The 72,089-nt window shown below is 37.7% G+C and overlaps 1 protein-coding gene across 1 annotated transcript; it reads left to right on the top strand.

Annotated features, from left to right (window-relative positions):
* The first annotated feature begins 32,261 nt into the window (after window positions 1–32,261).
* LOC137721517 (zinc-finger homeodomain protein 2-like) lies at window positions 32,262–33,730 on the top strand. Its single transcript, XM_068460610.1, has one exon. The coding sequence runs from the start codon at window positions 32,452–32,454 to the stop codon at window positions 33,289–33,291; it is 840 nt and encodes a 279-aa protein (XP_068316711.1). The 5' UTR covers window positions 32,262–32,451; the 3' UTR covers window positions 33,292–33,730.
* Window positions 33,731–72,089: the final 38,359 nt, after the last annotated feature.

Below are 72,089 nucleotides of genomic sequence, written 5' to 3'. Positions count from 1 at the left end.
AAGGGCTATGAGGGGGCTACGTTCGGCCAGCTTGATGCCCCTTTGGCCAAATAATGGTCTGGTTGGCTTCATAGAATTATAGCACAATCATATGTTGGAGATGCGTTTTTTGGCAAATCATGTCATTTTTTGGCTTTTGGATCTTTAGACCTCTTCATTCGAGATGACCTTATATGGTACAAAATGATCGTCTTTTGCAAAGGTATACACAACAAATTTTGTTTAAAAAATCTCCACTTACCGATAAAGAGAAATATCACTAAATTGTGGTACTAAATACCAGCCTGTTTGCTTGCTTATAGGTCTTCACTTACTAATGATTCAAGAAAAGGGCGGCCTGTATAGTTGGGCACAAGCCCAAAACGTGGTCACAGTTGGGGTCACCGTTGACAGGAGACGATGATGATGGTGTGGCGGGACTGGGCATCAAATGTGCTTTTTCTCTCTTTCGGCATAAAAAATTCCTACAAATCCTACTTTGATCATTCTAATTATTGGCCCTATAATGTCCAAATGAAAACATCTACAAAACAAAAAACTGTTTACGAACATGCTTAGCTTACAGATTAGATCACACTTGCACGCGTAACTGTCTTCTCTTAGGAGTTGTCACGTCTGCTTCATTCTTAAGCTTAACTGCCCAACTGAAATATGGCTACCCAAAAATTGGGACATCATATGCTTTGGGTGTTCTTAAAGTTCATGCTTTTGGGCATTTCAATTATGACAAAAAATTTAGCTGGAAATTGTTAATATGTGTTACAGAATGTTGCTTCATTTCATTATGTTTCAACAAAACACTATATGTCAATCAATCTACACATGCACATGATCCAGTCGATCAAGTGGCATTTAGTCTCCATTTTGTTGGAGAATGTTTCAAGTTCGATTTACATGGAATACTGATGACTAAGGAGTGAACTTAGTTCTAACTTAATTGTAATCTATTGAGTGGCCTGAGGAGCCTTGTAACATTATCTTTGTAAATAACATAATATCGTTTGCTTGTTGAAAAAGAATCGTATGAAGAAAACTTTGACCAAATTTTCTCTCCTCTATTAGACCGTTGCTCAAATACCATAATTTTGTTTTCCTTTCCAAAGAGAAATTCGGGTTCATAGCCTCAAATTCATAACTTAGCAAGGTGAGGCTGCATCTACATCCTACATTCTACATCAAAATCCAATGTCTTGATACATCCCAATGATCACTAGGTCAATTAATAGGGAGCTGATCATTCTTTTTCTTTTCTGCCCCAAAAAAAGGGTGGGGTATCAAATGTGATTAGTAATGATCTTTGCTTTGTCTTCCTAGAGCAAAGTTATATGTTCTTTATTTATATTTTATTTAAAAACCAACTATTTGGCCATATTTTCTGTGAACCTGATAATCTGCTGGTGCAGCACTACACATTTTGGAAGCCTTCATGGCATTCATCACTTTTTTTTTTCCTTCTCAAAGTATGCAATTCTACTGTTCCATTGAGTATCATTGTCCTTGCTGAATCATGATAACTCTCTCTCCATCAGTCATCAGTCATCAGTCATGATCGTGTTTTGTGGAAATATATTTGCTTTCCGTTTTCCCGTTATGGTTATACTCACCATTTTATTATTATCGTCATATAAGTTTAAATTTAGAAATTTAAATAGTGTATATAATAGATAGATACAAATCTTAAAATTTAAACTCAATTAATAGTAATAAATAGAATAATGAGTATTCCCACCATTTAAGGATAACGAATAAAAATAGGGATGTGATATCCACGCACTTCATTTTACTTTTCACACACCTTTTTAATTTTCGGCCGTCGAATCGAATGAATGGAAGAAGCTCAGTGAACAGAAATTATCAAAGATGGTGTGAGAAGGAAAATAAGATGTATGAATAGCATATCAGTAAAAATATCCCGGTATATAAATATCTGATTAATTAATATAATAAAAAGCTTATTTACAAAAAGGGGTGTCGGTACGTGGGCTTAGTTATATAGGCAATCATGTGTCCTGTCTAAAATCTAGGTAGGCTGCCTTTATTTTTGGAATGAGGATCCTTTCCGATCCTCTTGTGATCTTAAGAATTTTCTAAACATATTCATTTATTGTATATTGTACAATTAGAAATTATTGTAAATTTTTTTATTTAAAATTATATATAAACAATATTTGACAAAAATTAACTGCACGATATATGATAAATGAAAGTAATTAGAAGATTTCTAGGATCCTCATAAAAAAAATTCACAGAGTATCCTTGACAAGTTATATGTTAGGCCACTTTCCAAGTCTATTGCCACTAGAGGCCGTCACTACTCAATACCTTGTAATTTATTTAATTGAGCTGCCCTGTACACGTACCCACTAATTATTTACTACTAGTAGTGATTTTCGATTGGATCGAATCAGAAACAAGCATTCTCATGCTAATTTAAAAGCCTTCGTAATCAAATATTAGTTTTAATATCGGAATTTTAGATTAATCGAAATTTATCGGAAATTTCAGAATTTGGTTTTATTTTGGAATTTTTTAAACATAATTTGGATCTCTTATATTTTGCAAGATTAAAAATTTTCAAACTTTTATTTATACTTCAATTTTTTTTTTTTTAATTCTTGTGATATTTGTTGGCTATTCCATTTGTATATGACATTAATCATATTTGACAAGATAAAATAAATTTTATATGTATGGCTACCCTCTTCATTTTTAATATTATTAAAGATACAAAAATACTCTGTAGAGAATAAACATCAAACTTCAAAGAGACCTACATGTAAGATCCTATTGAACAAGGTTAAAAAATGCGGCAATCATTTTAGCCGTCAGATCCTATTGAATGAACAAGATTAAAAGTCTTGCAAAGTATTGAATGTTAAAAAACATGCAGAGGATGCTCATCCAAAAAGAATTCAAGATCTTGGTGTTTCCTTTCTCATCTTTTCTAAAATGCCAACAAAATACTTACTGCAATAAAATGGGATTTTGAACATTAGTCATTGTAAAAGATTAAAATTAAAAAAAAAAGAAAAAAAGAATCTGGTGCTAGATTACAAATTCAATTTAATCTCTTGAAGTGTACTTTTATCAAAATTTATATTCAAATTTTGTTATTTAATTTGTATTTTTATTTAATCTCTCCACATTAAATTTTAATTTTATTAATTTGCACATATTTAGTTCTTTAATTATAAATGAACATAAATGAGAAAATATAAAAAGAAATTTATGATACAAAAATATATAAATACATAAGTGTATAGAAGTGCCAAAATATATAAAATTGACTTTTTTGTACCGAAATATTTGTATCTATATGATTGTACCGAAATATATTATAATGAACCTAAATGTATATACCAAAATGTATTATATTGAATTAATTTACCTAAATGTCAATACCGAAATGTATGTACCAAAATATACGTACCGAAATGTATGTACCGGAATATAGTATATTGAATTAACATACCTAAAAGTCAATACTCAAATGAGAGGTATTAGGTTCGAATCTCGTGGATGGTGAATTCGATACCAAATTAAGTTGTCCATTGTGTGGTTTAGCCGAATCCCCCTCGCCTTAGTCTAAAATAGATCGTTGTACTCGGGAAAAAAAAAACTCAAATGTGTGTACCAAAATGTACTTACCGAAATGCATACATATGTTTGTATCGATGAATTAATGTACATATATGTTTGTATCGATGGATGAAATATTCAAATGTATTAATGTTCCTAAATGAAGAACATACAAAATTGTTATCGGATTATATATTATAAAAAAAAAAATTAGTTGTCTATAGACATTAAAATATATTATTATAATTGAAATGAAAATTAAATTTAAATGTAATTAATACATTAAAATAGGGATAAAAAGATAAATAAAACATCAAAATATAACTAATTTAATCATCTCAGTTATTAGTTATATTTTGATGTTTTATTTATCTTTTTATTCCTATTTTAATGTATTAATTACATTTAAATTATAATAATATATTTTAATGTCTTCATTTAGGCAACTAATTATTTTATAATATATAGTCCGATAACAATTTTATATGTTCTTCATTTAGGTACATTAATACATTTGAATATTTCAGTACATCCATCAATACAAACTTATAGGTACATTAATTCATCGATACAAACATATACATGCATTTCGGTACGTACATTTTGGTACACACATTTGAGTTTTATTTTTTTAATACAACATATATTTTACACTAAGGCGAGGGGGGTTCGGCTAAGCCACACAATGGACAACTTAATTTGGTATCAAATTCGTCATCCACGAGTTTCGAACCTAATACCTCTCATTTGAGTATTGACTGTTAGGTACATTAATTTAATATACTATATTCCGGTACATACATTTCGGTACATACATTTTGGTGTTGACATTTAGGTACATTAATTCAATATAATACATTTTGGTACATACATTTAGGTTCATTATAATATATTTTGGTACAAAAAGTCAATTTTATATATTTCAGCACATTCATTTATGTACACTTATGTATTTATATATTTTTGTATCACAAATTTCTTTTAATATTTCCTCATTTATGTTCATTTATAATTAAAGGACTAAATATGTGCAAATTAATAAAATTAAAATTTAATGTGGAGAGATTAAATAAAAATACATATTAAATAACAAAAATTGAATATGAATTTGGATAAAAGTACACGTCAATGAATTAAATTAAATATGTAATCTAGCACCTGATTTTTTTTTTTTTTTAATTTTAATCTTTTGCAGGAATTAATGTTCAAAACCCCCATAAAAGTAATTTGCTTTAGTTGTCCAGAATCTTGACTAGCATGCTTGTGCAAGAATTAAATTATGATACTCTAATAATTCCTTTTCGGATCATGATAACCTGTGTTTAATTTATATTTTACTGTATATATAAACAATGATAACTTGTAGGACAAACCAATGACATTGATGAACAGATGAGGCTCATGCAATTGTCATAAGCTTACTTATTACCATCATCAAACAGGAAAGGATGGGCAAAGTGTTCAATTACACGCAACAACACATGCAACAGCTGAATGAATAGTCACTCTCTGAATTGCGAGAGAAAGAAAGAGAGAATATATATACACACACACATTTTGGTGCAAGCAACTGGATGCTTTTTTTTTTTTAGTAAGCACAAGCAACTGGATGCTAGTGGAGCAAGCATTTTACATTGTCAGACCAAATATAGCATGCTGTGATTGTTGTCATGCATGCTTAACATTTACTCCAAGCGATAACTTTATTTTTCGTAAATCCAAGCTCACAGGCAACAATATTTCAATCTTAGTTACAGACATGTGTTTCTTGAATGACAGATTCTACTTATCGCAGTTTGGTTCACGTAGTTTTAAAATGTCAGTCATGACTCATAACCGTGTAAATAGGTTACATTTGGTTGCAATTAACACCAAACCCTAAATGCCGATGAACCATTTGTTGTTTGGCATTCTATCTGAAGTACTAAAAGTTGAATTGGACATGATAAATATAAAAAATATATAAAAGGGAAATTTATTGTATATTTATTAACCTCCAAAGTCGAATATATATATATATATATATATATATATGTGTGTGTGTGTGTGTGTGTGTGTGTATGTTACAATTGGTATTAGATACACTTCGTCGATGTAAGACAAAAGATTACTAATTACACACTAATATTTACACATACAACTTGCAACACTCATCCTAAAATTGGAGCAATTAAAGATGTCACGCTTACCCAACTTGTCAAGTCAGTTAGAAAACACACTACTAGATACAACCTTAGTAAGCATGTCAACAAGTTGATATTCAAATCCAACAAACAGAAAAGCAATAATTACAACATCTAATTTTTCCTTGATGAAATGCTGATCAATCTCCACATATTTTGTGCAATCATGTTGCACTAGATTATGAGCAATCTCAATAATAGCCTTGCTATCACACTGGAGTTTCATAACACCCTTGGCTTCATACTGAAGATCCCTCAACAATTCCTTCAACCACAACAACTCACATGTACCATGAGACATACCACGAAACTCAGCTTTTGCAGTTGACTTAGCAACCACTTTTTGTTTCTTGCTTCTCCAAGTAGCCAAATTACCACCCACAAAAGTAAAGTATCCAGATGTGGACCGGCGATCAATGATAGAACTCCTTCTTCCCACCCCCCCCCCCCCCGCCCCCCCCCCAACCCCCAACCCCCAACCCCCAATCTGTATTTGTAAACCCTTCTACATTCAAATGACCATTCTTGGAGAAAACCAAGCCTCTACCTAGAGCCATCTTTAAGTACCTCAAAATACAAATTACTGCATCTCTATGAGCTTCACTATGTGAGTGCATAAACTAACTTACTACACTAACTACATAAGCAATGTCAAGACAAATGTAAGATAAATAAACTCTCCACAAGTCTCTGATATTGTTCCTTATGAGTAGAAACTTGATCCGGATATTAGCCAGACAATGATTTTTATTAACTTTAACATAATATTTCGTTCGGTGACATAATATTTCACTTTCGGCAACCGAAATTCCTACTCCAGCATGTGTGGCGCATGTCAGTGCGGGTATGGCAGTGCATAATGTGCATGACCAAGCTCACGTGTATGTTCACATGTACGGATATGTTCACTTTCGATCCAGTAGGTGCCAACCTAACCCTAAATTGCACCAGGCAACTTGGACCTGTATGTAAGTGTTTAGCGCTAACTTCATGTGATTGTTGTACTAGAAACTATATAGGTTTTACAATAAGGGTTACTTTTTACAGATACAAATTTTTTTTAGCCCATTACTCACTTTTTTTTGTTTTATGCTCCTCCAAGACTAAGAGGCTGAGCTTTTGTGGAGATAAGGAATAATTGGCAATTGCTGACTAGCACTTTCTTTTTTGTATAAATGTCCATTCTTTAAAATGGGAATAATCTTGATTTTCTGCTGCACGTTTATATATGCTTTGACACTTATGCATTACAATAAGGGTTCAATTCCGCACACTGCGCACTCTTATTTGTTTTTCAAGTTTTAATTTACTTATAATTTTCACTTTATGGTTTCCTCACCTTCCATGTGTTGGTTAACACACCTTGGTCTTGGGTATCCACGTGGACACTTCGTGTTGGGGTGTCAAGTCACCAAGAGTGAACTACTCTGATATTAAGTTGAATTGAACATGGTAAATACCAAAAATATAAAAAATAATATTTGAAGAATTTCTTGTAAATTCATTAATCTTCAAAGTGGAGTATATATAGTAGTTATAACTGGTATTACATGTTCACTTCATCGATGTAAAACAAAAGACTACTACTTACACTTAACTAATATTTCACACATATAACTCGCAATATAAAATATAGGCTTAATTGTAGTAATGGTTCATGAACTTTACCCCTATTTTAATTTTAGTCCCTAACCTCCTCTCATATTAGTGTTTTTAGTCTTCGAACATAACAAAGTGTTGTACCATTGATCCTTTTCACTAACGCCATCTATTTTCTCTTAAATTTAGGAGTATATTAGGAACTTTATCCCACAACACTGAAAATAAATTTAAAAATGAGAAATGAGAAAGAAAAAAAAAAACCTAAAATCATTTTTATTTTGCGATAGAAAAAATTGAATATATAGGAATTTTTTTTTTCTGTAGCTTAATATGTGGTTTGTTAGTTGTGTAAGTCCAACCATAGTTTGATCTCCTATAGCTTTGAAATCGCATTGCCTAAAATATACAAGTTGTTAAAGTCCATCCATTTTCTTTTTGTATTTTATGGTTCAAATTGCATTTTGTTTTAAGTTTTAGATATTAATTTATAATTTTCATTTTTTTTTAGCTTCTTCTATTGTTTTGGAAGTTTTAAGTTGAAGTTTCTAATATATCCCTAGATTTAACCTAAAAAGACGGTTTTAATGAAAATGACCAAAGATGCAACATATTATTAAGTTTGAGGACTAAAAAAACAAATCTAAGAGTCCAAAGACAAAAATTAAACTAAGAATAAAAGTTAAAGGGTATTGTTACAATTAAGTCTAAAATATATATCCACAATAATTACTTTCAAAATATTATAAAAGAATACTCTTCTTTTCATGGTGGATATCGTACCATCTAGTCAGGGTCATGAGTCCTGTAAAAGTAAGAGGAAACAAAAGAGGGAGGAGTATTCTGCCCATTCTAATCTCTCTCTTATTTACTCTTTTTCTATTTGAATAGTTACGGTTAAGTCAAATTAATATTTTATATTAATTTTTTTTTATAAAGATAATAAGATAAAAAATAAAGTATGAGAGAAGAGGAGGAAAGAGGATGAGAATAGAAAGAGAGAATCCTACTTCAAAAAAGAGGTTATGAACTTGTGTTTAATAGTGTTTAGCTAGGAGGAATTACTTATCATTTTATATAGAATTGGAAAAGTGTTATTTTTAATGTTTTTATACCATAAATAATAAATGGGGAAGGAAGTAGGTAAAATGAGCAGAAGGGGTGGAAACTTAAGTATTCTTCTTAAATGGGATTAAGACCGCTCATATTTTCAAAGGGTCACTGAACCGTCAAACACCGTACACAACCCGTTAATATGATACAAAATCATACATAAAATTGCAGTTTTGGAGTGGTGCATATCAGGTTGGTTTGATAACAGTTGCACCAGTTAAATTAACGATTGTGTTAATCACAAAGCACCAGTTAAACCATTAAGAATAAGGATATCCTAGTAATTTTAAAGATATATTATCATTGCAAGTTGTGTGTGACACTATGGGGCAGTCTTTTTTAATTTTTTAATTTTTAATTTTTTTAATAAGCGATATTTACACTAAGGAGGTGGGATGTGCCTAGCCTTACAATGGACTAGCAATCACTTGATTCAAATTCGCCTTTGGTGAGAATCAAACCTAAGATCTCTCACTTACAAGTGAAGAGGAATACAATTAGACCGTAGTACTAAGTGGCAAAAGAATCCACCATTGAAATCTTACAAAATTAAATATGCCTTATATTGTGTGATTCTGTTTCTAATTACACATAGGTTCTTCAATGATGAAACTCCCATATTGGAAGTAAATTCAAACCCATAACGTGTTAGAAGAATAGTCTACTCTAATACCATGACAAACTTTTAGGCTCAATATGACCTATCGCAAATATTGCCATTATCTCAAATATCCTCAACTTAGCTATGTATACATATTACTAGGCGTGGAGTTTATCATTAAAGACCTCGGTAATATTAGAAGTGAAACTCCCATATGGGGTCACAAGGGAAAAAAATTTGAACATCAAGAACTGGTCAAGTCATTATACCAAAGCTAACGCCAAACTTTTCGAGAGTCTGACCTTTATTTTCAGTTACTGAAGCCAATGCATGACTTTTTAAACACCAACTTATTAGTCATTATTCATTCACTAAAATCATAATTCAAGCCGAGTAACTAGAGCCCAAGACGTATTAGAAGAATAACATGCTCTGATATTATGATCAATTTTTCAAGTGTAAAATAGTCCACCACCAATGTCACCGATATAGTTTCAACTTAACTACTTATAGTTTCAACGTATTATTTTTTAATACGCCCGATGCAAAATTTTACTCCAACATGACACTTGTGTCATCGTCATCAATTTTAGTAGACTTTGCAGTATCAATGCATTGTATTAACCAAAGGTTAAACTAGTTCGGTAGTGTTGGTCGGTTATGTATGCATACGTACTCCTCTCTTTTTCCTTTAGGAGTTCGAACCCGATTGTCGAATACAATATGGGCCTCCATCTCCATGTATAAGAAAGAAAATCTAAAGCATAAATAAATATATACTGAGTAATATGTGTAGGACTAGAAGAATATAGGAGATGAACTTTATGATTCTAATGACTAATGTGAACCAACCCAGTGAGCAGTGGCATTGGTCAGTGGTGGGGATTAGAAATGTCAAGCCAATAGGCATGCACTTTCTTTACACAATTACTACTGTTTGAGAATCACCTAGGTAATTTCTTTCCATATCCAAACTCCAAAGTGGTCCTCTTAACTATAACAACTCTCTGATCCATATATTTTCACATTCACAAACATCTTAACAAATAATTAACTATATACAATACTACCCGATAACCAAATTACCCTGTTCAATAAAAATCGATCATGATGAACATAAAGAAAAAGATGAATCACTTTTTGAAAAAAAAAAAAAAAAAAAAAAAACTCTAGAAACCAATAAGCTAGCTACTAAACCCTAGTATTGTGATGACTTGTCCAATCCTAGTTCTGATTGAGTGAGCTGTAAAATCGAATTGCAAGCATGGAATAACTATAGTGTATAAGAAGATCACAAGAAAAAGAAAAAAGAAAGCTAGGTTAAAAGTATAAAGACATGCAAATATTGGATTGGAAGAAAGAATATTGTTTTGCTTATGTAACAAGCAAGAAAAGACAAACAATAAGATCATGGGTTATATGTTGTTGATGATTCGTTGGTGGTGGGGATGAGGCTGCTGACGGTGGTGTTGCAACAAGCAAGAACCAAGATGCAACATGCACGGGCCACTCTGTATGTTTACTGTTTAGAGAGAGAGAGAGAGAGAGACAGAAAGACTGTGACTGTATGAGAGAGAAAGAAAAGAGGAGAGAGAAAGGCTGCCAGATTAGCAAAAGAATATAAGAAATGGAAATCACGGTCGTCCCACTCTTTTTCTCGTATTGTCAACATCACTTCCCTTTTCTCCGCAACTCTCTCTTTTTATATATTAACAATCTTTACATACATGCCAAAGTCTCATGGGGAAAGTTTTAATTTGCTCCGTTCTGTTTCATTCCGTTCATCTTTTTAAGTGAGAGTCTGAGACCGCAAAGAGTACTGTAACAGTAGCGTAATAAGAACAGGGATGATGGAACATGTTAATTATTTAAATAATTTATTTTAGTTAGGGTTTGGTGGGAAGCGTTTATTAGATGAGAGGATGAGATGGATGATGATGAAGAGAAGATCATGACAACAGAAAAGGATCCTCTCCGCTCCTTTTTGTGGGAATCGGGGTATCAATCAATCATGTTTATTCATCGTACATCGTGCGATTAGTTTTTGTTAGCTACTATTTATATTCAATTTTAAATTTTAAATTTTAAATGATTTATGATAATACGATGTATAATGAATGAACATAATTGATTGATCCCCCGGATCCTCACAAAGAGGATCTAGAGAGGATCCTTTTCCGATGATGACACAATGAAGTTGTGCTTTTCCTCATTCTATGTTTTTATATTTTTTGTGGAACAATACTTAGTTACTTAAAGATGAGTAGGAACTCCTACTTAAAACTCTTAGTGTTTTAATCACAAAGCTTTGTGCTTATGATCAGAATTGTTCATACCATAAATTATACTGTAAAGATCATTTCTGCAAAAAATAAATTGAAACTAAGGTTGTTTAGTCAATCTATTGTAACAAATATATAGACAATTCGTAATGCTTTTATCAATACCAATTGTAACATCCCGTCCCGAAACTAACGAAACGTACGTATGAAATTACAATTTTACCCCCTAGTTCGTTTTTATCACATTAGTGTTGTGTTGTGTGGTGTTGTAGGACCACACACACTCATACCCTCTCTTTTTCTCCCGGGATTCCCTCTCCCATTGTCTCTTCTCTGTCTCTCTCTCTGTCTCTCCCCGAGTTCTTCTTCTTCTTCCTTCTTCAACATACGGACACACACACAAAAATACTCAAACCTTCACCAATCAAGAAACCAATTACACCATTGAACTCGTGAGGTTGTGAGGAGCACAACCATACCAATTTCAGGTAAGAATTCTAATGTTTTCACGTCAATATCGCCATGGCCGATTTGAGCACTATTCATGCAAACCTAATCTAGCAGGTTTTTGGACTTTTTAAGTTTATAGTTGTGTTTGTGAGGTTCCCAGGAGCTTGGGAGTGTTTCGTTGGACGAGTTTGGACGTCGGGATCGTCCTGTTCAAAGTTGGCCGAACTTGGATCGTTGTTATAGGTATAATTCCTTCATTTTTAGGCCTTAAAAGTAGTCTAACGTGATTCTACTAGTCCTAAGCTTCATTTTGGTATAAAGATCGTGAAAAATGGTTGAAAAACGAAGGAGAATAGTGAGTTTGAAATTTTCCCAGTTTTCTGGCGCCGTCGCCGGCGCCGGAGTCTCGCCGGAGAAGAAAGGAGAATATTCCGTTAAGTTTTAACGGAATATTCCTAACGGCAGTGACGGCGTCAGTTAGGTTTAACGGAATATTCCGTCAGTTTAACGGAATATTCCTGACGGCGTCTATTGACACCGTCAGTGTGCATGGCACGTGGCCGCGCGTGGGGGGCGCGTAGGTCCATGCCTTGGACGGCGCGTGGGGGCGCGTGCGGGGTCCAAAAATTATTTTAAAAATATGGGTGTGATCCTGAGGTTGTGTAGAGCACGTTGGTATATTCAATTGTCCATTTTGAGCAATGTATGAGAAGTTATTACGAGAAGTTGGTTATGTGCTTTTAAATTAACGTTTTCGTAGCTTTTTCGCGTATAGGTGATACGTATCCCGAGGACGAACGTACACACTCGAGGCAGGGGGGCTACGACCCTTCCACTTATCAGTGAGTGGGCTTTTGTTTTCCGTATATACCTATATACATTTAAATTCCCAGAAATAGATTAAAAAGGGTTAATTGATTTATGCCATGCATTTTATTATTATCACTTATGCATCATCACATGCATTAGTAGCGGCATACATTTGTATATGTGTATTGGTGCTGTGGACGCACAGGTAAGTGCCAGGTAAGTGGTACTCATGTTTGTATGCAGTAATAGTTTGAGATGCTTAGAGAGCTCATAATCTGCACCCCCGGTGTTAGTGCTCCCGCCCAGAGTTAGGGGCATAGCCTTCACGTGTATGTTCACCTCCCGCACCGCATGCTCGCCTTGGATCCAAGTTAGGTGCACAGCCTGTCGTACAGACCACATTAGGTGGTTCCGACTTGTAGGTGACCCGCGATTTATCGCCCAGCTTCACGTGATCGTAGCACTAGAGCATATATATATATATATATATATATATATATATTACACCAAGCCTGTCGTACAGACCACGATAGGTGGTTCCGACTCGTGTGCAGATTCAGTTATTGAGTTGAGATTGGAGCTCTATATGCAGCCGTACAGGTCACGTTAGGTGACTCCCGGCTGCCAGATTATATGTTATTGATGTGATTTACGCTTGAGCACTTGCATTTGATTATGAGATTCCGTTGTGGCATATTCTCGAGCATGAATGACATGTTTTGGAGCATGATTGACATATCTATACATACGTATATATGTTCATTTTCTGGGAAGTATACAGGTTTTACGGCGAGAGGTTAGAATGTATTTTGCTAAAGAGTTTTCAAAGAGCTTTGTTTTTGCCCACTCACGCTTTTGTTTTTGCGCCCCTCCAGGTTCTAGTGGTCTAGCAAGTTCGGTGGTTTATCCCAGAGGGCGTCCCGGCATTTCTGACAGACACTCACCATTGTAGGGTCACCTTCGGGTGTATTTATGTCGCATCTTTCCTTTTGACTGCTGTAGACTTGCTCTGAAATTGTGTCTCACATACGCTAGCACTTGTTTTAGTACTTTGTATGCTAGTGTTTTTAATTATTCATACTTTTATATTACTTTCTTAATAGCTTCTTCACGCGCACATGGCTACGTTACCTTCGTGTGACGGCCAGCACTCCCCGATCTCGGTCGGGGTGTGTCAGTTTGGTATCAGAGCCTAGGTTTGGCAGTCCTGTGTCCTTGTGAGTATTCTAATAGTTGGTGTCTTCTGTCAGAATCATGCCGCCTCGTCGGGAACCACGTCGTTCTTCTGAGTCTAGCTTCCCCGATGTTGCTCAGTTGGGGGAAGTTATTGCTACAGCCATTCAGTCAGTGATGCGCCCTCCCCAGAGGACTCCTCTGGAGACTATGTATAATCTGAAGTTGGATAAGTTTAAAGGTAGTGAGGGTCACGAAGGCGCAGAACGTTGGTTGGAACACATAGAGAAGACTTTCCGTGTGTTGCATAACCAGGGGAACCTTCCTATGGAGAGGTGGGTCGAGACAACCTCATGGTTTCTGGAGATGGAGTCTGCGGCCTGGTGGGAACAGGAGCTTCGTAGGTTGACTCCAGCTCAGAGGACTGATTGGAATGTTTTCAAGGATGTGTTTCAGAGGAGGTTTGTACCCCCTGAGTATATTGATCGTAAGAAACAGGAATTCACCGAGTTGAAACAGCGAAAGATGACGGCTAACGAGTATTATCGTAAGTTCACTGATCTGTCTCGTTACTATCCTGACGTCGCTGGTAATCCGGCGGAGATGCTTCGTCGTTTCCGCTTAGGCACTAGGAAGAGATGGCGTTCTATGGCGACTACTACTCACTGTGAGTCCTACCAGGATTTTTACGAGATACTATTGAGGATAGAGGACTCTGAGAATATGTCGAGTGACAGTGATGAAAAGAAAGATGACAAAGGAAAAGGTCAAACGTCACTTGGGCCTCGCCAGACTCAGAACTTCAAGAGGGGTGGTATTAGTTCAAGTTCGTCTAGTGGTGGTTTCAGTACCTCTGGACAGGGACGAGGAGGTAGGTTTTATGGAGGCGCTCGAGGCCAGAGACTAGGTAATGGTGGCCGAAGCCGAGTTCCATTTTGCCGTAGATGTAATAACCGACATTTCGGCTAGTGCAGACATGGCAGCGGTGGTTGTTTCACGTGTGGACAGGTGGGACATAGAACGGTGAATTGTCCCCAGGGTCAGCAGCAGAAGCTGCAGCAGACCTTTATGCCGCCACCTGCACCGATTCGGCAAATCCAGGGTCCGAGTAATTATGGTCAAGCAGGTAGAGGTGGTGCTTACCACTATCAGGGTGATGCTGTTCCTTATGCTCCGGGACAGTATCAGTACCCCCAGGACCCGTATTCACAGGGTGGTTATCCCCCGTATTCCAGCAACTACATGCCGTATCCTCCAGCTCCGGTAGGTGGTTCTCAGTGGTACCAAGGATGACAGTATCAGCAGAGTGAGATTGCTACTAGTAGTGCAGGGTCTTTGAGACAGATGGGTCAGCCCAGTCAGGGGCGTGGAGCTCAAGGTCGCGGTGTTCAAGCGAGCAGAGGTCGTGGTGGACGACAGCAGGGCCAGGGGCGTATTCACAATATTTCCCTGCAGGATGCTCAGAACAACCCGGACTTGATTATGGGTACGTTAAACATTCTTGGTTATTTTGCTAGAGTCTTAATTGATTGTGGAGCTACACATTCCATTATTTCTCATACATTTGCTCAAGTAACGCAACCTCGCCCCACACCTCTAGGGTACGATTTAGAGTTCGCTATGCCTAGAGGAGAGAGATGTGTTGTAGATTGTATGTACCCAGGATGTCCAGTGATAGTAGAGGGTGTTATTATGCTCGCTGATCTTATCCCGTTAGATATTGTCGATTTTGATGTGATTTTGGGCACAGATTGGTTGCACTTCTATCGTGCCAACATTGATTGTTACGGGAAAGTAGTTACGTTTCACCGTCCTGGATTACCTGAGGTTACTTTTGTGGGTGAGCAGAGTGGGGTAAGACACGGCGTTATTTCAGCTTTGCAAGCGAAGAAATTGTTGACTAAAGGTTGTCAGGGATACCTAGCTCATGTGGTGCTAGAGGAGACCGTTCCTAACAGAGTTGAGGATGTGAGAGTGGTCAGACACTTCCTAGATGTTTTTCCTGAGGATTTACCTGGTTTACCCCCAGCTCGAGATATGGAGTTCACTGTTGAGTTGCTTCCAGGTACTAATCCTATTTCGTTAACTCCTTATCGTATGGCTCCCGCTGAGTTAAGGGAATTGAAAGTGCAGCTACAGGAATTAGTGGATAGGGGATTTATTCAGCCTAGTACTTCGCCTTGGGGCGCTCCAGTGTTGTTTGTGAGAAAGAAAGATGGAACTTTGAGGCTGTGTATCGACTACAGGCAATTGAATCGGGTGACGATTAAAAACCGTTATCCATTGCCTCGTATTGATGATTTGTTTGATCAGCTGAGAGGTGCTCGTGTATTTTCTAAGATAGACTTGAGGTCTGGGTACTACCAACTGAAGATTAGTAGGGATGATGTTCCTAAGACGGCGTTCAGGACTCGTTACGGTCATTACGAGTTTCTGGTTATGCCGTTTGGGTTGACGAATGCACCAGCAGCTTTTATGGATTTAATGAACCGGGTATTCCAGCCTTACTTGGATAGATTTGTTATTGTCTTCATTGACGATATTCTGGTGTATTCTAAGTCCAAAGAGGAGCATGTTCGACATCTTACTTTGGTGTTGAAGAGGTTGAGGGAACACCAATTGTATGCTAAGTTTAGCAAGTGCCAGTTCTGGTTAGATCAAGTCGCGTTTTTGGGGCACATCATTTCTGCTCAAGGTATTCTGGTTGATCCTCAGAAGGTTGCAGCTGTGGAAAGTTGGGAGCAACCACGAACCGTCACTGAGGTGAGAAGTTTCATTGGTTTGGCGGGATATTATCGGAGATTCGTTAAGGATTTTTCGGTAATTGCCTTGCCACTGACGAGGTTAACAAGGAAAGACGTTAAGTTTGAGTGGGATGATAAGTGTGAGCAGAGTTTCCAGCAGTTGAAGCATTGTCTCACTCATGCATCTGTTTTGACACTCCCGGACGATAGTGGTGATTTCGAGGTTTATAGCGATGCTTCCTTGAATGGTCTGGGATGTGTATTGATGCAGCATGGTAGGGTGATTGCTTATGCTTCGCGGCAGTTGAAACCCCATGAGATGAATTACCCTACACATGATTTGGAGTTGGCTGCTATCATCTTTGCGTTAAAGTTGTGGAGACATTATCTTTACGAGGAGAAGTGTAGGATCTTCACAGATCACAAGAGTCTTCAGTATCTCTTTACCCAGAAGGAACTTAATCTTCGTCAACGGAGGTGGTTGGGGTTGCTCAGCGATTACGATTGCACGATTGATTATCACCCTGGTCGTGCGAACGTAGTGGCTGACACACTTAGCAGGAAGTCACAAGGCCGTATTAATGCGTTGTACGCTAGTTGTATTCCTCTTTTGGTGGACTTGCGTGCTACGGGAGTAAGGTTAGAAGCAGAAGATCGAGAAGTGGCGTTACTTGCTAATTTTCAAGTTAGGCCAATCTTGGTTGATCGGGTGCTTGAAGCTCAAACAGCTGATGAACAGATTCAAGAACTAATTCGAGCTCGAGATCAAGGAAAGAGGCGAGATCTCAGAGTTCGTGATTCTGATGGCATGTTGATGTTAGAGGGTAGAATGTTTGTGCCTAGTAGTGTGGAGTTGAAGAAGGAAATTCTTGATGAAGCACATATCTCGGTTTATGCCATGCACCCAGGAGCGACTAAAATGTATCATACCATTCGACCATTTTATTATTGGCCGGGTATGAAAAGGGAGATAGCCGAGTATGTGAGCAGTTGTGCTGTTTGTCAGCAGGTTAAAGCAGAAAGAAAGAAGCCGTTTGGATTGTTGCAGCCGCTTCCCGTTCCAGAGTGGAAATGGGAAAATATCACTATGGATTTTGTGTACAAGTTGCCGCGTACACATAATGGCTTTGATGGCATTTGGGTGATCGTTGATCGGCTCACTAAGTCGGCACATTTTATTCCAGTAAGAGAGAAGTACTCTTTGAGCCGGTTAGCAGAGTTGTTTATCTCAAAGGTTATGAAGTATCATGGTGTCTCTGTGAGTATTGTCTCGGATCGTGACCCACGATTCACATCGAAGTTTTGGGTAGCTTTTCAGGAAGCTTTGGGTACGAGACTACTTTACAGTACGACATATCATCCACAGACGGACGGACAGTCTGAGAGAACTATTCAGACCTTGGAAGATATGCTGCGAGCATCAGTGTTACAGTTCAGTGATGCTTGGCACCAGCGATTAGATTTGATGGAATTTGCTTACAACAACAGTTTCCATTCGAGCATTAGCATGGCGCCATTTGAGGCCTTGTATGGTAGATATTGTCGCACTCCGTTATGTTGGTCAGAGGTTGGCGAAAGAGTTTTAGTAGGTCCGGAGATTGTCGAGGAGACTACTCAAAATGTTCAAGTAAATAGGTCTAACCTGAAAGCAGCTCAGGACAGGCAGAAAAGTTTAGCAGATCGGCATGCTACGGACAGAGTGTATAAGGTCGGAGATTGGGTATTTCTGAAGCTTTCACCGTGGAGAGGTGTCGTGCGGTTTGGAAAGAAGGGGAAGTTGAGTCCCAGGTACATCGGACCATACATGGTCACAGAACGAGTTGGTGAGGTAGCTTACAGGTTGGAGTTGCCTCCGGAGTTGGCTAAAGTGCATAACGTTTTTCACGTGTCTATGCTCCGACATTATGTTGCTGATCCGTCACATGTGATACCTCCTCAACCGTTGGAGATTAATCCAGATTTGACATATGACGAGGAACCGTTAACGATCTTAGATTGGAAAGAGAAGGTTCTGAGGAACAAAACGGTGAATTTAGTGAAAGTTTTGTGGAGGAATCACTCGGTTGAAGAAGCGACATGGGAGACAGAAAATAGGATGAGGGATTTGTATCCTAGATTATTCTTCGACCACTAGGGGTTGTTATTTAGTTATTTTGAATTTCGGGACGAAATTCTATTAAGGTGGGTAGGTTGTAACATCCCGTCCCGAAACTAACGAAACGTACGTATGAAATTACAATTTTACCCCCTAGTTCGTTTTTATCACATTAGTGTTGTGTTGTGTGGTGTTGTAGGACCACACACACTCATACCCTCTCTTTTTCTCCCGGGATTCCCTCTCCCATTGTCTCTTCTCTGTCTCTCTCTCTCTCTCTCTCCCCGAGTTCTTCTTCTTCTTCCTTCTTCAACATACGGACACACACACAAAAATACTCAAACCTTCACCAATCAAGAAACCAATTACACCATTGAACTCGTGAGGTTGTGAGGAGCACAACCATACCAATTTCAGGTAAGAATTCTAATGTTTTCACGTCAATATCGCCATGGCCGATTTGAGCACTATTCATGCAAACCTAATCTAGCAGGTTTTTGGACTTTTTAAGTTTATAGTTGTGTTTGTGAGGTTCCCAGGAGCTTGGGAGTGTTTCGTTGGACGAGTTTGGACGTCGGGATCGTCCTGTTCAAAGTTGGCCGAACTTGGATCGTTGTTACAGGTATAATTCCTTCATTTTTAGGCCTTAAAAGTAGTCTAACGTGATTCTACTAGTCCTAAGCTTCATTTTGGTATAAAGATCGTGAAAAATGGTTGAAAAACGAAGGAGAATAGTGAGTTTGAAATTTTCCCAGTTTTCCGGCGCCGTCGCCGGCGCCGGAGTCTCGCCGGAGAAGAAAGGAGAATATTCCGTTAAGTTTTAACGGAATATTCCTAACGGCAGTGACGGCGTCAGTTAGGTTTAACGGAATATTCCGTCAGTTTAACGGAATATTCCTGACGGCGTCTATTGACACCGTCAGTGTGCATGGCACGTGGCCGCGCGTGGGGGGCGCGTAGGTCCGTGCCTTGGACGGCGCATGGGGGCGCGTGCGGGGTCCAAAAATTATTTTAAAAATATGGGTGTGATCCTGAGGTTGTGTAGAGCACGTTGGTATATTCAATTGTCCATTTTGAGCAATGTATGAGAAGTTATTACGAGAAGTTGGTTATGTGCTTTTAAATTAACGTTTTCGTAGCTTTTTCGCGTATAGGTGATACGTATCCCGAGGACGAACGTACACACTCGAGGCAGGGGGGCTACGACCCTTCCACTTATCAGTGAGTGGGCTTTTGTTTTCCGTATATACCTATATACATTTAAATTCCCAGAAATAGATTAAAAAGGGTTAATTGATTTATGCCATGCATTTTATTATTATCACTTATGCATCATCACATGCATTAGTAGCGGCATACATTTGTATATGTGTATTGGTGCTGTGGACGCACAGGTAAGTGCCAGGTAAGTGGTACTCATGTTTGTATGCAGTAATAGTTTGAGATGCTTAGAGAGCTCATAATCTGCACCCCCGGTGTTAGTGCTCCCGCCCAGAGTTAGGGGCATAGCCTTCACGTGTATGTTCACCTCCCGCACCGCATGCTCGCCTTGGATCCAAGTTAGGTGCACAGCCTGTCGTACAGACCACATTAGGTGGTTCCGACTTGTAGGTGACCCGCGATTTATCGCCCAGCTTCACGTGATCGTAGCACTAGAGCATATATATATATATATATATATATATATATATATATATATATTACACCAAGCCTGTCGTACAGACCACGATAGGTGGTTCCGACTCGTGTGCAGATTCAGTTATTGAGTTGAGATTGGAGCTCTATATGCAGCCGTACAGGTCACGTTAGGTGACTCCCGGCTGCCAGATTATATGTTATTGATGTGATTTACGCTTGAGCACTTGCATTTGATTATGAGATTCCGTTGTGGCATATTCTCGAGCATGAATGACATGTTTTGGAGCATGATTGGCATATCTATACATACGTATATATGTTCATTTTCTGGGAAGCATACAGGTTTTACGGCGAGGGGTTAGAATGTATTTTGCTAAAGAGTTTTCAAAGAGCTTTGTTTTTGCCCACTCACGCTTTTGTTTTTGCGCCCCTCCAGGTTCTAGTGGTCTAGCAAGTTCGGTGGTTTATCCCAGAGGGCGTCCCGGCATTTCTGACAGACACTCACCATTGTAGGGTCACCTTCGGGTGTATTTATGTCGCATCTTTCCTTTTGACTGCTGTAGACTTGCTCTGAAATTGTGTCTCACATACGCTAGCACTTGTTTTAGTACTTTGTATGCTAGTGTTTTTAATTATTCATACTTTTATATTACTTTCTTAATAGCTTCCGCACGTGCACATGGCTACGTCACCTTCGTGTGACGGCCAGCACTCCCTGATCTCGGTCGGGGTGTGTCACCAATCATTTGTTTTTAAACAGTTTGATGACTAAACAACTTTAGTTTTAATTAATTTTTTACAGAGACGATCTTTATAGAGTGATTTATAATATGAACAGCTTTGATTATAAACACGAAGTTCTATAAATTGACAACGAACAATTTTGAAAAATTTTCAGTAGAAATTTCTACTCATCTTTAAGTAGTCAAGTATTGTTCTTTTTTGAAGGATGGGAAGGGTATGAGATGGGGATGGGAAGGGTGTGAGATTGTCTGCCCTCCCACGATCTGACACACTCAAAGTTGCACATTACAAATACAAAAATACAGAGAAAATCAGATAGAAAGCGAGAGAGAGAGAGAGAGAAAGAGAGAGAGGAGGAGGATTGGAGGAGGAGGGTGCACGATGATGGTGATAATTATGGTACTGTTTTTCTCTCTCACTCTCTATTTCTCCGAGTCTGTGGTCTCTGTGGCTTCGTGTTAGCACATCCCGTTAGACGTTTCCCCACCGGACCTGGATTGTCTGCCCTCCCCATCCTATACCTTTCCCATCCCCTCCTATATTCTATGGTCACGGTTAAGCCACATCAGCATTTTATATTGATTTTTTTTTATATAGAAATAACAAGACAAAAAGCAATGAGAATATAAAATGTTGATGTGGCTTAACCGTGATCACAGAAATAGGAGGGGATGGGAAGGGTATGAGATGGGAAGGGCAGACAATCCAGGTCCTTCCCCACCCCCGTTGGCTGTTTTTGGGGGTGTAGCTGACTGTCACATGACCAACCAAAACTTTACCCACTTTAAACGCTTCTACTTAATTGCTTTTTCTTACTGCATATAATTAAGTCACGGCCAAATTAACTATTATTTAACAGATTTGATTTAGTTTTAACAAAATTATGAGGGCAACCGAAAAGCGAGGAATGGAATAGATATGATTGATCATCGTTAAATTTTTTAATATCTTGACACCAATAAAGAGAGAAATTTTTTTGAACTTGTATTAACAATACAAATAAGATGATGAATACGATGTTAGAGTGAATAGATGTGTTACAATCTCATGTATGTTTGTGAAAGAGTTGTTATTAAATATTCAAGTTGTCGGAGTAACTAGCTTTTGCCAGAATAGTGTTGGATTGGGTTAGTCCAATGTTGTAGGTTCTAAAAGTGAATGTGTGATCATCACATTTTGCCTTCGCAAAATGATAACAATTAGTCAAATTGTGTTCTTAGTTGCTTCATGCTAAAGTGATTTAAACATTTCAAAGGAATAAGATATTGGAAGAAAAAGAAACAAAGGGATTAGAAACCTTCCACTTTTGTGTTTGTTGGGAAAACCCAATCCTCGATCATGGACAGTAGCAGCAACAAGTCCATTAAAAAAACATTTTTCTTGTGAGTCGCTAGAATTGGTGGTTGTTACAAATAGCAAGATATTTGTTCTCTAGAATATCAATCAAAGCTATGTGTCACGCCCTGATCCCAAGATACATCCAGGATCGACATGTGACATCACCAATTACTTGTTTATTATTCATGCCTCGCCTCCGGGACATTACCAAAACACAAATCAATACTTTAACAACGCAGTAACTTTCCTTTTTATATCATGCCTGCACCTAACCTTTGCTTTAGACTGCCTACGTACCCTATGCAGGGATCAAGCGATTCATAATTCACCATTCTCTTAAACTCTAAAATTCTCAAGGTATTAATTGGCAAGAACATAGAGCTCCAAAATCACTCGATGGAACCAAACGAACAGGCCTCACAAGATTTTAGTTTACATAACGATACCATATGAGAGCCAAGATTGTTGTTTCATCATTCAACTATATAACACTAATTTCCAAGTCAATTCCACAATCACCACAATTAATCTATTGAATGACTCAACGATGAATAATATTAACTACATTAATCAACCAACGATATCATGTATCATTTCACGAAATTTAATAAGGGAAACTCCGTAATTTCCTACTTAAATGTCAAGCAATAACATTGTAACCCTAATTTACAACCACAAATATCGACATTGAGCAATTTCAATTCATAAGAATCTAGGGTTCAACAAAGATAGCATTTTGGACCACTCAGCAGAATCCCATTTTGTAATGCGTATGGTTCCCTAGTGCGGATTAACTAGGTGGAACTATAGGCATCCATCTGATAGCATGATCCCCCCCATGTGGTAATACCAGGCAGGACCACCTATGGATAAAATATGACCAAATAGGCAGTGACTCATAATGGATTAACCAGGCTGAGTCACCCCAAAAATGTGTATAGACCCCGATGCGGTTAACCCGGGGGGACTATGAGCATTATCCAATGTTGCGATCCCTAAGACTGATTAACCACACTAGACCACCTATGGAAGTAAGTTGAGTAGGCGGTGACCCTTTGTTGGGGCCCAAAAATGTCACACACCAATCCAACCAAGTTTCAAGGTCCAATTGTCATGTAAAGCCTACATTCAAGCCCAAATACATGCCAAGACACAGGATCAACTAGGAATATATTTACAAACATGTCATGCTACGATGATTAAGCCGGATACTTACGCCATGCTCATACCTATTCATCACGCCGTGCTTCCTCATGCTAATCACTGCCATGCTAAGCCCAAGTCACATATTCGAGGCTTGTCAAGTGGATTATGGTGTGGATGGTTACGGAAGGTTATCGGGCCTACGTGGATTTGGGGTCATGGAAGACTTTAGGTTGCTTGGGGGCCCAAAGATCCAAGCTCATACCCTTTGCATTTCATGCAAGCATCCTTAAGAGAGAACTAGCCTAGTTTACCTTTTTCCTTGCAAGCCAACTCTCTTAGTTAGGATTAAACTAGATTCTTGCATTAAATTCATGTTAAGCCTAGCAAGTCAGGCATTTAATGTTGACTTTCCCTTCCCAGCCTGCACAGACAACTAATGCGCAAAAGCCATGAGGTGCGCTACCAGAAGTAGCGCATGTGGAATGCCGCCCTAAGAAAGCCGCTTCTCGGGAATAAGCAATTTACAGGTCTCAACAATGCAGCTATCTTACACCAAAATGAGAATAATAGGAGGCCTAGGGAGAAAAAAGGGGAACACTTAGCCACAAAGGGAGATTTCTTTCAAGCCTAGAGAATAACCCTTCATTTACAAAATGACAAAAAAAAAGCCATTAAAATGAGAGTTAGAACACTCAGAGTAACACACAGAGTAGCCTAGTATCCCTATAAACTTTTTTAATCGGTCAATTAAAGCTCAGGAAGAAAACTAGCCAATTATTGATTTTCTGATTTTCATATGATTAGATTGTGATGTCATCACCAACTATGTAGGCTTTTATGATTATCATATTGTCATTCGCAACCCCAAAAAGGACAACACAGGCCTCTCCCACGCATTTTATATGTGCCATATATATGCTTCAGCTTCAATAAGTATACCATAATGTAACATTGTTGAATTAGTACCACAACATGACTATATTATAAGCACATTGTAATAATTAATAGATTATGAAATCAAATTCCACAGCAAAGGTGACAAGCCTCTCGAATATTATGCTTGAGATGAATTTAATTATGAAGAAAAAACTTTGACTATGTAGAGATTATTGAGCAACACATGCATATATTAATAATCAAAATAGAAAGCATGAACTCAAAACAAATTTAAGCCCTATAAAATTTAAGCCTAGATGGTGAACCAAGACTCTTTGCAAAAATGAAAGAGGGAATTTGAACTTCATACCCTTCAAGCTCATCTTTGTTTTCACAAGGCAATTACCCAAATGGAAGGCCTTCAAGTCCTATCCTTGCTCATTGTGTAACAACCCTTCCCTAATTTTACGACTTTATTAATTTTAAATGTGAATTGACCAAAATGCCCCTAGAGGCGAGATTGTTGACTTTCGTTGATCCTCATTTTGTGACGCGTATGAGCTACTATTTTACCATATTCGTGTAGTACTTGTTGCTACAAACGTGTGGGCACAAGCCGAATTGAAATTGGAGTTACAGTTAAATTTTACGGAAATACGAACGTGAGGGTACTTTAGTAATTTTGTATTTTTAAATTTTGGTCCTTGATTATTTTAATATTTTTTTGGTGAGATATTTTAATTATTTTAATAATTTCCTGGCCTTTGTGGCCCACACTTACACCAAACTCTCCATTCCTCTTTTGCCTCATGTCCATTCTCCCTCTCCCTGATCTCTCGAACTCTCTCTTTCTTTCACTCACCCTCACTCTATTTCATAAACCCGAACCCTGGATTGGACACTCTTTTTCTTTCTTCTCAATGCACAGTGGGACTGCCATTATTCAAGATTCTTCCTCGGCAATATCTCTTTCCTTGGTGAAGGTAAGCCTCGAAACCCCCAAAAACTTCTTAAATCTTGATTAGGGTAATTTTGAGATGTTTTGGCGATGTTTTGATGCATAAATGCCTCGGGGGGAGCTTCTTCAGTTTTCGGGTGAAAGGTCCGGTGACTTCGAGCCATTTTCTAGCCAATCCTGACCATAACTCGACTTGATTTTTGGTATAAAATTCTTCTCCTCTCTCTGAGCTTTAAATCCATATATAAATTGCTAAGTTTGGTGGTATTTCGAGCTTGAACAGAGCTCTGCGATTTGTTGCCAATTCCGGCCTTCTTATTCATTGGGTCCAGCGAGTTCGACCTACGAGCCCAATAGGTTCAACCTGACCCAATACAAAAAAAAACCCAAACCCAGTTCCAAACTAACCCAAACCTAGATCCAACCCAACTGGTTCCTAAATAGATTTGGAATATTCCTTGTGTTGACTTTTTCAAAATTTTCTCAAAAACCCTCCTTGGCTAATTTTGATTCCCCGAGTCCATTTTTGATATCCATTTACTGAAATTCCAAAGTTAACGTAGTTGACCGCCGGGCGGTTCGGTTGACTTTTTGGGTTAACCATTGACTTTTTAAGATAATTGCTTGGAACCCTTCTTACCGTATTTTGACGCGTTGATTCAGAATCCGATGTCCATTTCTTCACATTCAAATGTTTTAATTAAGTTTTACTAATGGGTCTCTATTATGCTTTGGTACGATTAGCATCGGCGATTCGTATTTACTCGTTCAAACGACTATGACTTCACAAGTATATGTGAGTGGGTCTTTTCTTATATATATATATATATATATATATTTGTTTATTTTCCGTATATATAATTGTTAAAGAATTTTCTACGTGATGCCATAATTAATTTAACATTTATAAGAAATGTCGTAATGATGAGAATTAGGAAATCATTATAAATCCTACGGGATGCCTTAATTAGATTTATGATTATGAATAGTATTATATTGACTAGAATTATCGAATCACTATGGCTTGACTATATTTACATTATCTGCTCATTGTATGCTACACTGGTGTTAGTACTCGCCCATGCCAGGACCAGGCTTCATGTGTATATTCACATCGCACTGTACGCTCACTTTGGATCCATTATAGGTGCCAGTCATGTCCTAGATTGCTATAGGCAGTTAGGACTCGTATGTGATGCACATAGCGCTAGTCTTCTCGTGATTGTAGTACTAGAGTGTAGATCATTATTACACTCAGTCCTGTTCATGTCAAAATACCTTTGCATGAACTCGTGTGTCCGCATATGTTAATAAGCACTTGATATGATATGTTTGTTTATGCGAGATTATATGTTACCAGACATTATGTATTTATTTACTAAATATTGTGACGTATTGCATTCTTGAGATATTGTTGGCTACGGTAAGTATTTTCACACTATATGTAGTATGTTATATTTAGAAACTATACTTGTTTTACGACGAGGGGTTATTACATTTTTTTGAAAAGATTCTTACAAAGATTTATTTTAGGCCCACTCACCCTTTGTTTTTCACCCCTGCAGGTTTTAGTCGCAAAACTTTCTTATCGACATGGGTACTTGACAAATGTTGGTATAGAAGAGTACCTTTGATGGTATAGTTTTTATCCTACTTTTACTGTACTTTACTTATGCTCTGACATCACGTGTGAATTGGATTCAATCCCGCTCACATGCGCACTCTTACATTTAGGCATCTTTAGGTTTGAATTTAATCACATTTTCCACATCACTACATTTTATAGCTTCATCACCTTCCTAGTGTCGGTCAGCACATCTTGATTCAAAGTCCAGGTGGGCATTCCGGACTGGGGTGTCACATTGGATCTTTCCTTTCTCGTTGACTCTTTGCTGCTTGGAATATTTGCTATTTGCTTGCTCATTTGCACCTTGAGGCTTGGATAAATAGAATCAACAAGCACCAAAAGAATGGCACCTATAAGTCTCCACATCAAGGGTGAGATGTGAAGACAAATGGATAACTTGGGAGAAGTTTTGATGCTAGTAAAACTTCCTCTAAGGGCTAGCTACAAAGATTGGAAAGGGAAAGTGTTTTGTTCCTCCAAACTTCTTTCTTGCAACCCTAATGAGTTTTGGCTATAATGCAAATTATATACCCACTCACAAATCAGCGGCACAGATGAAATTATGTTGTTCTCTATATGCGGCTTGTTTTGATATGGTCCTCAAGGACTAAAGACCATTGAGCCTCGAAACGCAAACTAATCTAAAGCCTAATACGAACCTTTTGTACGAATACTGAGCTAATTAATTAATCTTGACCATATCAATTAAACTATTTAATTGCTTATCCATCTCAATCATATTTCTTCAATCTCGACCTAACATGGTGTAAGATCCATTAGGTTTCATTTAGTGAGGCAGTCGGTGGTGGTAACTTTTACTAATCGATTTGTGAATTAAAGCATATTTCAGTTTACCTTAGATGAAGATTAGCGATTGCCAATCTTCAGGGTTTCCACAGATCATGAATGACGCCTAGTAGTATGTCATGGCTACCCAATCTAAGTATAAGTGATTGGAGAACCTATTCAGTTACAACTACAATGCAATACAGTTCTTTTGGAATTCAATATTCTTAACCACATGGTTTGGTTGATAGTTTATTTCATGTCTACTATCGAATTTGATACTTCTCTATATGATTATAGTGAATATGATTTAGAATATTTTTCCTAAGTCATATTCATATGCTTTGGCCAAAGACTCTCGAACCATATCTTAGAGTATTCTCCTTCGACCATGGAAGGTTAGAAATTCCTTCTTGTACATTCACATGTTTCTATAAATAAATTAATGACCCTAACAATGCTAGGAACATGCCCAAGATGAGGCATGTACTTTGTTACATTGTCAAATGATTAAAGATGTACCCACAAGGCATATGTGGTGTCTCAAGTCAAATAACTACTTTACATTATTGCAACCAATGAGTTCATACATGACATGTATGTTAGAGCTCTCTGTTGGTCGTTGTTTAGAGTACTCAACAACCTTTGGAGAACTTATGTGTTTGTCTTAGTGTCTAGCACTAATGACTTTGAGACTAGTCATACTCCTGAATAAGTTGACATAACACATACTAGCCTTAGCGGATTTTCAATGCCCATTTGACAATCCTATGTCTAGGAACATTTTAGAAATGAACATAAGAGAAAGGTCTAATTGATCTAACGCTTAAATCACTTCTCTCTTAGGTTGATTACCTTCGTTGAATTTTGTTATTAATTGATTAAACATGTAATACATTAAGTAATAATTAACAATAAACAATGCTCCTTCATTAACCTAAGTAAAAATTAATACATAAATATTCCAAAAGCTATTACATTAAATGAGTGACTTTAAAAGCATACTTCTAATAAATTAATCCTTCATACGATCATTGGAATAACTATCATCTTCCATAGGTTTATGACTTATAAGGCACCAAAGGAAATCCTAGAAATGCACTGTGCAATATGTAAATTTTCATAATTAAGGTTTCTAACACATTTAATTTGTAGTGAACCATTTGCAAGTCCACTAACCATATTATTAATATGGACATTAGCAACTTTTGAAAACTACAGTGCACTCATCTTAATAGGAATAGGATTCTCTTTGTGGGGATTCGGGGGATCAATTAATTATGTTCGTTCATCGTACATCGTACGGTTAGAAATCATTTAAAATTGAATATAAATCATACCTAATGAAAACTGACCGCACGATGTATGATAAATGAACACGAATGATTGATCGCCTGGATCCTCACAAAGAGGATCCAGAAACGATCCTTTTCCATCTTAATATGCATGCAATCAAATGCTGCACCGCCTTTTTCTCTCTTTGTTAGGGCTGGTGTGGTAGTGATGTGCTTTGAAAAAAAACTGTTTCTGTTGTACTGTGAGAATAAGCTCATTTTTGCTGCTTCACGTTTTCAGCTTTTTTTTCATCCAAAACCTAAAACTGTGAAAATAAGTTGTTTTTAAGTGTTTATCAAACATTTTTTTGAGTTCAACTTTTTTTTATACCCACTTTTTATAAGAGCACTTCAGTACCAAACCAATACTTAGTTGATCGTCACCATCCCCTGCCCACCTTTCATTTTTTTCAAGTCATCGATGATTGGCAGCCATAACCGCCAGAATTCACCATCTATATATACATACATACATACATATATACATACATACATATATATATATATATATATATATATATATGATCATTACTATGTTGCTGAAAGAAAAGCAGCAGCTACTTCTGAAACCTTAATCACAGATGAACATATATTTAATTATAAATTTTAATTTCAAATATTTGAACACGTGTCTATTTGTGGTTGGAATCAACAACAGCTACTGCTATTCTTTCACAACTTTGTTTTGATACTTTTGTTCTGTTAAGGTAAATTAATCGAGTTCAATCCCTAACTTTTAGTATGTTAATCCGCAGCTAGCCTTCGCTTTCCATCCCAAAATTCTGAACTATTTATTGTCAAGTTCTCCTTGAAAAGCAAGCTGTTGCTGAAAAATATACACTCAATTTAAACAGGTTTAGTTATCTTATTGTGGCCAAATAATGAAAATATAATATTTTCAATTAACAATGAAATGGCGAAATTTAGCACGGACGAATCTTGAATGATGACCTGAAACGAACGATTCGGATTATTGAATGACATCGTGATAGTTGTCCCAAATGAGTTCAATACCGTGTATTAACTTACTAATTTTTTTTTTATATTTATTTTTATAGAAAAAGCAATAACATTAAAGAGAATGTCCACGAGTACAACCCAATTGCATACAGTCAAATAAAAGAGCTCTGTGAGCTGAACTTGGTTATAGTTGACCGTTTTGTTAAATTTCATAAAATCAATAAATGTGTTATAACAATTTTTATTTGAAGGATAAAATGAGTAAAGAGGTTGATTCTAGTCCAAACATTGGTTAGGATTTTTATTTTATTTTGTATAAGGCTAATATCATCGAGTATAAACATTGCGTCAAATGTAATTCATGCAAGACAATCTCTGGTTTGATAACTATTTTTCATTTATTTGTTTTGATATCAGAAAAAACGTTGGGAAAATAAAATCTCATTTTTCTATGTATTTTCTCTTACTGCCTACTCCTACTCTTAAACTCAAATTTTGGTTCTAAATTTACCTTAACTTGCTTTAATTTTTAGGTCAAATATGAGTTTTAACCCAAAATTCATTTTGGGGCAAATTTAGGTCAGAATTCCCCTTAGTTAGTAGATTGACCCACCATATGTGTATTTTTTTTCAGTTTTATATTTATAAATTTATTGTATCCAACAACTAAGATCTAATACGACCAAATCCAATGGTAAAAAAAAAATCTAAATGTTCGAATTTAAATTCAAGGCTAAAATAATTTTAAAAAAATTCTTTCAAAGTGTACCAAGAGTTTCATGGTGTTGGTCTAGTGATTTTTCAATATTTATTGGAGTCTAAAATATTTTTAGGTTAAAATGTTCATAAAATTAAATTATGATAATCTACATAATAATTTTTTTTTAAACATTACTTTAAGAAATAGCTATCCAAAATTCATTATTTAATAATATTCAACTAAAATTTAACTCATAAAGGTTTGAGCAGAAAAAATTATTTCTGAGTTAAAACCTAATTTTTTGGAATTAAAGGTTTTAACCCAAGGGTTGAAGATGTTCTTAGTTTCAATAAAAAATGAAAATGAAAATGAAAAAACTAGAAGCTTACCAATTAATACATTGAGATGGGATGGGAAGGACAAAATATGAAGAGTAATGCTAGGGAGACAAAATTTGAAAACTAAATGATGTGTCATTAATAGGAATGAACATATTTATCAACGTTTAAGTAGCAAACCAATCGTCAATTTTCATGTCTTTTAGTTTTTAAAATTTTATGTACAAATTTAATTTTTCTACATTAGCACGAATGTCTCTCCTTTTTTGAAAAGACCAACATTATTTGCCTATTGAAATTGGTTGGTAACAAGTACTATGGAACCAAATGCGTGCAGTTGCACTTGCACCCCACAACAACACACCAAAATCGAAGAGTTGTATTGCAGCGCAGTGTAGTGTTTTTTGTTACAACAAAAACCCTTCCAATATTATGCTCTCTTTTCTCAGACAGAAGCTGAGAAACACAGGAAAACTATTCCAATATTAAATGCAAAATTTTGACGCCAAATAGAGCGTCACGCATGTCGGAAACGAGTGCCCGTACCCCAGCTGCCTTAAATGCCGACAATTTATTTTTTCCAATGTAATGCCGTGTCCTGACACGTCCGATATGTGCAACACAAACCCTCCTCTCTCCCCCGTAAGCGACACAGCACGCGCCACCACCTTGCTTCCTGCTGGAACGTGTCCAACACCACCTCAGCGCGTGGGACACTTTTTCTTTTCTCATTTCTCTTATGTTTGTTTTTATTCTTTAAGAGTATGTCACCTCATCCGAAATTCTAAAATGATGGAAAATTTTCTTTTAGAATTAATTTTTAATAAAAATGTAAATAAATTAAAAAAAATATTTGAAGTGTTCAAGTATAAAGCACAAGTTATGTTGTTTTTGCAAAAAATGCCTTAATAACTTTTGCCATTCAAAAATAATTTTTATAAATCGCTTTCATTTATTTTGAATTATTTTTAAACGAGTTCGATACAGAATTAAAGTAGTTTGTCTGACAATCCCCCACAGCTCTCTGAACAACGCGCGGTGAAAAAACGGAGGGTGAAAGGTGAAAGGTGAAAGTGACCGGTTCAACCGGGAGGAGTCGGTTGGGATTGAGAAAATGGGAAAGTATATGAAGGACTTTCAGGGAAGACGAGCTATTTTGTTTGCAGGAAGAGAGGTGGCGAGGGGAGTGAGACAATACAAAATTTACACCTCACACACACACACACTCTCTCTCTCTCTCTCTCTCTCTCTCTCTCTCTCTCTCTCTCCTAACTCACTCACCCCTCTCTTTATCTTCTTCTTTCTGGGTTGATACTCTTTTATTAATCAGTGGGGTTTTTCTGTTTTTCTCTGATTTTAATCAGTTGATTAATTGGGATGGAGTTTGAGGATCAAGAGGAGCACGAAGAGGAGATGGAGATGACGGCGAATTACGACTCGCTTGGCAACTCCGTCGGAGGCCGAGTCAAAATGTCGAGTTCTGGACCAGATGGTTTGGCGCTAGCAGCAGCAGCAGCTGCAGCTGCGGCGGCGACTCAGCAGCAGCAGCAACCGAGGAAGGCTGTGAGGTACAGAGAGTGCTTAAAGAACCACGCCGTGGGGATTGGAGGCCACGCGCTGGACGGGTGCTGCGAGTTCTTGGCGGCTGGCCCGGAGGGCACGCTCGACGCGCTCAAGTGCGCCGCCTGCAACTGCCACCGCAACTTTCACCGAAAGGAGGGTGACCCGCCAGGACACGGTCTCGGTGTCTTAACCGACGCGTACGGGCAGCTGGTACCGCACCACGGGCAGCAACACCACCCCCATTTCTCGCCGTACTACCGGACTCCAGCTGGGTATCTACACGTGGCGGCGCACCACAGGCTGCTGGCTTTGCCGTCGACTTCGGGAGGGGGAGGGACCCACAGCGGGGGGCAAGAGCAGGATGACGACGTGTCAAATCCCAGCGGGGGCGGGGGCGGTGGCGGAGGGAGTGGGGGTTTGGGAATGGGGATGGGTATGCACGGAACGGCGTGGTCGGGAAAGAAGAGATTTAGGACAAAGTTCAGTCAGGAGCAGAAAGAGAGGATGTTGAGCTTGGCGGAGAGGCTGGGGTGGAGGATTCAGAAGCAGGACGAACCGGCGGTTCAGCAGTTCTGCAACGAGACCGGAGTGAATCGCCACGTGCTCAAGGTTTGGATGCATAACAACAAACACACTCTGGGTAAGAAACCCTAGCTACTTAGCTAGCTGAGTTTATATGCTTATAACTTAAGCACAAAACAAAACAAACCCCGAAAACCAAACAATGAACATGAACAAGAACCCACAACAAGTACATCGTCATTGTCGTCGTTTGATCTCTTCTCATATTTTGTATTTATTATAATTGAGCTAGCTAGCATGTGGTAGTGGTATTTTATCAGTTATGGGCCATTCTTCTAATTTTGTGGTCAAGAAAATGATGAATGTGCCTGCAGCTGACTTTGTTGAGAAAAAATCTACTACTTTTTCTCCGGATTTTAGTGTTTTAGCTAGGGTTTCGTTTAGTTTAATTGGGTAGCTAGTCGTTGTAGTGGATCATCCGTGTTATTTGAACACTTGATTTAGATGAATGTTGCCCATTAATTTGAACATTTCATCAGTACTGCATGTAAAGTATTCATCTAAATTTGTTCATCTAGCTAGCAATGGGTTAATACTATCAGTGTTTGTTGATTTTGCAATCTTAAGCTGTGAATGCTGATCATATCAATATACGTTGATTTCGCAATTTGGAGAAGGTTTTGCATGAAACAGTTTTATCATCATTGTGTGAAGAAAGTTGAGGTTCAACCAAGAAAGTTGAGGTTTCACCATAAAACTAATTGGCAATAGCAATATGGGAAGTAGTCCAACCTCTTATAAGATCATGCAAAGTCACTCTTCTCATCAATATGGAATTCACTCTCAATATTGTGCAATATAATATGGTGTCATGTCTAAATTTCTTTTTACATGACATTGCATCGCTAGATTAGAATGTCACATGATGAAGAATCCGCTCATGCAATTTGCTCTCCACAATTTGTTTGTGTGATGAGTTGGTAGAGGGACTTGTACAAGATTCAAGGATCGATCAGACGTGTGTGATGGATTCTGCATTTTTCCGTTTGATCCAATGACTACCGATCATGTCTGTATCGTTTCTCCCCATGTGTGTACGTTTCTGCAGTGTCATTCATTCATTTAATTTACTATTATGCTTCTTCTTTTCTTCTCTTCTCATCAATTCATCACATACCTTTTCGTTTTGGTCCACGAATCAGACTTTCTGTGTTGGTATTAATTGTATGGATCTTATTCAACGACTGCTATATTGCAAACCTTTTTCTCTTTATTCATACAGACATACCTATATATGATGAATGCACTGCTTTCTATTTCCTTCTTTTCCCCCTTCGAATCACCTCTCTCTCTCTCTCTCTCTCTACCAAGTAGTAGTCTTTGCTCTTTCTTGCAGACACTGCAATTACTTATGCGCTCGTCATCCGTACTGCTGTAGAATTATATATATATATATATATATAGAATTTATTCGAAACGTTGAAATTTCTTTTCTTTTTAAATTCCATGATAAATAATTCTAAAAAATGAAAAGAGTATTTTATAATATTGTGTATATAGGTTGCGTTGATCCATGTAATCATATGATGGAAATTGTCTGTTGTAGTAGAAGGTAGAACCCAGACGATGATGATGGGGTCACCTTGGAAAGGAAACAAATACCTCAAAGTTATATTTAATTATTTGAATTTTTTTTCTTTGGTTAAATAATAGTTATTTATATCATACTATTTATTTGTTTCTCTTGGGAATTGAGGATATAATCAGATAGTGAAAACAGTAAGTTTTTTTTTTTTTTTTTTCCGTAGAAATTAACTCAAAGTCCAAAATGTGGAGGGTTTCAGGCGATGATCGATAGATCCAAAGCTTGCTCTCTCTCTCTGTCTCTGTCTCTGTCTCTCTCTCTCTCTCTCTCTCTGCAGATATGTTCATTTTTTTTCATTTTTTTTCATTTTTTTCTTCTGCTACTCTCTTTTTTTTCCAAATTTCAATGATCTGCTTCGAAGGGAACATGTGGGCACTCTAGCAGCAAAAATGAATGTACACAAGAGGGACAGATCTTTTGTCTGCACCTCCCACAACTTCTACATACATATTCATCAAAGCTTCATCTTTTGGTTAATAACAATGTTAATTGTATGGTGCCTTCCAAGAATCTCGATTAATTAACCCTATTAGGGTTTGAGTAAATGTAATGATGGAAATTACTCTGATAATTAACCAAGTAAGGTGACTGATTTATAGTCTTCGTGACTACGTACAGAGTAAATGTAATGATGTACGTTATCCGTGGCTACTGCAAAAGGAAAGCCACGGACTGAACTGTGAGCGAACCTCTACGTCACGGTTGAGCTTAGTTTTCCAGTTGGGCAAAGTTCCATTTTAAGGGAGCGAAATTGAGAGGTGCAAATTGGTCTCGGGTCCCTTTACTTGTTCCTCTATTTTTAGGGTTTGATGTTTCAAGTTTACTAGCAAACCAATGTATAAAAATGGAAAAACTTTTTTTCGCAAGTTTTAATTTATTCTTCTTTTAATTTGTTTGGTGAGAGAGTACCTAGATGATGAGATTTTTTGAAGATACTTTGCTTGTTTGGTGGAATCCCAACGTCAGTTTAAAGCTGCATGGTGGTCCATACACGTATATTTGGAAATCTGGTTAAACTTCATTTTAGTAGATTCACACAGTTGTAAATCGATAACCTTATTTTATCCAACATTCCCATCAATTCATGCTTATTAATTCTTCCTTTGGAGTTGACAGCCATGAAAATTGCACATATATACTTGTCTCTTTATATGTAATCTGTTACGCGCTTCCAACAAGTAAGAATAACGACTCTTTACATGCAAAGAGTCAATAAGCCAACATTCGTATTCTTTGTTAATCTGACAGTATGTATAATAATCTAACAACTTATAAGCACATACAAAGTTTCTTATTTTCTTGACGTGAAATTCATACTCTCAAAAAGTAGTCTTACCAGATCAAATTCAAATGTAAGTTCTTTTAGATATCATTGAGCTCATGCAAAAAAGACTCTTGATTATAATTAAAATGATTAAACATCTCAAGAAGGAAATTAATTTGTTGGCTATTAACTAACTAAAATCTAGCTTGTATGACCGGGTCGATTCTTAATTTAGCTAAAATCATATTACGAGGAAAGAGCAAATCAACAAAGAGAAATATTAAGGGGATTTTCTCAAAAGTAAAACTCTCTATAAATTCTCTGCTACATCATATTTTTTGCATAATGTTTAATTATAATGTTAATACGAAAATTGACGTTAAACTAAAAAGTGATAGAAAATTCATGAAGATTCTCACTTTTAAGTGAATCTCTTAGCATTTCTCAAGTCGACAAAACAAACAAAAATATCAAAGTAATAAGTACTAATTAAACAAACATTCCCCTAATAATTAATTTCTACAGCTAGCTAGCTTCTGGTTCGTCACTGGAAGCTAGCTAGCTTTATGCCCCAAAACTCCAGCAATTGGTGACGGTCGTCTTAATTCTGGTCATGACTCATATGGTCAAAATAAGAAAAAAAAAAAAAAAGGGTATTAATTTATTAAAGCTGATAACTAACTTTGACTATAACGATTAGGTGCCATTGACTGAATTCAGTCTTTGACACTTTGCACATATTTTGCGGCACCTGACAACGGCCTAGCTAGTTTGAATTGTGAGAAGTTGGATCACATTTAAGACCTCGAGTGTAAGGCTAAATGTGTTAATTTGAATGTCCTTATGTTGGTTTTAGGTCCAAATTACAATAAATTTAGAATTTAGTTTGTTTTTGAAGTGTTTTTTCTATAAGTTCATAGTTGTTCTGGTGTTTTTTCTCCAAATTTTAGCTTATCTTTCTTGCATTTGTTAGGGAAAATTTTTAAAATCTCATATGAATTAAAAATTTAAACGATTTGTCATATCCATTTTTTCAAATTTATAGTTTAAAATTTTAATTTGTTGTCTCACCCTAATCTTGTTCAAATTTTCATTCAAAATAAGTCATGTACAACTTGTGACCAAGGTTAAAATCTTGATAGAGTTTCTCTCCAACTATAGTCCTCATATATACACATATTCTTGAAATATAGTTTTCCTTTAAAACAATGATAAATATCAAACTTGACATTGCTTTTACTAAGCGATTACTCATGAAAAAGCAATAAAATGAAAGAGATTCCCATAATTGAGCATGTTAAATTCTCAATCTTCCAATTAGCCACAACTTCGTGTTAGTGAGTCTAACATACTTTATTAGTAGTTCACCAGAAGCTTTTGAAACGGACACAACATGTATTTTCATACCAACAAAAATTCATGGTTTCATGTCTAACAAATAAAGAATTGGTGAAAAGAAGTTGAATTGTCCAAAGAAATAACTCTAAAAACAAGTCATGTGTAAGCACATGACTTATCTTGGATGGATAAACTTAAAGGAGTAAGAGTCAAATGACGAATTAATAATTTTAAAAAGTTCATATGACAATTCACTTGAAAATTTTGTTCATGTGACAAATTAAAAAGATTAATTTCATCAAATCTTAGGATTTCGTTGCATTTTCTGGGTGGCTTGAAATTGAATATATTGCTTTGCAACTTTATTAACTCATGCAGCTAAAAGGTTTAAAGAGTTTTGGAGCAAAAATATGAAGTGGTAGCTAGAGCAGTGACGCAGGTGCACGTTTACAAGACATTGTAGGGGATGAATGTGAAGAGGGGCCTCGTGAGATTCTTTGGGATGATCCAACTTTTGGAAAGCTAAAACTTGATGAGTATATATTATAGCAGAAAAGCTCGAAAGAAGTTGGCTTTGTCCCTACTCAATCCAAGGCTCCAAAGAGTATTCTCTGTGTGTTCAACTTTTGGAGGTGTTGATTCGAGTGCTCGCCCTTAGGAGAAGCCAAACCCCAACACCCACCACACCCACCACACCCCCCCCCCCCCCCCCCCCCCCCCCCCAACACACACACACACACACACACTACAAGAAAATTAAGTGAACAAAAGTCACCATTTTATGAGACTTTTATGAAATTTGTTGCAATTGCTCATCTCATGAAGAAATAACAAGTCAGATATAATGTTTTTCGATGAAATGATGTCATGTCTCAATGATTATATTAGAAGTCACGTATTATTCAAGAGCCCACTAGTGTTCCTTTTCTATCCTCAATTGAAAACAAAAACAAACGAGTGTTTTTAGGTCAGCAAAACAACATCATTATTTATTCTTGGGGTTCGGTAAAACAAAATAAAAAAAAAACAATTACAGTCGTTTACCACAATTGATGTTTTCATATCTCCCAAAACATTCGCAACTTACTTATGTCTTGTATAAAATCACACTGGTGATACTACCTGTGAGCAACAACAGTAGCAGTGATATTATTGTCATTCTCACTATGTCCCAGGTTTGAACGCTCCTCCTCTCCTTAGTGTAGCTTAAAGCTATAATATCTTGTAATAAATATTATAAACAAGCCATAAGCAATCTCAAACCTTCCAACCCAGTTCACGTCGGCTGCTATTTTTTTTAGTGATGAGTGCCAGTCCAGCACTTGAACGTAGCGTCTTGGCCCAATCACACTTCATGGTATTTCTAGCCATCTTTGGAACTGGTATTTTGGTCTCCTTAATTTCAATCTGGGTTCCTCCTTCCATTTTTATGTTAATGTTCACCTCACAAAATGCTTTGTTATAAATTACTCTTTCTTTCATTTGTAGCAGCACTTCGTCTTTCCTTTATGTGTTGATAAAGCCTCTGCAATCCCAGAGCAAGATGGCATATCCCAACTTTTACTCCTCCAAATTCTCTTTCTATCTCCATTTCAACCTCACTCCGAAATATTCATCTCTTCCTCTGATATAGTAGCCCAGGCAAATCCCTTCTTTTTGCTCGGTAATTCTTCCCATCGCCCCCACTGGCAGGGCCGTCTTTGAGATTTTGGAGGCCTTATATGAAATTTATAAAAGCGTCCCTCCTTAAGATAAGTCTTAACAAATATTTGATAATGTATTGACGTTAGAAAACAATCACTTAAATAAAAACAAAGTTAAGCACTCACTGATTGCAAGTTTAAAAAATGTCATTAATAATAAGTAAAAAGAGCTACAAGTATAACGTTCATTGAATAATAAAAAACAGTTCAATCTTAAACAACCAAACAAGAAAACAAACTTCAATGACTCTAACTTTAAAGTTTCACTTAAATATGTAACATTATTATATACTAATATTGAAAAAAATACCGCCTTTTATGGTGTATTATTGGCACTCAAAATATCTTATTGTACTCTAAATTTTTGTATTTAGAAAGAAAAAAATTACGCTTATAAAGAGTGTAAGATGAGATTTTAAAGTGCTAACAAAATCAATTTTTGAATATAGAACAATATTTCATAACAAAAGCAATTTTAAATATAAAATATTATTACATATAAATATTAGGTGACAAAAATTTTGGGGGCTCCTTCAAATTTGGGGTCTTGTGCGACTGCACATTTCGCACCCCCTCAACGCTCCCTTTGCCTAATGGTTATCGTCATTCATATTTAACTACACCATAATACAACGGTACTTTAATATACAAACTAGAAATACAATTCTCTTGCTAGACTTGTGTTCCAAAACAAATTCTTATGGCGCCACACTAAAATGAATGTGTTTTCTAACAAAAACTGACATGACTCTTCGATGATATCTGGACATATATATATATATATATATATATATATATTATACAGTTACATAAACATCTTATATTGCTAGACAGTTTGACAAAAGAACATTTCTTCTAAAATTAATGTTTTAGCATGAACCAACAATAACAAAACAAAAAAATAAGTAATTATTTATGTGTCATCAACCAGTTATTGGTGTCGTCAATAAAATTTTTAGCCTCCCCGAAATCCAAAATTGAAATGTTAGAAAAATCCAACACAAGAATAACACATGAACATTGAAAAACAAAGAATTTGAATGCCAAATTATTACCATGTATCTGGGAATTATTCAAAAGTACCTAGTATATCTTCTGCTTTGTTGCCTCCTCCTTGCTGGTCTATCACTTCTACTTTATGCCATTTCTTTGACATGTCCTCGAAATGACCGTTAGACACGTTACTTTGGTTAGTTTATTCAAATTTAGGCGCCAAATATTTCACCCCAAATTAAAAATTATTAGGGAGTAATTCGTTATGTTGGACCAACAAAAGAAAGACTGTTTCTGAGAATTCAAAAGTACTTGGAAGGTTTATCCAAAAAAAAAAAAAAAAAAATTACTTGGAATGAGCTATTTAGTAATACGGTCTAGTGATATTCCTTTTTAATTGTAAGTGAGAGGTCTTAGGTTCTATTATCATCAAAGACAAATTTAAATCGCATTATTATGGCTACCCCAATATGAGGTTTAGCTCATTCCCGACCCCTTAGTGTAGATACTATCGTTTGTTAAAAAAAAAAAAAAAAAAAAAAGTACTTGGAAGGAATCAAATGTTAGGGTTGGCTTTGAATCATAGCCAATCCAATCACACATAATTGGCCTATTTATGGATCGTTATCTTTCTCATGGGCTTAAGGTAAAAAAATTTTGGTTTCATATTTGACAAAGGCCATCTCCAATGGAGAGGGTTAAAGGTCCAAAAACCGAAAAATGGCCTGATTTGCCCAAAAATGCATCTCCAAATGAAGGTTGAGCTATAATTTTGTGGAGTCCACAAGACCATTATTTGGCTAAAGGGGTATTAGGCTAGTCAAATGTAGCCCTCCTCTTAGGCCATCTCCAACCTAAATGGCTAAACATAGCTCAGTCCAGAATTATAGCCCTGCAAAAAATTATTTTTAGATGAACACTGCCATGCTATATTTATGTATCATCTCCAACCGAAATGGGCTATGTTTTAGCCCCTCAATAACTTATTATTTTTAAGTTTGTTCTTTAACTTATTGGTTAATTGAATTAAACTACCATAATAAAATAAATTTATCCAAACATATTTTGGGTGCCACTTGTTGCTAAATAAATAACCCTCCCGATTTCTTATCTTTATATAATCTCAATAATTTTTCGGATAAGATTTCGAGTGACACATGTCGCTAAATGAGTAACTCTCCATATTTCTTATCTTTATGTAATCTTAATAATTTTTTAGATAGGATTTCGAGTGACACGTGTCGCTAAATAAGTAACTTTTCATATGTATTATCTTTATGTAATCTTAATAATTTTTCGGATAGGATTTTCAAGTGACACGTGTCGAGATGTAATTGGTTATGCAAATTTCAGATAAGATTCTTATCTACGTGACACTTCTTATCTTCAACTTCCATTGTTAATAAATTGGTTGGATATTAGGGTAGAATTCTCACACCTTCATCTTTGCCCTCTCCAATATCTCTTGTCATTGTCTAAAATTTGTCATTTCAATTCAAATTAGCAATGAATTCCAACTTTGGATCTTCTTCGCATTCCAATTGGGGGTCCTCATCTAATTCCAAATTGGAAGATAAATGGGCAGAATAGAGATGAGAAGATGAGGAGTTCGACGAAGAAGATGAAGCATGGTGCCACACAACATTTATGGTGGCAATGGTTGAGATCATGGTGTTTGAGGAAACTCAGCAACAACCTCAATGGGGTGGCTCTATTGTTGATCGCTTTTACAAACCTCGACAAAGAGAGATGGCGCATGAAACTCTGATGAATAACTATTTCAGCTCCAATATGGTGTACCCAAAACATGATTTTAGACATCGCTTCTGGATGAGGCATCATGTCTTCGAGCGTTTGCTTTATGATGTCCAACATGTCTTCAATCCATACTTTCAGCAGAAGATTGATAGATTAGGCCGTTCTGGTTTTTCGCCTCACCAAAAGATTACTATTGCACTTCGAATGATGGCCTACACCTCCGCAGCTGATGTGATGGATGATACATATGGTATGTCTGAGTCTACATGCCTTGAGAATCTTGCTTAATTTTGTCACACAATTGTGCAAATTTACAAAGATAAGTACCTCTGTGAACCAAATCAAGCAGATCTTGCTCGGCTCTTTCACAAAGTTGAAGAACGTGGTTTTCCGGACATGATAAGATCATTAGATTGTATGCATTGGCAGTGGAAGAACTATCCCACCAGATGACAATGAGAATTTAGCGGAAGATTGAGAAAGCCAACTATTATGTTAGAGGTGGTTGCCTAGTTTAACACATGGATTTGGCATGCTTTCTTTGGATTCCCAGGATCCCAAAATGATATCACAGTACTCGGGTGTTCAACCCTTTTTACTAACCTGACAGAGAGGGTAAATCACCTTAATTGGATTGCTACATCAACAAGCGTCAGTACAATTACCTAGCAGATGACATTTACTTGAGGTGGGCGACACTTGTCCAAGCAATTACAAACCATGTGGATGACGTTGAAAGGTGGTTTGCCTTACACCAAAAGGCGTATCAAAAAGATATTGAGAGAGCTTTCGGTATTTTACAAGCACGGTAAAAAATCATTAGGGAAATGGAAAGAGGGTGGAGTTTAGATAAATTGAACTCCATCATGATGTTGTGCATCATATTACACAACATGATTGTGGAGGATGAGCGAGATGACTATATCGATGGAGAGTCTGATGACAACCAAGATAATCCGAATAGGTCAAGGAGGGCACGTGCGAGAATATATGATGAACCTAATTTTCCTTTAGATCCAAGAACTGGTAACATCTCTATAAAATGAATACATAAGGCATCATAGGATGATCTGTTTGTGTACCACAAACAAGTACCTACAACAGGACCTTGTTGCACATCATTGAGCCAAAAAAACAATGGAGTAGGTTTAATGGACGAAATGTTATTTAAGTTTTAATAACTCCCTGAAGTATTAGAAGGGTGGAGATTGTGTTGTTATTTGTTTTCCATCCTAAAGAACAACTCTCGTGGTTTCTGGGGTTCGGTGGAATGGTTTTTTCGTAGAACTCATAGTACTTTTTGGACGTATGAATCCCAATGCTTTCACTTGTTTGAGAAATACCCTTGATACTATCTTTTGAGATCCATCTATAAGCCTTGCAAAGAGCTTCATCTTCCTTTCGTGTCCAAGCCTTTCCTTTGGTTGAAGGTGTGGCCATTTAAAAAATATAAATTTAGATTATTAGAATAGGTAAGAGAGGGGTGTGTATGAAAAGAGTGTTTGAGGTGAATAGAATATGAAGAATTGAAATATAATGAGGTAAGATAGTATGGAAGGGTGAAAAGGATGTGAGAAATGGTGTAGAAATGGCTTAGGTATTTATAAAATAAAATAAAATAAAAATTTAGATAATTTTTTTTTTAAATTCATCCTTAAAAAAATAAAATAAAATCTAATGGTTGCATGACGTCGGCTGACATCATGTAGCCGTTGGCTACTGAAAGCCAGAGCCCCTCAAACGGGCTGGCTGGTGGGCTCAACATGCCCAACCTGATGGCCAAAGGACTTGAATTTGGTATGGTGGGTCCCTTTTTTTTTACCCAGAACTCCATTGGAGTTGGGTTTTGTCTCAATTGGAGCTAAAAGATGGCTTATGGCCTGATCCATTAGAGATGACCGTAGGCCATTTTTTGGGGCCAAACTCCTCAGTTACAATAATTGATTCAAATTCAATGGCTAGATTTGAAAACATCTAAAGGTAGTTTAATTAAATAAACTAATAATTTAAAGTATAAACTTAAAACTAATAAATTATTGAGGGTTTATATTTAGCTCATTTGGTTGGCGATGGTATATGAGTATGACCTAACACTGTTCATTTGAAAATGATATTTTGTAAGGTTATAATTATGGACAGGGCTATATTTAGCCATTTTGGTTGAAGATAACCTTAGACTCTTAGTTTTGAGTTCGAGTTCGGACCCTTACTGTCTAAATTTTACAAACTACTAATCCATTTTATAATTTTCCATTAAGGGCAAGTAATAAATGTCAGTGGAGAAGATTTTGGAGTATTTAAATCTAATCTAACAAAACGTAATAGCAACTCATTCAATCCATCATAGATAAGCAGTCAAGCCCAAACATTTTGTTAGTGCATGTCGATTATAATTCCCAGTTTCATAGCCTAGACCTTTGTGTGTAAGTTGAGTCTTACATATTTTGAAAATATATACAAAATAGAGAAAACTCACATGTGCATTAAAGAGGAAATACTTTGTGCGTTAAACAATCTTTGAGTGAGTTCATGTGCATATCATGTTCCTAGAAGATTTGTTCCTTGTTTGAGATCTTTCTAGGGTTTAAGCAAAATTCCATATCTTGATATTGTGTGGTGGAAGATCATGTGGAAAAAATTATGAGGAGAGATTGTCATTATGGCGAAAGATGACGTATCAGCTGTGTAAATCTTAGGAGTCATGGAGGGTGTCCTTGCATTGTGTACGTCTATTGGGCGAGTCTTGTAAAGTTATTTTTCTCATAGTGGATTTGTTTCACTGGTTTGGGCCCAAGGTTTTTTCTTCATTTATTGGAGTTTTACCTCACTAAATCTTTATGTAATGTGTTTTTAGCTTTTTTGCACTTTATTTACTTCATAACAAGATTTATATATGATTTCAATCCTACTGTCTGATTGTTATTTTATTGCCTCATTATACTTGTTGAATAGAACTTGTTTTCTATTTCCGATGCATACTTGATCAAAGTGATTAAGAAATGAAGTTTGTGAAAGTTGGATTCAACTATTCACCCTCTCTGATTAAAGGAGTTTACAACTTAAGTGGTTAAGAGTCACTTTTTATCTACCTATGCATGTGAGGCCTAGGTTTGATTCCCCTTCATTAGCTAGGTGAACTGCCTTTACTGGTCGAGTCGTCAAATTAGGCTCACCTTTCCTCGAAAATAAGTATTATTTTTACCAAGTCTAGTTCAGCTTCATTTTGAATTTTGGCAATTCGCTAACCAGAATACATAAAATCATTTTAGATTATATTTTCCTAGTATAATTCATACTTTCCTAAACCTAACTCTAATCTCGCAACTCTTCTCAACCTCCCTCAACTTTCAGTTTCCTCCAATTCTTGTCATCTCCTCATAAGTCATCTCCCTCATCATTTCTCTTCCTTCTTCATCTTGTCATATCTCCATGCCCTTTACCACTCTTTTCTCCATCTTCTCATCTCCATGCTTCCTTCCTTAGACACTCATTCTGCTTAACAAGCTCAAGATAAAATTGATGAAAACGAAATCAATTTTACCCTGCTAGCTAGTTTCGAAGTAGTTGGTTTTGCTTACCATCATTATTTTGTCAAAGAGGAGAACCAATCTAATTTGATCCATTTCATGGCTACAATTCCAGTACTGATTATGGAGATGAAAATGACTAAATGGAAATCCACCAACCCTTAGTTGTAGACTTGTAGATAGTTTTTAGTTCAAATCTCATGAACGACCATTCTTGAATATAAAATAATAAGTGTGTGAGTGTGTGTATATATATATACACCCCCAATTAAAAATATGATATTGGAAAATATTTTATTGTTAGTATCACATCCTAGCCCAGACCCCCACCATAGCACGATATTGTCCGTTTTGGGCCCCGACCATGCCCTCACGGTTTTGTTTCTGGGAACTCACATCAGAACTTTCCAGTGGGTCACCCATCCTAGGATTGCTTTCATGCGAACTCGCTTAACTTCGAAGTTCCGATGGAACCCGGAGCCAGTGAACTCCCAAAAGGCCCCGTGCTAGGTAGAGATGGGAATATACATATGAGGCTTACATGATCCAGTCCCCTGGACGATGTGGGATGTTACAATCCACCCCTCTTAGGGGCTCGACGTCCTCGTCGCCACACTTCCGTCCAGAGATTGGCTCTGATACCAAATTGTCACATCCCAGCCCGGGCCCCCTATGAACATAGAAATTTCTTGAAACAAGAACACGAGCACAAAAATAATATTTTTTGATTTTGATTTTTATTTTTTCCTTTGGGTTACGATCTCTTACAAATTTAGCCTCTAATTCAATCTTCGTGAGGTGTAGATTTGTGGATATGCTGTTGACCCAAGGGTCGTCAAGACTTGATCTTAGGATGAACAATTGTGTAGATTTGTTGATGTTGTTGTTGATGATCCAAGGGTGGTGGACACTTGATCTTGGATGAACAGTTGTTTCTTCAAGGGCCGTCGGGACTTGATCTTGAATGAACGGTTGGTTTTCTTCAAGGGCTTTTGGGCTTGATGTTGAAGAATAGATGTATGGATTTGTTGATGCTGTTGATCCAAAGGGCCGTTGGGGCTTGATCTTAGGATGAACGGACGATGAACGATAAACACTTTCTTCAAGGGCCGTCGGGGCTTGATCTTGAAGGAGGATTTTACGAAGAACGAAGAGAGCTTCCTTGATCCTTCGGAATTCTTGGGAATTTGGATGATTGAGAGCTTTAGAGTTTCAAAACTATCAAGGATTTTGGGAATTCTCTTCCAATTTAGGAGTAGAGAAATGTATTTGTGAATTGGTTGATGCTTGATACCTTGATGGAGAAGCCTATTTATAGGCTTTGAGAATGAATCACCACCACAAAATTTTCCCACCCAAGCACCATTGCCTAATTTTCCCACTTAATGCAATATTGAAATTGAAGTGGTCTAATTTATGGCCTAATTTCCCACTTAATACCATTTTAAACTTGAAATGGTCCAACTTATGGCCTAATTTTCCCACTTGATACAATTTTAAACTTGAAGTGTGCTTACTTTGTCATTGCCCAAATGAGAAAAACTTGCTTTGATCCGTAATGGATTGAATTGTGCTTGCCTTGTCATTGCCCAAAATGAGAAGAAAAACTTGTTTTGATCCATAATGGATTGAAATGTGCTTGCCTTGTCATTGCCCAAAATGAGAAGAAAAACTTGTTTAATCCTCCAAGGGTATTTCGTCCTATTTTGTTGAGTCACACGCCATGTGTACAATTTGTACGACATGTGGCGTATGCCATGTATGCCCTGACACGTCAAAACTTTAATGCCTTGGTGAACATTTGTTTCACCGAAATTTCTATGTCTACACCGCCACCACATCCCAGACTAAACTCCACCGTAGCACGATATTATCCGCTTTGGGCCCTGACCACGCCCTCACGGTTTTGTTTCTAGGAACTCACACGAGAACTTCCTAGTGGGTCACCCATCTTGGTATTGCTCTCGCGTGAACTCGCTTAACTTTGGAGTTTCGATGGAACCCGAAGCCAGTGAGCTCCCAAAATGCCTCGTGCTAGGTAGAGATGAGAATATACATATAAGGCTTACAGGTTAGCGATGTGGAATGTTACAGTTAGGCACTTTAACAATACAAATACTTATATCGACAAACTGTTATATAATATATACATTAGATAAATGTAGGATTATAAACTTAGGGGCTTTAGAGCATCACTAACAACCTGGCTAAAAGAGGTTGTTTCGACTATTTTAATGAAAATGCAGCAAAACACAAAAAAATGAGCTTCAGACATATTAGCTATTTGGTTAGCTGTTTAGTTCTTGAAATAGTAACTCGCTATACATTTAGGGAGGAGGAGAGAGAAATTAATTGGCTAGCTAAACATTAATATTCCTATGTCGTTGTACACTATGCTTCAATCTATGAATTCAGTTCTCGACCATACAATGGAGCAACAAGATCTTAAGGCGAAGTAACAAGATTTGACGGTGAAGCAACGAGATCTAAGTGCAACGTAGTGGACCAACGTGGCGGAGTGATGAGATTTGAATTTGAAGGTTGTAGATTGGCAGTGTTAGGTTGTGCCCTATTTTAGGACACATATGTGGAAGCGTGGTAGGTGACGTACAACAACAACAACAACAACGACAACAATAATAATAACAAAGCCTTATCCCACTAAGTGAGGTCAAATGTGTGAATCCTAGAATGCCACTACGCTTGATTTTGCGCCAAGTCTTCCATTAGCTCCAAGTACTTGTCTTTTCCTAAAGTCTATTTTCAAGTCTTCCTAAGTCTTCCTCTATCCCTTTGGGCCTGATGAACATGAATAATATGTGATAAATTAACTTGAATGTTGTAATCCGTGTAATCATATTAAATTAATCATGTGATCCTAGTTAATCGACATGTTTGTGTTCTTTTAAAAATAAAAAAAAAAAAAAATTTAAGAACACATGCTTAAAACTTAGATTAAGTTTAGAATTCCATACTTAAGATTTCATATGCTAAAGAATTCAATTCAGTTGAGGCTCCTAAGTGTTAGCCCTCTGCTAGTATCTACACGAATGAATCTCTAGTTGGTAAAGTAGGAAGACGACGATAAGCTGCAACCTTCTCCTCTAGTGGTGTGGTGTTTTGTTTTTCAATTTCTCTAAATTGACAAAACTTAATTACCTTCTCTCTAATTTTCTATTTCGCAATATATGAATTGAAGGTGTAAAGATCCCTAAGCTTATATATAGAACAGTTCCATAAGCTAGTATGATTACAATTTAATCCTCCACCACCACATGTGTACCAGAAGCACTAGGAAACCCTACCTCTGGTTTGCCGTACCTCCTTATTGTCGTCTGCCTTTAGCCCGGTTTAGTCATATTTTATTTATTTAGTTAACTCAGTATTTTCCTTTCGGACTGGGCTTCCTTATTTATTTTAGTTTAAATAACCAACAATAAATCGAAGACCCAAACCAATTAATTAAACATAAAATTAAACATTGAATATAACAAATTATATTAAATTTAGTCTTCACCAATTTAATTCTTCGATATCATTATATTATGTGCAACCTTGTATGTTTCAACTAAAGCTGGCTGTGGATAATTTGATTAATCAAATTAATCTAATTTTCATAATTAGAAACCATTATAATTTAACCTTATAGGAATATCCCCAAATGGAATGGTAACATCTAGTAATGGCTTTCGGCTACCTAGGTTAGTCAGAATATGTTTGAATTTATACAACACATATTTTGAACCTTAGTTATGGTTACAATGCAATTCAGTTCTTCTGTCTAGTATATCCAATCATATATTTAGAGCATGGAATTATTAATGCCAAACTCTACAAATAAAATGATCATCCAAATGTATCTCTTATACATCACTTTGGCCAAAGACTTCTAGAGATAGATTGTCAAGGGGCTCCAAGAATATCCTCCTTCATGATTAGCTATAAGGTGACAGATTTGTTATTGTGCATTCTTGTATCTCCATATTAATGCACATGATCTTGACCCTCACACTATAGGGCTCCATTATCGTTTGAGAGCTTTGAGGTGAGGCCAAAGATCAGATTCACTAGCATGAGATAATTAGCGATGCCTCAGGTTTGAGAATTAGTTGCATCCATAACTCAAAAGTATGGTACGATTGAGAAGTAGGTAATCTTCTTTTCATACACTTCTATGGTTGGTCAATGTTTAGTGAACTCGATCTTATAAATGAGCATCTTTATGTCTATTCCATGTCACTAAATGCTTAGTCTAAGACTTGCTACTAAATATGACACAAAACAACCTTCGCAGATATTCGATAGTCCACTCAACCATCCTATGGCTAGGAACATAATTTAGGACTTAAGATTTGTAGGGTACATATCTCAAATTTGGAACTTCTTTATAATCTTGTCCTTAAAACCTAAGGTATTCCTTGAACTCATCCTAATCAATAATGAACCTTCTTAATCCATTGTTAGGTCATATGCTCGATTAACGGATGTTCTCACTTACCCTTGTTATCGATGACTCGACAATGGGTTGCCACGAATAACCAATAACGTGTTGCCACGTCAATTGCTTTTCAGGCATGAACAGGTAGATGCGACGAGGATAAAAAATTCTTCAACAAAGAAAGAAAGAGGAAGAGAGAGATCATGTGTGTGACGCAGTGGAATATATGGCAAGGGAAATCAAACGAAATCCCCATGCTAGAATCCACTAGCAAATAAGCTGATGTCTATCAACAATTTGAAATCTACCAGAATATAGAAAAAACTTTAAAGTTGTATTGATTATAATATGAATGATTAAGATGACCTGCTTAAAATGTAAGTTAGCCCTAGAAACCCTAGGAATCCAAATAGGAAAGAAATTAAAAATATAACAAAATACAAAAACATTCTGAAATATTAAAATAAAAATTAAACATGGTAAACAACATAATTATCTCAAATTCCAACAAGCTTTGTATATCTCGTCGTTCAAACCTAAATATTATAGACCAAAAAACTGACATGTCAACCGAAAATTACGTACGTTAATCAAAACAGTCTGTAAAAGTCGAAAACATTCTCTTTCGGGATAGGCAACAACAATCTTTTAACCCTTAAATTGTCGATTCTCTAATCATTTTTCTTCCTTAAGTGCCGGGTTCCTAGTTATAATTTTATTCCATATAAAATAACATAATTTTTTTCCCACGTCAAAGAGGGAGATGGTTTGAGAAAGAAACCAGATCGTTTGAGAACGAGGGCAAGTCCTGATCTGTTCTTTTCTGGTGGATTTAATTTTTATCAGTGAAGCTTCTAGACCTGGATGGGTGCGGGGCTCTTCTGGGAGAGAGTCTGAGAAAATTGAAATATATGGACGCACGGAGAGGGGGGAGAGAATCAAGTGGATCTGTTAAAATATTTGAATAAAATACTAAAGAGGTTGGATTATTAAATAATACTTAATATTGTTCACTAGTTTTTGAGTATAACAATATATTTTATAGAAAGAGGATATCTCGCACTTACATGTGAATATGAATATTACCAGACTGAGATGAAGGGGGAGATCGGTTAAGTCACACAATGGACAACTTAATTTGATTTTGAATTCTTCATCCACAAAGTTTGAACCTAAGATCTCTAATTTACATATAAAGAAAAATATTACCAGACTGAAGTACTAAATGACTATATTGTTCACTAGTTAAAATATAAAAATTATAACATTGTTAGGAGATGCTCTTAAATTTCTGGCTTTGAATTAAAATGGGAATTATTGGATTGCAAAAAGTCGTTTTAGAGATTGATTCCTAGTTTCCAACCCCACTCTCCGTTGAGTGCACTCCTCCTCTTTTGGCTTACGATTCCAAGCACGCGAACTCATTCCACGCAATTAATTGTATGGTTGGTGTCAAACTCTAACTGATATCATTATTTTAGTTTCTTTTTTTATGCATCAACTCAAATTAATCTTATAAAAGTCTTGTGAGCTCTAAACCAAATATAATAAACCACAAAGTGTGACAAATTAATTTGGCACGTCAAAAGACTACATATGATTGAGTCATCCATTTCACTTTTCTTGGACGTGTAAACATCAAAGATCATTTTCTTGTTATTTTCCTCCCAACGAATCAATCTTTGGTTGTGGGAATTTGGTAATAAGTTACTACCCGCGCGTTAAAAGTAAATTCAGGCCAAGTGCGTTTAAATCAGGCTGCGAGCTGCTGTTAGAACCATGCAGTTTTGGTTTGGAGATATTTATTAAAGTCATCGAAATTTAAGCGGATACTTCACATGTTACAAATGAAGAAACACAAAAAATATATTATTATTACCACCTATACAATGACGTCTGTAATACCCATTGAATACTTGTTACATATAAAAAAATTCTCGGTGCATTCACATGTGTCTAGATTGTTGACCAACCCAACTATTTCTATGTGTGATTGTAATTGTGGAGCAAAAAATAATTGAGAAAAATATAGAGGCGACATGTAGGTTCTAGGGTTAAAAAACATAAAATTACCCTTAAGGTATACCGAAGCTTCTACGTGCAAGTAGCAGACAATCATGGCTCAATCAAGATCAAAATAGGTATTTATTCAAAACATATTTCATCCATCCTCATCGAATCTTCCTCACAAGGTAACTCCCAAATTATTTCTTCCAAATTATTTTAATTAGCTAATTAATTGATTTATCACTCAATTAATTTATTAATTAGCTAATTGATTGTAATTAACACCAAAAAACACCAAATTTGGCCGATCCCCATTCTCCTAATAGGGCCGGCCACACCCCTATAAATACCACCTCAATTTCTCCAAAAACCTAAGTTGAATCCTCTTGCAAAATTCTCTAACACTATGTTTGGATGAAGAAATTTAAGATTACCAAGGAATTTTAAAATGACGGAAATTGAATTGACGGGATTTTATTTTCTAGAATTTGTGAATTTTCATGTTTGGTTAGCCTAAAAGAACAATGGAATTGAATACGGAAATTTTTATTTTTAAGCTCTCAATCATAAAAATTGGGAAATGACACCTATGTACATGGAATTTAAACTTGGGAATTGGAGATCCCAAATTTCAAGTTTTTTTTCACGCGGAAATTCTAAATTTCTATGTTTATGAATCCAAACAATAGAATTCATGCATGTCAATTTACAAATTTTGACTTTTATCCAAATTCCAAGTTTATTTCCCTCATCCAAACATAGTGTAATTCTCCAAACACTTTTCCCTCAAAATTCTAACTTTGGCATTGGAGGTTTTTTGGCCAAAGCCCCCCTCCCATTCATCATGGGCGCGTGAGGCTCTTGGCCTTGACCTAAGGTGTTAATTGTTTTTGCAGGTGCATTTTCGTCCAAGAAGAAGAAGGAAGAAATTTGCATCCACAAATTGGTGCTTTCATTGAGAGCTTGAGTCACACACTCGTAGAAGACTCTTGCATTCAAGGTCTTTCACTTTCTTGTTCATTTGTAGATTTTTCGTACGTTCTTATTCTTGGAATTTTTATTTCTAAAAATTCTTTGATAAAACATAAAAGAGAAGTACAATGGCAAGAGATATGGAAACCTCAACGAATGGAAATTCCAATATTCAAGAATTAGGACCGCGACGATCTACAAGGCTCAACACAATGATGAGTGGAGCGGCACCACCCCGATGGGGCACCACTGTAGTAACCACCACGGTGGCCACCCACGACAAAAACCACGGCGCCAAGGTCACAACCCAAGCCATGCCACTTCAAGCTTCAAGGGCCCAAGCCCTAGTCGAGTCGGCCCGAGCCATCCAAGCCCAAGCCAAGTTGGCCTAAGCTGCCCAAACCCAACGCGAGCCCAACACTTTACGCATTGCCAAGCTTAGCCTTAGCCTCGCACCCACGTGCACCACATGCCAAGCAGCCTACTCCTATGGCCTAACCTGCTCTCACGGCCCAACCCATTCCCGTGGTTTTCCAAGCAGTTCCCAGCAGTCTAAGGTCGGTTCAATCGTCCCGGCTTCAGATTTCCAGGCCTGCACTTGAATCGAGGGCATTTTCACCATATTTCTTCACGGGTTTGACATTTCCTAACTCAAATCTTGTGCCTGGAGTCTACCACACTTCCATTGCTCAAGGAGATGTGTTCCTTCCAAGCTTCTTTAACCCAAATGGAGAACAACACTTGTCTCGACAAGTCATAGAGTTGATGAGCACCCTCGCACAACAGACGACCTTGGTGAATCAGCTCTTGCAGCGTACCGAGATTCAACGTGCCCCAGGTGAGGTGTCCTAAAGTAGGACAAGGACAGATGAGGAACTTCTCCTGTAGTGTCCTGGCAAGCAGCCACTTTACCATCCATGAATCGAGTGTTCGGGAAGTGTACATTCCTGATTGGGCCCCCAAGATAGCATATATTCTCGTCTTAGTGCACAAATGAGCGTGCATTGTTGAATAGGCCCACAGACGAGCATACACTCACAGTTGAGACCACACTACGATGATCAACATGGATAACCTTCTAGGCGATGTGTTCATTCTCGGCTAGGTCCACAAGAAGCATCCTCAACCTCTCATCGGAGCAAGCAGCACGACGAACTGAGAGAAGTAGTCAATCAATCCAGCTCAAGTTTAACGGGCAGCCTGCAAGGGATTCCCTCGCCTACTAAGAACGAACTACATGCATCACAGCCACAACATAGATGAACCAAGTACGTAGAAAAGTAGCCTAGAGCAGTAGGTTAGACCGAGGGTAGCCGAGAGCTCCTCTACCCCAACAAAGGCAGATTCATAGAAGAGGTAGCACATTCAGCACGGCTTGCCAACGTCGTGCTAGTAAAGAAGAAAGAGAATGGCAAATGGAGGATTTGCGTAGACTACACTGACCTCAACAAAGCATGCCCAAATGATCTTTATCCACTTCCTCGAATCAATCTATTAGTAGATTCAACTTCTTGGAACCAGCTGCTCAATTTCTTGGACGCCTACTTCGGCTACAATTAAATAGCCATGTACGAGCCTGACAAGGAGAAAACCGCGTTCGTGATCGAATAAGGCACCTACTACTATAAGGTCATGCCCTTTGGTCTCAAAAACGCAGGAGCCACTTACCAAAGGTTAGTAAACATGATGTTCAAGAAACAAATTGGAGTGTCCATCGAAGTTTACGTCGACGACATCCTGGTGAAGGGCAAGTAACAGTTAGACCACATTGGTAACCTGACAAAAACTTTCAACATCCTTAGAAAGTACAAGATAAAGCTCAATCCCTCTAAATGCACATTTGGAGTGTCTTTAAGCAGATTCTTAAGGTACCTAGTAACCCAACGAGGAATCGAAGCACATCCCAAGAAAATCCGAGTGATCCTAGAAATGAAATCTCTAACCACCTTGAAGGAGATCTAAAGCTTGACCGGACAAGCAGCCGCCCTCAACCGCTTTCTCTCACGATCTACCGATCGATGCAAACCCTTTTTCAAGGCCATCAAGAGAGCATAACGAGACAAATGGGATGATGAGTGCAAAAAATCTTTCCAATACTTGAAGAAGTATCTTACATCACCACTCTTACTATCCAAGGTAGAAGCAGTAGAGGACTTATACATCTACTTAGCAATCTCCGAAGTAGCAGTGAGCTCTGTCCTCATACAAGAAGAGTTGGGGGCCCAACTGCTGGTATTCTACACTTCTTAAGCTTTTCTCGATGTGGAAACAAGATACCCGAAGATCAAAAAGTTAATTTTGGCGCTAGTTGTTGCGGCTCGGAAGCTCAAACCATACTTTCAAGCTTATACAATCATCGTCATGACTAAATATCCTGTACGATCAATCCTACATGGTCTGGACGCTTCTCAATGAGTGATGAAATGGGCATTGGAACTTGGCCAATATGGTTTGGTTTTCTGACCCTGCACGGCGATAAAGGCCCAAGCCTTGGTGGACTTCATAGTGGAATTTACGCCAAATCTAGGTGACACAACAGAGCGGCCCAACGATGCCCCGAAAGCAGATGAGCACACCTTAGCCGCGCCTACTCTCCCCAGTGGAGAGTTCTGGCATTTGTATGTCACCGGTGCATCCAACTACAAAGGTTCGGGAATATGTATGGTCCTTGTTACCCCAGACGGTTCAATGCTCGAGCAGGCGATCACTCTAGGCATCAAAGCATCCAACAACGAAGCAGAGTACGAGGCCCTACTAGAAGGCCTCCAAATGGTAAAAGATTTGGCGGTGAAAAAGCTTGTAATTCATTCCGATTCCCAGGTAATCACCAGCCAAACTACTGGGGAGTACACAGCAAAACATCTGAGGATGGCATAATACCTAGAGAAGGTACGCAAGCAACTTAAGGCATTTCAAGCTTCCAGTCTCACTCAAGTTCCGCGGGCAAACAACGCCTATGCAGATGCACTAGCCGGCCTAGGCTTACCCTCAACTACCAACCCAAACGTTCTATCCCGGTGGAGTATTTAGATAAGCCAAGCATAGAGGCGGAGCCAACAATCGAAGTGTCAGAGGTTAGTATAACTCCTAACTAGCAAAGTTCTATTATAGACTACTTGGTCAATGGCACACTCCTTACGGAAAGGTTGGACTCTAGAAAGCTCCAAATAAAGGCAGCACGCTACTACATGTGGAATGGCATTCTCAACCGAATATCCTACACCGGACCACATCTCCGCTACCTAACGTATCCTGATGACCTAAAGGTTCTAAGCTCAATCCACAAATGTGTTTGTGGAAATCACTCCAAAGGCCGGTCCTTAGCGTAGAAGGCTCTTAATGCAGGCTACTACTGGCCTACCATGCATCAAGACGTTAAGGAGTTAGAGCAAAAATGCGACCGGTACCAGCACTGCCTGCTGGCAAACTACACCCGCAGATGAGTCCTTGCCTATTCATGCAGTGGCCAATTGACTTGGTAGGGCTGACGCCGTCGACTATTAGAGGCAGAGGCATGACGATCGTGGCAACCGATTACTTCGCTAAATAGGTAAAAGCAGAGCCCATGACAACCACTACTCAGATGGGCATAGAGTGTTTCATATGGAGGAATATCATTTGCCGATTTGGCATCCCTCAAACCATCGTCATTGATAACGGCCCGCAATTTGTAGGCAAAGATTTGGCGAAGTTCTTCCAAAAGTATGGCATCAAGCAGCACATGTCCGCACCGAGGTATCCTCAAGGCAACAGGCATGCCGAAGCATCCAACAAGACGATTCTCAACTACCTTAAGAAATCCCTCACGGACAAAAAGGGAAAATGGCCAGACGTGCTCCCTGGATTTCTATGGGCATATCGTATCACCAAAAAACGAGCAACTGGTGAGACTCATTTCTCTTTAGCATTTAGTTCGGAAGAAATCATTCATCCCAATGTCATCTTGCTAAGTATCAGCATTCTACTGCTAAGTATTGACTAGAACAGTAAGGAGATGGCCACAAGCTTAGATATGGTAGAGGAAAATCGCGAGCATACCATCACCCGTATTATAGCCTATTAGCAGCAACTCTTCTCCAGCTACAACAAAAGGGCCAAGATTTCATAATTTCAACCTGGAGATCTAGTCCTAAGAAAAGTCTTCATCACTGCCCGAAGAGAAGGCTCCAAAAAGATGGTTCTCATTTGAGAAAGTTCGTACAAGATTAGCAAACTAGGTGGCAAAGGAAATTAGACCCTCGCCTGTGACAACCCGTCTGGATTTATTTTACTGCTTTTATGGAATGGAAGGTTAGTTTCGTAATTTCACTTTGGTTTTAAAAATATGTTTGAAAATGGTTTGTTTTAGACCTTAAATGGTGTGCTCAAGGGGGCCCACCCCTGATTTTATGTCCCCAGTTCTCCTTTCCCCCGTCTGCTATGTGACAAACCCCTACTCATTTCCTTTCTCATTTCTTTTCTCCCCAAGCACTCACTCTCTCAGCTCTCTATCACCCTCTCTCACACACTTACTATCTCTCTCTCTCTTAAACTCTCTCCCTCACCCCGATTCATTCATACATCCACCGTGGTAGCATTCTCCCTCTCCCTAGTCTCTATGAAGAAATAGGACACCTAGAAGGCATTCAAACCCAGACTCTGGTGAGCCTAGTGGGTTTTAAGTGAGGAACCGGCCACCTCCGACCATTCCACGACGATTAGGAGGTAACAAATCTTTCCATCTCATCTCTATTTCATTTTGGTACTTAGATCGAGTTCTAGGTGTGAACAGCGATGTCGATCGGAGCTCGGGAGGCTCCAGCTTCCTTCTTCAGTGAGAACAGGTAGCTAAAGCCTTTGGGCTGAGGAACCTAGGGCCTTTGGCCCGCTAAACCCTTTGGCCAAGACCAAAGGGCTTTGGCCCGTGAGCTTTAAACCCAACCCAAACCCTTTTTATTTTTATTTATTTTGTTTTCTTTTAAAAGCCCAAAAACAATTGGGCCAGGCTTCAAGCCCAGCCCATTTGAAAACCCTTTAACCTTTTTGGACTCAGACTTTAGGGTTGTGTGGGATTATGTCTTCGGGCCTTTGCATCCGAGCCTAAACCTTTTGCAGCCCCAAACCCTTTGAAACAGGCCTTCAGGTCGTGTGAAAGTTGAGCTTCTAGGCCAGTGTAAACTGAAACCAACCCAGAAAGAGACAGGCCCTTAGCCCATCCAATCTGGGTCTTCAACTCGGTAGTCTCAAGCCCAACCTGGCCCAACCTGGACCTGTGACTCGTTGACCGACCCGGACTTGTTAACTGTTGACTTGGTCGACTTTGATCGTTAACTTTGACTTTGATCGATCAAAGTTGACTTTTTGTTGACTTTTTCAGGTTTCTTTCAGGACCCATCCTAGGCTAATTTCGACGTCCTGGACTTGTTTTTAACATCTGTTTTCTCAAATTCAATCGTTTGAGTAGAGTTTTATTAATTGGACCCTTTATGTGCTTAGGGGCATTTATTGTGGCGTTTCCATCTTTGCTAGTTTGCGTGTCTCTTCGATGACAGATTGTATGTGAGTGGACCCCTTCTAAATTGCATGTTTTAATAATAGAAATGCATACATGAAAGGCATGATTTAATGATTACGTTTTATGAAATGTTTTTATGAGATATTATGCTTACTGAGAATATTTTGAGTTACCATATTTTATCAAACTCATGTTCTTTGTAGTATAGATGATGGATGACATTGTACTACTTATGAACATGCTTTTGCACACTTCTTTATAGTATAGATGATGGAGGACTTTATACTATGAAGATGTTTTTGAGATATATATACCTATGCTTGGAAAGTTTATGTTCAATGGTTTTGTGCTTAGCTAGTGGTCACTATATCGCCACAGGCGAGGATTATGGTTATTGGCTGCGGGCTGGGAGAAATAATCTCTGGCTTCGGGCCGAGAGACATGAAGCTGGCATTGGGCTGAGAGAAATAATATCTAGCTACGAGTGCAGAGACATGGAGCTGGCATTGGGTCGGGAGATATTATTATTAGATACCACTATTTATCACACTATATATGAGATATGTTTTAGGAAAGGTTTTATGGAATGCTAAGGTTTTCGGAAAACCTATTACATATATCCTATTGATGTTTTCATAAGACTTTGGGGGTTAGTATGTTGATAACTGTTTTAGTATTATATATACATATATATCAACTTGGTCCACTCATGTTTGTTTTGCACCCCCTCAGGATTTAAAATCTAGGTGTACAATCTCAACGTCAAGGTACTTCCGCATCGGTATCTTCGAGTCTTCCAGAGTAGGACCTATCCTCTTAGTCATTCAATTTTATATTCTTCCTTTTATTGTTCTAGTTAGATTGTATGCTCTGAACATGTTCCTAATTTGCATAAATTTATAAGTCTTATTTATTTCTTATTCTCATGCATTCTAACATCGCTTCGTCACATTCGGGTGTCAGCCGACACGTACCTACCCTGGTGTTCGGGGAATATCGGAGTTGGGCATGTCAGCTTGGTATGAAAGCGTGGTTTATTCAGAGCATACTGAGGATCTTCTGTCACTGTAGTAGTGTGTCGGTCATGACATCATTTGGATGTCACGACTTTTGGATTTGTTGTCTCTCGGCACGGTTGTGCAACCTTCATATTGCATGAATAGTCACATTGTATTGAAGAAAAAAGAAAACTTGCTTTAGGATTGTACCTCATCGTTGACGAAATGGATTGTCAAACGACTTTTAACATGGGATCGATACTCTATAGCTGGCGTTCCCTAGGAATTGCGGGTGGAGTCGGATCTACATAGAAGTGTTGGGAAATAGAAAAATATTAGTGGTATGAGTTGGTTAAGACCAACTGGAAATCTAAAATGGTGATATTACTCTGTGACATGCATTCCCCAGGAATGGTGGGCAAAGTCATATCTTAGGGATAATTACTGAAACATTCGAAATGCGTGTTGGAGAAAATGAGTAAGCGCTAGTTGTGACGACATTTAGTAAGTGGTAATTGGTGGGGTCGGATCAATGCTCTTGGACTCGTTCCTACTGGGAAAATTTGTGTGGATCTTCAGAACAATTCTTAGTGATTATTCTATCAATCACCTTTTTACTTACTCCGACCATGAGGTCAAGTTCACTAAACCTCAATTATCAGTTGTAAGTCAAACTCTTCGAATGTTGTTTTGGCTAGAGTATATAAATGTCTACGCCTGCACCATCATGTACCACTCTGATTGTGTAAGCATAGTTATTGAACACCTCAGTAGAAAGACATACACAAAGCTATAGGGGGATATCGGTAGGACGTTTTGGCTTCCCAACTATAAGGCACGGTAAATCAGTAGAGTAACACAGTTGTGTATTGCGATGATTAACAAAATAATCATAAACAGTGACCTCTATTTCTGCATTTTCACCTTCCTTCGCTTGTTTGTTTCTTAATGTAAACTGGATCATACCGGAACAACACATTGAGGGTGTGAATTTCTCGCTCAAACCAGATGGTATGAATTTCTTGCTCAAACCAGATATCTTGCACTCCAGATTTAATGGAATTGTTTTGACCCTCAAATCCTAGAGTGTTCTTTTAGCCTTCTCAGAATAGCCGTTCGCTAAATTCGAGGGAAATTTTCATTAAATCAGCTCACCTGGCTGTGTGTTCCACCTTTTTGGTTTTGGGGCAAGCCGTCATTTTTGTACCTCTTCGTGTTGTGCATTCCACTTCTAATTTTTGTGAAGTTTTTCTTAAAGCCCATGGGTACCACATTTCATTCCTAAACGTTTAGATAGTCTAAGCGAACTATCTAGACTTTGGAGGACGCGTTGTGTTCACTCGTTTTGTGGCTTTAGCACATTTAGAATTTACACTTCTCTCAAATGGTGTATGCTCTCATGGGGTTTATAGGTAGATCATTTGCGAGTCCTTCTTCTTTCCACCAATATTGACCTTGTTTGACTAGAAATCTACAACAAAGAAAAAATGGAGAGGTGGTTTAAGCACTACAATAACCCTCTTGGGATACTGCTTGTTGGAAATGTGACTTCTTGTTTTCTGCTTGCCTGGTTCGAGCTTTTGGGTCTGCTATTAACATGGTAGCCACTTCTCTTGAATCCCAAGGTACAGTTTTCTAATGGGTTCTTTGTTGGCAAAACACTGGAGTAGTTGGTCACATTTGGAAGAACCAAGAAGGATAGGGTGCTTGGTACTAGATGGAGTTCTAACAACGACAGTTTTTATTTTGCTTGGTTTGGGCATGATACTTTTCGCAACATGGTACAAGAGTTTCTACTGGCAACACTGGTTGACATAAGAGTTTTTCCAACTTGTATTCAGAGGATCAAATTCACAATACAAGAAAATTGTACACTTTTGGGAAATTACTGCTTGCTTATTGAAACAACAAATGTGTGGTTGATATCTGATAGGAGCATATTCATGCGACTTAAATGGCTTGTTCTCGTGCATTTACGTTATGTTTCTTTAGTTATTTTAGTACTTTAAGCTATTTTCGTGTGTTTGTAGGTCCAAAGGGCTAAAGGAGCAAAAAGATGCATTTTGGAGACTTTTGGAGCACTTTTGGGCTAAGGACGGATAGCTTATGCTTGAAGCCAAAGTGTTGGACGAAATTGAAGACCTAATTGGAGCCAAAGTGTTGGAACCTTGTTCTCTTTAGTTTTAGGACATTTAAACCTTTCCTAATCCCAATCATGCCATGCATAACACACATCCATTCTAACACATTGTCATTGCACATGCATTTCCTTCATTAGTTAACCCACATGCACTTATCACTTATCATCACCACATATCATATCACTTAATCACTTATCACTTATCATCACCACTTAACCACTTATCATATCATAACCACATATCATATCACTTATCACTTATCACTTAACATATCATCCACCTACTTCACCTACAACATCCACCTACTTCACCTACAACATCCACTTCACCTACAACATCCACCTACTTCACCTACAACATCCACCTACTTCACCTACAAATGACATAGCCATATGTTCCCTCCACTACTCCTATAAATACCCTTGCATTCATTCATTCATGGACATCTCATTTCATACACAACACACCACAAACACATCCCTTTCTCTCTTAGCCGTGAGTCTCCCTTAGAATCCAAAAACCATCTTTCCATTTCCATCACTCCTCACTCCATTCCACACTTCCATTCCCCCAAACCAACTATCCTTAGACCTTGTGCTACAACAACGAGGAAGAGAAGAGTGCCTAAACGTTCATACAATTCAAGTTTGAGTTGTTGGAATGTTTATGTGTTTCTTTGATTTCAATGTTTAAATTCAATTCTCTTTGTTTTGTATGAGGAACTAAACCCTTTTTGGCTAGGGGTGATTTCAATACCATGATTATTTATGTGATATGAATTGATGAATTCCGGTTATGAACTCTTGATTCGTGAATGCAATTGGCTTAACTATTTGATGATTAACTTATTTGTGTTTGTTGATTGAGGGTCGACACTTAATTAGCATGCATAAATATGAGGCTAAAGTTTAAGGAGGTTTCACATAATCGTTACTAACTTATACTTGAAAGTAGTAAAGGTCGCTTGTCACGATCGCGTTAAGTTTAATTCTTAGCATGAGTAACATGATGTCATAGTTGCAAATGCTTTGTCAATGCTTATGGTTTTCATTATTCTTAATGATCTTCGATTGTATCTCTATTATGATGACATGTAGGGAACTTTTGAGAATGTTTTGGGTTGTCGAATGATGCCATCCAATCCAATAATATAAGGAAAATCTGAGGGTTAACTAGTGATGTCACGGTTAATTTGGGGCATTGTCGTTCATAATTCAATGAAGGAATAACTGGAAATTGATTCATATGCATAAATATCATGTGTAGAGAAAGAACCCTTAGCTAGCTTCCCATCCATTCATTTCCGTCAAATCCATATTTACAATTTGTTTTGTTTCCAAGTATTCATTTTAGTTTAAATTCGTCCAAATCCAATTCCCCCCTATTTCGTTGAAGTCTTAGTCTTAATCTTTCTTATTTTTAGTTTTGCTTTCTTCGAGCATTAAATAGTGTTTTATATTGTGTTTTTATGTTTTTAAGTCAATTTAGAAGGTTTTAGCAAGCCCTCCTAATCCCCGGTCTAGAACGATCCCTCACTTATCCATTCTACTACAATTGTCAAACGAGGGTTTAATTTGAGTGTCAAGTAATTCTCGCATCAAATTTTGGCGCCGTTGCCGGGGATTAGAAAATTTGCTAATCCCTTGGATTGTTTGTTTCTGTATTGTCTTTTAGATTTAGTTTTTATTTTTTTATTTTTTTTTTATTTGTGTTTTGTTTGTTAAGAACAAGATGGCACTTAATAATGCTTCTCTTTTGTCACAACTCATGGAAAGGTCCCAAATGCAAAGAGTTGATATATTTAATCTTCAATCAAGGAATAACGTGTTTTCCAATACTTACAATTCGGATTGGAGTGATCATTCAAACTCTATGTGGTGGGAACCTCAAAATGCTCAACAAGGAGGATATTGGCAGCCACCACAACCTCATATTCAATATGCCCAACCAAATTTAAGTTCGTCAATAAATTATAACCAAATGCTTGATGAATTAATTTGTTTGGTGCAGGGCTTACAAAATCAAGACAATGAGGCTCAACAAGAAGGATATTGGCAGCCGTATGAGGAGTTCTATTCAACGCCTATGCAGCCACCACAACCTGCCCAAAGTAATGTAGGTAATTCAAATGATAATGATACGATTTTTCAATTACTTACTACTCTGGAAAAGCAAATTGGGCAGATAGCGGAGTTCGAAGGACAATTTTGCGACCAAGGCGAACTCCCTAGTTCAACCATTGCAAATCAGAAGGGAGAATTTGAAACTGCCAAGGAAATCATGTTGAGCAGTGACAAGGAGGTTGGAACGGACCCTCAACCATCAAAATCAAATCACAAGGAAGAGGAATACACCCAACCCACGGAAAGGGTGGAAACACCTTTACCGGAGGCTCCTATTGCTCCTATGCCATCTAATACAGGTATGGTTGTTCCAAATTTCATTATTTTTAACCCTATTCCTTGCAGATTCATGACTTCCAAGGAAGAAGAAGGTGAAAAAGACATCTTGGAAGCCCTTCCAAAGGTGACAAGTAGGGAATGTCATGAATCCATCAAAGAGGACGTTCTTGAAACCACAAAATCCAAAAAAGTTAAATTTGATGACATTGGACAAGTAATAACCATCACTTGCAATCTGGCCAAGTCCAATATCCCTGAAACTTTCAAAGGAGTGGTATTTGTCATTGAGTTCTTGTCGGACAAAACAAGTAAGTATTTTTTTCCAAATTCCATTAGATTTTATACTAACTTGCTATTTTTTTTTAATCAGGCACCTACACTAGAATTCAAACCAATGCCGGTTCACTTCAAGTATCACCTTCCATTCAAGGACCAATTCCATGCCGTTTGATTTTATTTATGTTAATAAAAATAAAAAATAAAAAAATAAAATAAAAATAAAAATAAAAATAAAAAAAAAGAGAAAAAGAAAAAAAGAAAGATACTAAACATGGAGAAAGGTGGAGCTTCACAAAGGTTGTTTGCGTGAAGTCCCACTACGAGGCGCAGAAGCGGAAGGCGCAGAAGCGGGAGGCATAGAAGCGGGAGGCATCGAAGCGGAAGGCATCGGAGCTAGAGCATTCCAGGCCTCAATACTTGGCCAAGCGCTGGATGACCCAGGAAAAAGGTGCCTCTGGAGATAAGACGCAAGCCTTTGACGGTCACTGTGAATTCGACCCTCAGATTCTTGCAGCTCATCAAGCTTCCTCTTCATGCCCGCCGAATAGTTATTTGCAAGCACATGCAAACTTCTATTCTCGTACTTAAGCTGTTTGATTTCTTGCTTAAGACTTTCCACCTCTGCCATCAACGATTCCACTTGGCGGGACCGAGCAAGCAGGCGTAGGCCCATGTTGGACACAGAGCTCGCACACTGAACACTAAGTGCGAGGGACTCTTGAACGGCCAACTCATCGGACCGTCCTGACAGCAGCCTACTATCTTTTGGAGTGAGGAGGTTTTTAGCTACTATTGTAGCTGTTGTGGCGTCCTGCATCACAGAGTCTTCACCTGAAAGAGGACCGTTAGAAGATAAAAAAGAAGGGCGCCATACATTACCTTGACGGGGCGCAACCGGATCGCTGCTGAGACTCAAATCTAAGCTAAGGTTCGATGAGTTTGCCATTTTTTTCAAAAGTGTTCAAAGAGAAGGGGTGGATGGAGTTAAAAATTTCACAAAGGGCCGGAGTCGAGTTTCAGGAATGGGAAATCTTCAGAGTGTGTATGTTGGCGGTGATCGATAGCTCTATAAAATGCCAAGGCGACGCGTCCACCGATTCAAAGAGCCGGATTTTCCGGCGTAAGTTAGGCGACGCTCCCTTGGCTTTTCAGAAAACGCGTTCAACTTTGTCAAAAGATTTCTGACAAAGCTGAAAACACGTGGAGGCCATCATCGCAACTACACGTCTTTAGCCGACAAGCGCAAAGTTCGGCGACGCTTTCTCTGCTTTTCAGAAAACGCGTGCAGCTTTGTCAAAAGGAGCCGCATCTGCACTACCACGTGTCGTTCAGAAAGAGAAGGGGCGTCGTTCAGAAATCGAAGGGGCGCCTGCTCAGAAATCGAAGAGGCGTATTCAAAGATCGAAGAGGCGCCACTATTTCAAAAAGCCGGAATTGCGGGATCAAAACGTTTGTCGACAAGGGTAAAAAGTACCACCACTTGATATTATCTCTATATATGTCGACCTTCGTCTTTTATGGCAGGGCAAACCTGAAGAAAATGCCCAACTCTCCCTCACCTCTGAGGGCGCACTCCCAGCAAAGCCTTTCAAAATACTCAATTCTTTCTTCTTCCCCAAAGATGATACCAGATGCCTGGAGTACATATGACCCAGGAGGAAACGGCGGATTGAAGCATGTGCTGATTCATTCACCGCTTCTTCAAAGCAAAGGTATCTCATATCATCAAGGTCAAAAGCAAAAGTATCTCATATCATGCTCTTTCCCTGTCTTTTTCTTTGTCCTTGTTCTTACTCGCATGGCAAAGTAAAAGAAGCAATCAGCCGGCACTTGGAGTCAATCTTCCGATCTGGAGCCAACTGCCTGGAATCTATTCCTGATTGCTTACCTAGCGTTGCTCTCGAGTAGTCATCTTCAACGGTTGATACATTTCCGGAGAAGGGACCACTTCTGCAAATGAGAGCGAGTAAGGCAAGTGAAAATGATACATTGAAGCATGTGGAGACAAACATAGGCTGAGTTATCCTCCAACCCTTTTCAATACGAATTGGAAAGATTGAACAAAGAAACAGACCAAAAGGGTAAGCTCAGACCTTCGGGGGAGACCAAAAGAACCATCCTGCTGCCCAGTTCAAGAAGTAGCACAAAGGAAAATCAATGATGGGCGGAAACCAGTTCGAGAGTAAGCCTGTGGAATCATCAAGATCAAGCCTCAATGCAATCAACAAAGAGAAGAGGGAATTTACACTCCATAACCAGATTTGCGTCCCTAAACTCTTCTCTTTGTTAATTACATTCTGCCATGTTTAGTATGTTTAGTTGTTGTTTGTGTGTTTATTTATGTTTTGTGTGAATCTATGCTTAAAACATTGAGGACAATGTTTGATTTAAGTGTGGGGGGGTAACTAATGTTGTTAATGCAAATTCGTGGGATTTTATCACCCATAACTTCAAATGTTGTTCCTTGCTGTTTTAAGGTGTTTTTAAGTTGTTTTAGAGTGTTTTAGTATGTTTTGTTTTTATAACTCCGAAAAGCACATAAAAATTTGAAAAATTGTTTTGAAAAGCCTAAAAAGAGTGTTTTGAGTCGTTTTTGTGAGTTTGTGTCTTAGGGTACCTTCCAACACAATGATAAGGATTTGGTTTGTAATTGCATGACTGTTAAAAAGAGTTATAAACATAGAGAAAAGTTTGATTTACTCTTGGTTTATGCTTAGTTATGGTTATAATGTATGACTTCACATGCAATCATAAAAGAAAAATTCGTTTTTGTAACATGCTTGAAGGAAGGAACTCAAACAAACGCTACAACCCTGTGAGACTCGAGCCATTACCTTCTTTGGAGAGTTATTTTCTGTGATTCTTTGTTTTCTAAAGTTGTTGAATGATCTCATTATTCCTTGCTTGGTTGCTACTTAGAATGCAATTGTATCATGATAGAACTAAATGCTAGAACTTATATCCGTTTCATTCAAAGCATGATATTGAGTTGCATATCATATATCAAGATGAAGTTGTGTAGTTGCCACCATAGCCAAATAGCCTTACTTCCCATATTTCGTATATATTGTAAGTCTTAACACCGTTGAGCCTCGTTTAACCTATTTTCTTTGCTAACCATATCACCCCTTACCTAGCCTAGATTAGGACCATCCGTACCCTTGTTCTTAAAAGATAGTGAGCATGACTTAAATGAATTCCTTTTGAGTACATTTTGCAAGAAAATGAGTGTGGGGGAGTAAAAGTTTGTTCTTAAGTTTGTATGTTTTGAGAGTCAAAAGAAAAGAAAAAAAAAAAATTGTGAAAAACATATGAAAAAGAAAAACAGAAAAGAAGAGAAAAGAAAGAAAGAAAAAAAAAAAAAAAGAGCTTGTTCCCCCTTGTTGTTCAAAAGTTGAGTTTTCATTCAAAAGTGAATTCTACGTTAATTCAAATGCTTTGCTCGCTATTTCTTTAAGAACCTTTGTTTTCCATATACCTTCTTTGTTAGCCAAATACCTTTAGCCCCGTTACACCCCTTTGACTTCTATCTTGATCGTTATGTGTTCAATAATGTGGAGTTTGAAATTGATATGAGCTTATGGAATCACTGGTTCTCATTCTAAGTAGTAGCATTCCATTCATGAGATCATATTCATGTCATTATCGTAAATCCAGAAAATGCTTTCCTTGTTATAACATATGTGAGTGTTCGTCTACATGTTTACATCAATCTTCTCACATATAACTAGTGTAGGGTGTGTAGTCAGAAAATCTGTGTGAAAAACGAGTACATATCTTGTAAGGATTTGAGCAATTTCTCTAAGGCATGTTACTACATTCGAAATGTGTTTTAAATGCTTAATTGTGAACTAGTATGTGGTGACTATGATTAAGAATGTACTTAAGTGTAATGATGGCAAAAATCTGTGGGAATGATGATTTTTAACTTGTCATGTGCTTTGGAAATCCCTAAGACGGTTGTTGGAAGGTTTAGGTTGTGTTTTACTTGTTTTATTTCGTTTGGTTTTGTTTTGTTTTTCTTTCTGTTTTGCTCGAGGACTAGCAAAAGATAAGTGTGGGGGTATTTGATAGGAGCATATTCATGCGACTTAAATGGCTTGTTCTCGTGCATTTACGTTATGTTTCTTTAGTTATTTTAGTACTTTAAGCTATTTTCGTGTGTTTGTAGGTCCAAAGGGCTAAAGGAGCAAAAAGATGCATTTTGGAGACTTTTGGAGCACTTTTGGGCTAAGGACGGATAGCTTATGCTTGAAGCCAAAGTGTTGGACGAAATTGAAGACCTAATTGGAGCCAAAGTGTTGGAACCTTGTTCTCTTTAGTTTTAGGACATTTAAACCTTTCCTAATCCCAATCATGCCATGCATAACACACATCCATTCTAACACATTGTCATTGCACATGCATTTCCTTCATTAGTTAACCCACATGCACTTATCACTTATCATCACCACATATCATATCACTTAATCACTTATCACTTATCATCACCACTTAACCACTTATCATATCATAACCACATATCATATCACTTATCACTTATCACTTAACATATCATCCACCTACTTCACCTACAACATCCACCTACTTCACCTACAACATCCACTTCACCTACAACATCCACCTACTTCACCTACAACATCCACCTACTTCACCTACAAATGACATAGCCATATGTTCCCTCCACTACTCCTATAAATACCCTTGCATTCATTCATTCATGGACATCTCATTTCATACACAACACACCACAAACACATCCCTTTCTCTCTTAGCCGTGAGTCTCCCTTAGAATCCAAAAACCATCTTTCCATTTCCATCACTCCTCACTCCATTCCACACTTCCATTCCCCCAAACCAACTATCCTTAGACCTTGTGCTACAACAACGAGGAAGAGAAGAGTGCCTAAACGTTCATACAATTCAAGTTTGAGTTGTTGGAATGTTTATGTGTTTCTTTGATTTCAATGTTTAAATTCAATTCTCTTTGTTTTGTATGAGGAACTAAACCCTTTTTGGCTAGGGGTGATTTCAATACCATGATTATTTATGTGATATGAATTGATGAATTCCGGTTATGAACTCTTGATTCGTGAATGCAATTGGCTTAACTATTTGATGATTAACTTATTTGTGTTTGTTGATTGAGGGTCGACACTTAATTAGCATGCATAAATATGAGGCTAAAGTTTAAGGAGGTTTCACATAATCGTTACTAACTTATACTTGAAAGTAGTAAAGGTCGCTTGTCACGATCGCGTTAAGTTTAATTCTTAGCATGAGTAACATGATGTCATAGTTGCAAATGCTTTGTCAAATGTTTTGGGGGAAGTATTTCCGTTTTCAGTTTTAAGTTCAGGGCGAGTTTTCCACCTATATGTTAGTACATATCTATTGTGACGCTATCGTATTTGGCGTACTTAGTTTTGACCCTACTTTATTATACATTTTCGACTTTATATCCCTATAAAGTATGTTTTCTACTTTTACACTAATGGGGAAAGAAAGTATGAGCCTGGAGGTACGAAAGATGGAATCATTGCAACTCGATTGCGACGGTGTGGTATTTTCTTTTTTGTACAATCGCTCTGAATTGATTTCTTCTATACATATATATTTTCTTGTCTTATTTTTGAGTTTTTTAGTGTAGCAAGTTATTTTAAATTTCCGGGTGAAATTTTATTTAACAGGGGTAGATTGTGACAACCCGTCTCAATTTATTTTACGGGTTTTACGAAACGGAAGGTTAGTTACGTAATTTCACTTTGGTTTTAAAAATGTGTTTGAAAAGGGTTTGTTTTGGACCTTAAATGGTGTGCCCAAGGGGGCCCACCCCTGATTTTCTGTCCCCGGTTCTCCTCTCCCCCGCTTGCCACATGCCAGATCTCTACCCATTTCCTTTCTCCTTTCTCTTCTCCCCGAGCATTCACTCTCTCAAGTCTCTATCACTCTCTCTTGTACACTCACCCTCTCTCTCTCTCAAACTCTATCCCCCACCCTGATTCACTCACATGTCCACCGTGGTAGCACTCTTGCTTTCCCTCGTCTCTATGAAGAAACGGGACACCCAACCCTAGACTCCGGCAAACCCAATGGGTTTCGAGCGAGGAACCGGCCACCTCCGGCCATTCCACGATGATTAGGAGGCAACAAATCTTTCCCTCTCATCTCTATTTCATTTTGGTACCTAGATCGAGTCCTAGGTATGAGCAGTGACGTTGACCGGAGCTTCGGAGGCTCCGACTTCCTTCCCCAATGAGAACAGGTAGCCAAGGCCTTTAGGTCAATAAACTTAGGGCATTTGGCTTGCTAAACCCTTAGCCCAAGGCCAAAGGCTTCGGCCCATGAGCTTTAAACCCAACCTAAACCCTTTTTATTTTTATTTATTTTGTTTTCTTTTAAAAACCCAAAAATAATCTGACTAGACTTCAAGCCCAGCCCATTTGAAAACCCTGTAACCCTTTCAAACCTAAGCCTTAGGGTCATGTGGGATTAGGTTTTCTGGCCTTTGCATTCAAGCTAAAACCCTTTCAAATAAGCGTTTGGGCTGTGTGGAAGTTGGGCTTTTGGGCCCGTGTAAATCAAACCCAACCTAGAGATAGACAGGCCCTTAGGCCATCCAATTTGGGCCTCTGGCCCGGTAGTCTCAAGCCCAACCCAGTCCAACCTGGACTCGTGACCTGTTGACTGTTGAACGGTATAACCGTTGACTTTGACTTTGACTTGTCAAAGTTGACTTTTGTTGACTTTTTCGGGTTTCGTTTGGGGACCCCTGGTAGGCTAAGTTGGACGTCCTGGACCCGTTTTTGACATCCATTTTCCCAAATTCAATCATTTGGGTATAGGTTTATTAATTAGACCCTTTATGTGCTTTGGGGCATTTATTGTAGCGTTTTCATCTTTGCTAGTTTGCATGGCTCTTCGACGACGGAGTATATGTGAGTGGACCCCTTCTAAAATGCATGTTTTAATAGTAGAAATGCATACATGAAAAGCATGATTTAATGATTACATTTTATGAAACATTTTTATGAGATATTATGCTAACTGAGAATATTTTGAATTACCATATTTTATCAAACTCATGTTCTTTGTAGTATAGATGATGAATGACTTTATACTGCTTATGAACATGCTTTTGCACACTTCTTTATAGTATAGATGATTGAGGACTTTATACTATGAAGATGTTTTTGAGATATATAAACCTATGTTTGGAAAGTTTATGTTCAATGGTTTTGTGCTTATCTAGTGGTCACTATACCGCAGGGGTGAGGATTATGGTTATTGGCTGCGGGCCAGGAGAAATGATCTCTGGATTCGGGCCGAGAGACATGGAGCTGGCATTGGGCCAAGAGAAGTAATCTCTAGCTACAAGCGTAGAGACATGGAGCTGGCATTGGGTCGTGTGATATTATTATTGGATACCACTATTTATCACACTATATATGAGATATGTTTCAGGAAAGGTTTTATGGAATGCTAAGGTTTTCGGAAGACCTATTACATATTATGTTATTGATGTTTTCATAAGACTTTGGGGATTAGTATGTTGATAACTGTTTTAGTATTATATATATATATATATATATATATATATATATATATATATCAACTTGGTCCACTCATGCTTGTTTTGCGCCCCTTCAGGATTTAGAATCAAGGCGTACGATTCCGACATCAAGGTACTTCCCCGTCAACATCTTTGAGTCTTCTTAGAGTAGGACCCACCCTTTTATTCATTTAATTTTATATTCTTCCTTTTAGTGTTCTAGTTAGATTGTATGCTTTAAACACGTTCCTATATTTAAATTTATAAGTCTTATTTATTTCTTGTTCTCATGCATTCTAATATGGCTTCGTCACCTTCGGGTGTCGGCCAACACGTACCTACCCTGGTGTTTCAGGAATATCAGGGTCGAGAATGTCATCGCTAACATAAAGACAAAAAGATCGAAAAGCCGTGAAACG

This window comes from Pyrus communis, chromosome 16 (assembly GCF_963583255.1).
Source record: "Pyrus communis chromosome 16, drPyrComm1.1, whole genome shotgun sequence".
NCBI lineage: Eukaryota > Viridiplantae > Streptophyta > Magnoliopsida > Rosales > Rosaceae > Pyrus > Pyrus communis.
This window is presented reverse-complemented; position numbering and strand designations above follow the sequence as displayed.

What these genes read in the sequence shown, in the direction of transcription:
- LOC137721517 (XM_068460610.1), top strand. Translation starts at nt 32,452, where the DNA reads ATGGAGTTTGAGGATCAAGAGGAGCACGAAGAGGAGATGGAGATGACG.